We start from the raw sequence: 72,089 nt of genomic DNA, 5'->3' as shown, positions 1-72,089 counted from the left end.
CGTCTCAAGATCCGAACAGGCACGCCAGGAGGCTACCAAGAGGCAACGGATAACGCAGTTCTTTTTGAAGGAAGATTGTGTGTTCCCCATAACGAGGAACTGAGAAACGAGATCATGAGTGAAGCTCATGACACGCCCTACCGCTCATCCCGGAAGTACCAAAATGTACCAAGATCTAAAATAGAAATTTTGGTGGGACGGGATGAAACGAGATATAGCCTCATTTGTAGAGCGTTGCCTTGCATGCCAGCAAGTGAAAGCTTTACATCAACGACCATATGGGAAATTACAGCCATTGGAAATTCCAGAATGGAAGTGGGAGCACATAGCGATGGATTTCGTGACGGGTCTACCCAAGACAAATAGGGGCAACACATCTATTTGGGTAATAGTAGACCGTCTCACAAAGAGCGCTCATTTTATACCGATTCCAATTACCCATGGATCGGAGAAACTAGCCCAACTGTACGTTCGTGAGATTGTACGGCTACATGGAATACCAATATCCATTACTTCAGATAGAGATTCAAAATTTACTTCTAGATTTTGGATCAGTTTACAGAAAGAGTTGGGAACGAGATTAAACTTTAGCACCGCCTTTCACCCTCAAACAGATGGACAATCAGAAAGGACAATTCAGACCCTTGAAGATATGTTGAGGACAGTGGTGCTAGACCGAGGAGGAAGTTGGGAATCAGTGCTGCCGTTAATCGAATTCGCCTACAACAATAGTTACCAGGCAACCATTGATATGGCACCTTATGAGGCGCTGTATGGAAGGAAGTGTAGATCACCACTTTACTGGGATGAGGTAGGTGAAAGAAAAATCCTTGGGCCAGATGCAGTAAGCGAGATGATTGAGACCATCCGCCAGATTAGAGCAAGAATTAAAGAGGCTCGGGACAGACAGAAGTCTTATGCTGATACCCGACGAACTGAACTACAATTTCAGATTGGAGACAAGGTTTTCCTTAAAATATCACCCTCGAAAGGGATCGTTAGATTCGGTGTTAAGGGTAAGTTGAGACCTCGTTTTGTAGGACCTTATGAGATCCTTGAAAGAATAGGTCCCGTAGCGTATAGGTTGGCACTGCCACCTAGCTTTGGAAACGTCCACAATGTGTTCCACGTGTCACAGCTGAGACGGTATGTGTTTGACCCCAAACACGTGATTCACCAAGATGAAATGATTCTTAACCCAGACTTGACGTACGAAGAAAAACCTGAAGCCATTTTGGACCGAAAGGTGCAAGAGTTAAGGAATAAATCGATCGCGTCAGTCAAAATACTGTGGAGACACCATGGACCAGAAGAAGCAATGTGGGAACTTGAGGACCAGATGAAAGAAAAATACCCAGAACTTTTCACATAGGTATGCAAATTTCGGGACGAAATTTCTTTTAAGGGGGATAGTATGTAATGACCCGACTTTTTATTAAGGATTATATACTTTTAATTACTGATTTAAGGATTGATTATGGTAATTAGAGTTCAGCATCCATTTATAAAATACGAACTTATATGAATTTGATAATTTATATATGTGATGATTTATTTTTTTTATTTTCAATAGATGATGCACTCAAAATATATTTTGAGTCCATTAATTTATTGTGGAGAATTTAACACTGAAGTGTTAAATATGAATCTTTTATCGATTGTTTACTTAAGCCCATGAGTAATTTAATTTATGTTAGAAGCAAGCTCAAATGGATTTTATGCTTCAATAAGAATTAGGCTTATATGTCTTAATGTATTTAAATGAGTTTGGAACCATATAATTAATATATTAATCTCTTAGATATTTTATTACATATATAATTCTAAGCATGCTGAATCCTAAGCATGCTGAAGAATTTTGAGCGCATGCTGAAGAAATTCTTCAGTCTTACATACCAGCTGAAGTGTTCATACTTGTCAGCTGAAAATTCCACGATCCTCATCCATCCAAACCACCCCATTTTTCTTTAAAACCACAGCCACTTTCACCATTCTCACACCACCATTTTCAACTACTGCAGCCCAATTTCACAGCCAATTTTAAGGTAATGCAACAAAGAAATTTCTGCATCTTTCCATTCTCTTCCCAAATTGATTTCTAATTTTTGTGATATACAATATCTGCAGAGACTATTATCCACCTACTCAAGGTATCATCACCCTCAGGGAACCACCAATTCATACCAATTCATACGGCTGTTCTGATATTTCACAACATGTTTACATATGCACATATGAACTGAAATTTATAGACTAGTTCAGTTTCAAGAAAAGAATTTCAGATTTCAATAAGCATTTACAGTATTTGATTTCTGCTCAAAATCCTATGCTATTTTGTGAACTAAATTGTGGCTTGAACCTACTGTGTGTGTGAGTCGAAATCAGAGGGAGGCGGCAGCCGCGGTGGCTCGTCGCCGGCGACGGAGCGGCGGCGGTGAACCTGCCGTTGTCTCCGATCTGCCAAGAAAGGGAAGGAGGAGTTTCAGTTTTTAATTTAAAATGAAATGAGAATAGGGAGATCCGGGGCTTACCTTTGTGAGACGGTGCTCGGCTCCTCACAGCGAATCCGACGACGAACGGCAGCGATGGAGGACGAAGAGACGGCGGCCTGGCTTGGACTCCGGCAGAGAGGGCGCATGCCCTATTCCGATCTAGAGATCTAGAAACCGAGAGAGAGAATCAGGGCGGGCAGGCGGCGGCCGTGCTCTTCCATGGCCAGGCGATGGCCGTGAACATCCGTGGCGTTGAACGGCGGCGGCGGATCTGCCATGGAGGAGAGGCGGAGGCGACGGAGCGGCGGTGTGGTTGCGCTTGCTGTGCCTTTCCAGCGGCCGAGATTGAGCGAGAGAGATAGAGGAGAAGAGGGGGGGAAGAGTTCAGGGAGAGAGGAGGAGAGGCCGCGCCGCTCGCCGGCGGCGACGGCGCCGTTGAACGGCAGCGGCGGCGGCAGAACGATAGAGAGCAGAGAGAGTCGGGAGAGAGAGAGGTCCGAGAGTTAGAGAGAGAGAGAGAAGCTTGTGTGTTTTGGTGTGTTATGTGTGTGTTTGAGTGTATTTAGTGTGTGTGTATATTTAGGTTAGGATTTGGGCCGGGTATGGGCCGATTTTTTTTAATTGTTTGGGCCGATTTAATTAAATTGTTTGGGCCGATTTAATTAAATTGTTTGGGCCGATTTAATTAAATTGTTTGGGCCGATTTTATTAAATTGTTTGGGCCTTATTCAAAGAAAAACATGATAGACTTAATTTATCTAATTAATTTGGGCTTATATCTATTTAAATTATTTGAGCTCTTAATAATTAATTTAAATTGAGCTTGATTAATTTAATTATATATTGACCTTTAAATTAATTATTTAAATGGAGTTCTTTATTTCAAGTATTTATAAATGGATTATAAAATGAAATATTTCGAGTTAAACTCTCATTTAAATTAATTCTTTTCAAATGACTTATTAATATGGATTATTTGAAAATGATTAAACGATTTTAAAAAAATAAGAAAGCATGATCTATGATGATATAATTTATCTATGTAATATTATAGGATTTGTTTTTAAATGACGGAATATTTGACTTGATGGCATAAATAGAACGAGTTATGATTAATGCGCATGTTGATGTTCGAATAAATAGTTTCGAACCTAAATGATAGTTATGTGATAATGTTTGAGTTTAAGGTTTTGACGAGATAAGATTAATTCTTTCCAGTCCACATTAATTATTACTTGGACTCCTATTATTTATTAATAATGGGTCTCGAATTTATATTACTTGGGCTCCTACGATTTAATTGATTAAGTCCAATGAAATTTATTTATTTAACCCAATAAGAATTATTATTTTAGGCTTCTTTATTAATCCTAATTATTTTAATTAGTGATTAATATTAAATTACTAATTTTTTTTAAGGGTGATGATGGGCTCACTTATTGGGCTTCATGATTTTATTATCTTGGGCCTCATTTGTTGGGCTCTAGAAATTAATTGATGTTGGGCCTAATATTATTAATGCACTGGGCTTCGAATTTATTCTTTTGGGCTCGAATTAAATTCCTTTTGGGCCTTGATTATTTTATTTTAATTGGGTCGTCATAATTATTCTATTAAATTTAATTAGAGAAGATTTTAAGACTTACTAATTATTAATTAGTAAGTGAATTAGATTATTTTAAGATGAGTAGATTATTAAAGATTAATAATCCGACCTCATAAGACGAGCTTTAATTCCTTAAATAGGATTAGCATCTCATAATTTAATTAAAGGAATATGAGTCATGCATAATCATTTCACGCATCCTCATTTATTGAGATTTTTCGAGAATTAGAATCTTATTTTATTTTCTCGAATTAAAGGTCAAGCACCAGAGTTAGAGCTAAACCGTGAGTCTGCTATTCAGGTAGGCTTTCTACGTATAAACTAAAATTATATATTAGAATTGTTAAGACTTTATGCTTATGAATTTAAATGATATTGTCAATGCCTAAATGCTTTATGTTTTATTATTAATTGCCTATCTGATGTTAATCGAATTCGGATTCTGGATGGGACCGCAAATCCCTTCGGAATTAGTGTACACCTTGTGATCGTGAGTCATCTAGCGGGTTGGCCGATCATAGTGTCCGTAGAGGGAGGCCTCCCTCTCGGCACGAGTTACTGATATGGTGATTAATGATATAAAATACCTGCGCGGGTTATTGATGAAAGAAATGATATTATGTTTGGTAAATACGAGTCTTTAAAGGAAAACCCTCGTATCTTACTACTGTTGAAAGGCTTGACAATAAAATATTATGCATGTATGTAAATTTCGGCAAGTGTCCACTAAGTACTTTTGTACTTAGCCCTGCATGTATTTTTAAATGTGCAGGTTGAGCGGTGATCGAGGATGTAGTGTGCAAGCGGAGCTTTGTCAAACTAGGATGATTACCTCAGAGTAGAGTATATGTCTTCATACATATACTCAAATTGTTATTCCGCTGCGAACACTGATTATGTTAAAGATATTATGTCATTTGTCAAACAATATGTATTATTTAATAATGTACTAAAACCATTGAGTACCCGTTTTGGGATAATATTATGTACGGTCCCCTTGTGGCCTTCATTGATATCTAGATATTTCGATTGATTTCCTTATACAAGTCGAGTCATCAAGAAACCGAATATGCCCCTTTCTTACTCCCGCTCCTAAATTCCCTCCTTTAGTCGCGGTTTCCCCGAATTTGCTATCCTTAGCAAGTGCGGTCGTGACAGTACTTGAGTACAGAAATCCCGAATGAATTGTAATGCGTCTTCATTTGGCAACCCGTAGAAATTAGGAAGCAGATTTGCATCATGGGGCTTCAAACTATAGTTCCTCACTGCAGTAGGGAGAACTATAGCCGATCGCGTAGCCCCAATAACAGGCCGGGCGAAATCTCCAAGAACTTGGGGATTGTCTGCCATTTCTTCTTCACGCTCACTTTCAGACTCTTCAGAATGAAAAGAGTGATTCTCCGTGTCCTCCAGACTGATAAATGAATTGTTTGCTTGTTCGCGATCTTCTTCCACAGAACTTCTAGAACCGGACTCTAATTTATCCCAACGATCTCCAAACAGCTCTTCACTGCAACTGCTGAACACGTTACTGGTTCGATCAATGTTGTCGTTATAGGGCTCCAACTTTCTTTTCAGACTTCGGCGACCCTGCATCCACAACACTAACAAACGGATCAAACGCACCGGAGGGAGAAATGCAGAGTCAGAAATAAAAACGCAATTAAAAGGAAAAGAAACACAGAAAACAAAGTGACACAATTAAAAACGCCTAAAATCTTCCCCGGCAACGGCGCCAAAATTTGACTCAACTCAAACACTAGTGAATTGACTCGCAATCGTACGAGGTCAATTGCAGTGAGCAAGCTAACCCAAGTCGTCTCTCAAGGAAGATTCAACAGGGCACCTAATCGTGTCACACACAAAAAGCAATAAATCCTAAACACTCTAATCGGTTTCACGCTGGCACACTCTTAAACTAAAACAGAAATTAAATAAGCTCTGTAAATTTACCTAGGCATGAAATAAATAAAGCATGTAAAATTATCTAATGCAGAATTTATAGAAGGCATGTAAATTATCTAGGCACAGATTAAACGGCGTAAGATTATCTAAGGTTTTAAACTAAGAGCATTAATTCAAACATAAACCATTTCAGTAAACATTAATTATCTAGGCAATGAATTAAATGATTAAGCACAATAAATTTATCTAGAGCGTGAATGAAAATAATGAATACTGTGAAATCAATAAGCGAGAAATTATCTAGGCAAGAATAAAATCACTTACAGTAAAACCGATCCTGAAAATAAATCTCTAGCTACGAATTATCTAGGCGTAAGGATAAATTCTCAACGCAAAATAACCCTAACTAAGAAAACAGGAAACCCTAACTATGAACTGCGTCTAGAAATGGAACTGCCGCTTTTTGGAGAGCGGAAGAATGAATGATTGATAACCCTAGAATTGAGAAGTCTCGCCCTTTTATATCTTAAAATAAAACACGCCAATAGCTTCTTTAACACTGCATCCGGGACACGTGGCAATCTCTAACTGGAGCAAAAGAGACTAAAATAGGGTGAAGCTTGGGTTACACACGGGCGAGGGCCTTGGCACGCGGCGAGGGCTCGCTTGGGCGAGGGAATGAGGCGCCTCGGCGAGGCAGGGCCAAGCCTCGGCGCTGGCTAGGCGAGGGCCAAGGGAGGCCTCGGCGAGGAGGACTGCAGCTCGGCGATGGGAGGCTGGATCGGCGATGGGAGTGCTGAACTCGGCGAGCAGTTGGGCGAGGCTGGAGCTCCTCGGCGCTGGCTGGGCGAGCAAACTGAAAACTCGGCGATGGGAGGCTGCTGAAGCTCGGCGAGCAGTTGGGCGAGGCTGGAGCTCCTCGGCGCTGGCTGGGCGAGCAAACTGAAAACTCGGCGATGGGAGGCTGCTGAAGCTCGGCGATGGGAGGCTGGATCGGCGATGGGAGGGCTGCTGAAGCTCGGCGATGGGAGTGCTGAACTCGGCGATGGAGTGCTGAACTCGGCGATGGAGTGCTGAACTCGGCGATGGAGTGAAGACCCTCGGCGCTGGGGCTCGCCGAGGGGAAAGGGTGCTCGGCGATGGGGAAGCAGGCGCCCGGCGATGGGCGCGCGGGCCATGCGCACTCGGGCGAGAGTCTTGGGCAGCCCGACGACGGGTGTGAGCATGCCTCGACACCTTTTTGCTCCAGATTCGTCTGAGTTTAACATTTTTTCTTTTTTAGAACCTCCCTGCAAAACATTACATCACCATCACAAACTACTAATAAAATCAATAAAATATGATTCCATTATATAACTATAAATCCCCGAAAATCATAACAATAAGGCATAAATCAATACTGGATGGTTTTTTCGAAGTCTCTACTTGACAAACTTATGAAAAAAGATGTGAAGTAAGCCACGCTGTGTGGACGTTTACTCACATTGCCGATCACTTTGTCTAGAAACCACTTGTGGAAGTCTAAATAATTTAAAGAATAAAAATTATTAAGTAATAACCCCAATCTAACTTTGAAAATTAAATTCTCTAAATTGACATAGTCACTAGGACCATGCCGCATTCAATTTAATTTATTAGTTATCTTATTTAATTCCATCATCTAAAGTACTTGTGAAATATTATACGAGTAAGTCACGCAGTGTGGACGTTTACCGTATAACTCCCACTACTTAAATGGATTAAATCTTCGTTTAGAAGTCTCAGCTTGACAAACTCGTGAGAAACAAATGTGAAATAAGCCACGCAGTGTGGACGTTTACTCACACTATCAAAACACTTCATCTTGAGACCGTTTGTGGAGATCTATATAATTTTTATCACCTATAAAATTATAAAACTGCTTAGTCTTTTTCTTTTAAAAGGTTTGATCATGCAAAAAAAAAATCACATAATCCTAAACATGCTTTTCTAGAACTAAACATGTAAAACATGCTCTCAAAATTCTAAAACATGCTTAATAAATGCGATAAAACTTAGCATGCTCGTCTAAGCACAGTTAATAAATAAATATCAACAAAATTGGATATGTTATAACTGCGATATCTAAAGCAAAGACATACATAGCATGCTCTTGCATAATTAAAACATTCACGACATGCGAAGAGTAAACAAATAAATAATTCTTCGTGGCCCATTCGTGAAATTCCTTTCTAATCTATTAAATTAAAATAATAGAAAAGAAAAAAAAAATGGACTGAAAATTGGGCTTAAAAAGCCCAAAACCGCAGCCCAAAGGCTGCCAGACCCGGATCCAAGCTCCAGAACCTGAAAACCCATACTCCAGACTTGGTCCGCAACCCGCGAACCGCCCTAACCCGGTTCACAGCCCAAACCCGCCTTCCAGAGTGCTCCAAACCCGAAACCACGAATTCACCTCTCTGACCCGGTTTGAGCATGTGTGCAGCTAGGGTTTCGAAAACCCTAGCCACCGCTCGCTTCCAGTCCCTTTGAATGCGCCGCTAAGGGTTATTGCGTTGCCGTCTGAAATCATCCAGCACTGGAATGTGAATTCACAAGCCGACGAGGTATAGTCCACCGAAGGTTGAAACGTCGTGGCTGAAAACTCCGAAAAAACTCGACCCTGCAGCGCCGGCATGCGAATTCACCAGCGAACGACTTTGCTCGGCCTGCTGTACTAGTGTAAAATTCTGAACATTGAACCGACGTGCAAAGAAAATGCAGCACAACAACCGCCGCTAATGCTCCGGTCGCAAACGCCATCGCGCGAAGACTCGGCTGCAGACCTGATTTCAGCCTCCTGCCGGCGCAACACTTGTTGTTGTCCTTCCACGACGGTCAAGCAAGCAGGAGTCGCTGGAGCGACTCCAACCCTTGAAGCCAAAGGGCAATGGCCATTCAGCCTCCATGCAGTCAGTGCTCGCCAGAATCCAGTGCCGGACGACCAGCGGGAGCCCAGAGAAACTCTACCCGGCAAAATTACACCTTTTCTTCGTAGTCGGTCCATTCTTTCTCGTTCTTCCGCAAAATACAGATTACAAAGCAACAACGAATACAATTCGAAAAGCCAATCTAACCATGGATTTTCTCATGGTTGAAAAACAATTACAACGTCAAAAATGACGTATCCCACGAATCCATAAGCCACGAAGAACAACTACATATAAATAAATTAAAACATGCACATATTAATCGAACGCGAATTATCCGACAGAGCCAAGAAAACTAATCCAGGATCTCATACCAATTGTAGGAATATTGAAATTAATTAATACTCGATATGCCCAATGATCGTCTCTTGGATGATCTAAATTCACCATACATCGATTAAACCTAGCATGCCCATAGTAAATTAAAGTGATACACAAATTTATATATACACATGAAATCTTATTAGGATTTAGGTCTCATTAAGTCACCGAGATCTTGATTCTTCACTTAGTTCAGATAGAAGAATATATCTCACTGTGATCCTATCAATACGTTTACACGTACCAGTATAGACAAGTAGCTAAGACAAACTACTTCCATTTGTACTGCAGCCTAAAACAATAAATCGTCCCAGTGTCGTCTCGGCTGTGATAAATTTTATATCTCGGTTATTCCAATTATATAGTATTTTATGATCTACAACACACTGACTCAACCTAAACACTATGCTAGATTGACTCGCAATCGTACGAGATCTATTGTAGTGTGTAAGCTAACCCAAGTCGTCTCTCAAGGAAGATTCAACAGGGCTCTTAATTGTATCACAACGAAAGTAGTAAATTTTAACTTTGATTATTATAACTAAACTAATGCTTTGAATTGAAAACTCAACTTAATAAACTATTAAACCCTAGGTAGAATTAAAAGCACAAAGTAAAGGCTACTAGGAATTAAAAGCTATTAGCTAAGAATTTAAATAACTGTAAATAAAAACGTCTAATCTAATTTGACATAAAAGAAATTGCAAATTGAAAGCGCAACATAATTTATGCAGAAAAGAGATTAACGTATATAAGAAATACCAATAACATTGGGAGAACGTAATCATTGTCACTGATCACAACTTCGAAACGAAAAATTAAAGCAAAACGGAATGGAAATCTAACTAGAACAAAATCTCGGAAAACTTAAGAACTTTGAAAACTAGAAAAACCTTAAACTGTTTTGGTGCCGGAGGCTGAGATTATCATGATCAAGGGTAGTTAAGCCCTTTTTATAGACTACCTTTTATCAACCCTAAAGTCAATTAAGAGGGCCCATCAAATCTGGGCTTAAAAGATAGAGTCGTGCGCGCACAGGAGAGTGCAGGTTGGGAAAAAGTGCTCGCCAAGTCACGGCAGCGCTAGCGAGTGATTGCCAGCTCTGGAGCAGTGCTGGCGGCCTTGCGCGTGATTGCCAGCTCTGGACACGTGATTGCCAGCTCTGGCTAGGGATTGTCAGCTCTGGATGCGGTGAGCTCTAGATGCGTGAGCTCTGGAGACGTAGTCAGCTCTGGAAACGTAGGCAGCTCTGGCGAGTTTTGGTCAACTCTAGAATTCAGCTCTGTCAGCTCTGAAAACATAAGCAGCTCTGTGGAGTTTGGTCAGCTCTGGCATTGGAAATCTACTCTGGCTAATGAAGTTCAGCTCTGTCAAGCTTGTTCAGCTCTAGCTGCCTCGACCGCTCTGGGGAGTGTTGTCAGCGCTGGGCACCACTTTGAGCCCAAATAAGCAATTTCTGAACCAAATCTCCAACATAGCATTCTTCCTCCTATTTTATCAGAATCTCCTGCAAAACATCAACAAACTCATAAATGCACCAGATTCCATAACAAAATAAGCTCAGAATAACACAATCAAACCCCCAAAATAAGAACAATTATGCATAAATCACACACTGTATAATCTACTTCTATAGAGATAATTAGACATACATATGTAATTATAAACAATTCAGATAAGAGATTAGATAGTGAACTCAGGAATCATTGTACACAAGCATATTCATGCTTTCAGTATACATATCCAACACTCGTCTCTCACTTCCTATCTGGACATGTGACTCCAAGTCCTCTTCACATCAACTCGATTTTCAGGACTATGCGGTGTGGTGTCGTCTGTGGTTGTCACAGCCCGACATCTAGCTAGTGATAGCGTAGACCGAGTATCGTACGACTATATAAAAGAAAGAAGTAAAGAAGAGAAACTGGACTAAACATCAAGCGGAAGCTAATAATAACACATACTAAAACAAGCAACAAGATAATATCAATAACGATATGATATCATAAGCTTCATAAGCGTAAAAGCGTCAGGATTCTCACAAACATTTACAAAGTAAACATAGCTAAATAATCACAAAGCTTCAAATTATTTAGAGTATCGCAGCAAAACGTGAACAGACTATATGTATGAAGGCGTATAGCTATGAGTAAATTTCTTGATTGACTCTATAATAAACTTCAAAATCATAAAGCTACCGTAGGAAATGGAAATACGGTACACGGTAAACATCGAAAACAAAATCCTCGCCAGCACCAGCCCTTTCCTCCATCCTCGCTTATCCTACACATTTAGAAATACATGTAGGGCTGAGTACAGAGTACTCAATGAACATGAGCCGCAAATAAAAGAAAGCGTGCTCTTAGAGCTATAAATTGAACTTGTCCGCCATAAGCAATACACAGGAATTTTAGTTTCAAAGAACTTGTGCATACAATTTCACAAATCATAAGCATTATAATAAACGATTGCGCAATCAAAATACTTATCATGTATACAACTCATCATAAAAGGTACTGAGAAGTAGGCCTCCCTCTCAAGTACCGTGACCGGCCGACCCGATAGACGGCTCATAGTCACCTTTGTGCACAGAATCTCGCTTGTGGCAGAACCGAATCCGTCTCATCAGTAGAGTGTAACATACAAGCTCATTATTAAAACCTGGCAAGTCAATTAGTTTCAATCATAATGTTAACTCACACCATATTCATAAGAGCATTGGCATCGGCATCCTCGATGCCTTACTCGAACTCGAGTATTGCACTCGAGTAGGCGATGCAGGGAGGAGCTACTCGAGTGCTACTCGAGTTTTCGAGTATGCTCGAGTGATTTTCTTTTTTTTTTTCTTTTTTTTTAATTCTCTTCTCCTCTTTAAAAATTTCTCTCTCCTCTTTAAAAACTAAAAAAATCAAGTAGGCTATCAAGGAACCCCAATGCAGCACTACCTACTCAATAACACAACCACTATCAAGTAGGCTATCAAGTAGGCTATCAAGGAACCCCCAATGCGGATGCTCTAAGTATTACTCCCTCCGTCCCACTTCAATTGGAACACTTGCCTTTTTTGTTTGTCCCATTTCAATTGGCACTTTCCAAAAATAGCATGTGGTCCCTATCTTCTCTACACACATTAAACAAATTGTCCCCACCCACTTTACACACTCAACCCTTTATTCTTAATCTCCGTGCCCAAAGTAAATGTGCTAATTGAAGTGGGACGGAGGGAGTATATCATTTAGTAAGTTTGTATTGATGCAACCCAAGGTTCGTCGTTGAAGAAGCAGGAGTTGAAGAAGACGCCATTTGAAGATGGTGGAGTAGACGCGTTGATTTTGATTTATTTGCTTTTGGGCCGAAGTTGGAAGACCTTGTTTATTTTATTTTCTGCATTGTTATTTTAGAGCCCAATAGTTTAGTTTTTATGTTATTTTTTAAAATTAGGGAATAAGGGCCTTGTTTGGCTGATTCAGGTTTTATTTAATTTGTTTCCTTATTAGACTAGGTTTAGTTTTTGCCTATATATAGGGCTTTTAGGGTGTGGCCGAAAATTGAACCTATTATTTATCAAATTATGAGTTTTTATCCTATCTTGAGAGTTTTCGAATTCCTCTTGAAATTTCAAGACAGATTCATCTATCGGCGTAACGACGAGTCAACCAATCCTCGTCGGGTGTCATTCATTATCCCCGAGTTGCTGCGTCAACATCACGTTGAAATATAGGGAATTCATTCGCCTATATAATTTCATGAGTTAGATTAAGAGGTTTTGGGATTCCATTATTCATAGTTCGTTCGTTTCAGTCTTCCATTTGCATGTTCGATTGATTGATCGGCAAGGATCATATCATGTATAATAGGGATATCAAAATAATGCCCACCTGAAATCTTTAGCTTACTTCCCTTGATACTTGACGTAGCTAAGTCTTCTTCTCTTTTCGTGATTGAGATTTTTGTTCTGTTTTTAGGGTTTCTGTATTTCCGCGTTTTAGGATTAACAAATATTTTGCGTTTTCTATGATTAGGGTTTTCATATATCTATCTTTGTTTTAGTATTAACAAATATTCTGCTATATCTCTGTTCGAATTCATTTTCGGGCAGTCATTAGGGTTTCTGTGTTCTGCCATATATCATAATACTTATTTTACACGTCCATACACATCCATACTTCATATTTTTCGTTTGGTTCTTGATTTTTCCAGAATATACAAGCTTGTGAGGGTTAGGACAAAAAAGTATAGAAATTTTCGAAAATCATCTTGTGCAATTTTTATTCCTTTGTTTCCTTGGATCGTATAGAGTCTTTTGGGACAGTTTCTGTGAACACTTGTTTCGAATTTTGATTAAATTAATCTCGTTTCTGGATTCCTTGGGTCGTGTAGAGCCTGTTGGGACATCTTCTGTGTGCACTTTTTCCAAATTTTCTTTGTGTGCAGTTGTGTTTTCTGGGTTCCTTGGGTAGTTTAGAGCGTGTTGAGATAGTTTCTGTGCAGCACGTTTTTTAGTTTTTAGTTTTCGTTTCTTCGTGTTTTTCGTCTTCGTTGGACAGTATAGAGCCTTTAGAGTCAGTTTTGTTGTTGTGGTGATCTTGTGGGACGTTACTTTTGGTGGTTCATTTGTTATTATTGGTGTTAAATTCAGCTGGTAGATTGAGGGAATTCGATTCCTTGAGGGAGAATTTTGAGTTGAAAAGGGCAAGAGAGAGTGAGATTATTAGAGTGAAAAGAGCCATTAGTTTGAGTGGTACACGAGTGCTGAGTGATTCATCGTTGAGTGATACACGAGTGCTTGTGAGGTAGTGAGGTCCTATTATTTTACTAAACGTTTGTTATTTCTATGTCAATTTGTCAAAGAAAGATGAACAGGTTTCAGGTACGGATGATCATCGTGTTATTGATCCAAAGACGAAGTTTAAAATGGAGGCACTTCGATCAGAATTGGGTAATATTCTGAGATCCGAGTTGGAAGGGGTGCATGAAAGGATCGACCAGATCGAGCAGTCTCAATCCAAAGAGACCAATTTCACTCGAGGAGGAGGCCGAAGCGACAAACGAGGCCGTGGTAGTAGAGGAGGTCGATTCCAATATCATCAGTATGAGGAGCATGGAGACGATACAGATTGTGGTGAGGAAGAGGACTGGCATCGAGATGGCGGTAGGACTTGGCAAGATAACAATCTGGGCTACATGAAGATGAACATTCCCCCATTCCAAGGGATAAATGATCCAGAATTGTATCTTGAATGGGAGAGAAATGTGGAGCTTCTATTTTATTGCCATAACTATTCAAAGCTCAAGAAGGTGAAGCTGGCTGCAATAGAGTTCTCAGATTATGCACTTGTTTGGTGGGATCAAATGGTGACGAGTAGGAGGATAAACGGTAAACCACCAATTCAAAATTGGCATGAGATGAAGACTATGATGAGGAAGCGATTTGTGTTCATTACTACTGAGAGCTTTTCAACAAGTTGCAAAATTTGAAGCAATGCAGTAGGAGCGTGGATGAGCATTACAAGGAAATGGAGATTGCCATGATTCGAGCCAATGTTGTGGAGAAACAGGAGGCGACTATGGCGAGATTCCTAGCTGGTTTGCATTGGGATATTCGTGATAAGGTGGAGTTGCAGCACTATGTTGTGTTGGAGGATATGGTGCACATGGCCATCAAGATAGAAAATCAACTCAAGAGGAGGGGCAACAACAGCAGCAACCAGAGACAGAATCAGGGCAATTGGAGATAATCCCAACCAGTTTCTAGTGGTTCCTCGTCAAAAGGGAACCAATGGAAGAAGAAGACGCCGTCGAGAGATGACAAGAATCAGTTCTTTAGAGCTCGAATAGAGGGTTCGAATTCAGCAAATCCGGCAATTTTCGATGGTCGAAATCGAGATAAGAATTACTTCAAGTGTCAAGAATTCGGGCATATTATGAGTGAGTATCCGAATAGAAACTTATGATCATGAGAGATGACGGTGAAGTTGTGATTGATGGTGAGGAGACCGATCCTGATATGCCAGTCTTAGAGAATGTCGATTATGACGTGGAGATTGAGGAGATTTTCGCACCAGCTGGACAGCTGATGGTAGCTATGAGAGCTTTGAGTGTTCAAACTCCATCCGATGAGAGCGAGCAACGGGAGAATCTCTTTTACACGAGATGTCTTGTTCAAGATAAGGTGTGCAGCATGATTATTGATGGAGGGAGTTGCACGAATGTGGCTAGTAGAGCCATGGTTGAAAGATTGGGATTGATCGAGGTGAAGCATCCCAAGCCGTACCGTCTGCAGTGGCTGAATGAGATCGGCATCATCAAAGTTACGAGGCAAGTGAAGTTTCCTTTTAGTATTGGAAAGTATGAGGATGAGGTGTTGTGTGATGTGATTCCAATGCAAGCGAGCCATATCTTGTTGGGGCGACCGTGACAGTTTAATCGACGCGTGACTTATGATGGCTTCACCAACAAATATTCCTTTGAGTATAAACAGAAGAAGGTGTCACTTGTTACTCTTACTCCTTAACAAGTTTATGAAGATCAAGTGCAGTTGCAAAGGGAGGCGGAAAATGTGAAGTCCAATGAACAACCCGTAGTTAGAAAGGAGAATAGGTTGATGCATAAGTCTCTTCTTGCAAGGACTAGTGATTGGAAGTGGGCCATGAAGGAGGAAAGGCTGATCATTGAGTTGTTGGCCAAGGGGCGCGTGAGTGTCACACACTAATTCTTGAAGGAATAAATATAATCGAGGTGTGGATAATTCATAGAAATAAACAAAGAAAAACTTTGTTAAAACCGAAATAGGGTAGCAGTCGGGCTATGCCCCTTTGGATCACAAGTTTTATTTCATGCTTCTGACAACCGACGTTCATTGGCATAAATTTAGTAGTGAAGAGTCTGAGCTCGGTCAGGTATATCATTTGAAATTTAACATGAAGATCTTAAGTTGAGAAAACAAAATATAAGATATTATCTACTGCTACAGCGGAAGTCTTAAAAGGAAGTTGAACCCTAGCCTCAGCTCGTCCCGTCAGCACAGACCAGCCAACCTAAAAATATTTGAAAGTATTTTTGGGCTAAGTACTAATGTACTCAGTGGGCAAGCATTTTCATAAACATTTCATATTTTCGTAAAGGCAGTTTATCCAATCATACTTGACATAACTTAGAATGTTTTAAATTAAAAGAACTTCTAAGCATGTTAAAATAATTTCTTTCATTTGTGCGCACATGTCACACTCCCTTTCTGTTACTCGTTGTGATCCCGGACCTTTTAGTCATTGTCGGATCCTTTACTCCTGCTTACTTGAACTGAGGGCGTAACCCAGACAAGTTTACTTTGACCTCAAGACGCTACCCAGGCAGGTCTCATATTTCTCATGCTCCGAAACACATCCAGCCAAGCACCCTTATAACGCCTCTGGTTAGTGCTCGATGGAGATCAACCCACCGAGTCAGCTAACAAGTGTACACAATTCTCAAACAACGTGTGAGGTCATAAGAGAACCTCAATTGATTAACTTTGCGAGCCTTAAACAGAGCAGAGTGCACATAAACATTTTATAGGACAAACAGTTTGCAGTTCATTGAATAAATAGTTTGCATTTTATTGAAACATTTAGAGCTTAATAACTCAATCATACTTTATACATTTGGAAAGTAAGCACACTTGATTAGGCAAAGCCTGTCGTTTAATCATAACTCTGAATCGGAATAGCGGTGCTAATCCTCCTGATCCACAAAGCCTACAAGAAATCTGTTCTTAATAGGTCTCCTGAATCTAATCTTAAGTCATAGGGAAAGTGCTTAACATTCTATGATTCATCACGCCGGTTTTCAAAATTTAATAATAATGATTGAAAACTAATTCTTGAGCTAAGAATACCAACAATATTCTTACTCGATTTTCTTTAGCAATTGGATTTGTAAGTAAAACCAATTAAATCATAAATGCTTTTATTGCATAATGCAAATGCAGATTCATTTCATGCTTAAACATATGATAAGTAATGACTTAAAATATGCACATAATAATAATATAATATTATTATGCAAATCATTTATAAAATAATTAATCAATCTATTTAATAGTCTAATTAAATAAATTAAGAATTGTCCAAAATAATTAAATAAAGGCCCCATTTTCTTAAAAAAATTCGCAGCCCATAATACAAGGGGCAGCCCCAAACCTAAATAAATTACAGCCCAAGTAAGTTAATTAAAAAAATAGGGCCCAATCACTTAATTAAAATCAGCCCAATTCCAGACCCAACCCAAACCTATTACCCCTTCTTCTTCAACATCACACGCACACACGCCAGATCACTTGCGCATACACAAAGCACCCCTCTCCTCCCCCACCTACACACCGCCCTTCCAGCCGCGGCAACAGCAGCCGGCGGCGAAGTCGCGGTGCGTCTCCCTCTCCTTCTCGACCTCTCTCTATTTCTCTCCCATCTCGCCTCGCTCTACACATAGAAACACACACCTCCCATTTCCTTCCCCGGCGGCAGCCGCCGCCGCCATCGCCGCCTCTGAAATCCCCGACGAGGCAGCCGCTAGCCGCCACCGCCACCTATCCCTCATCTCCCCTGAGTCCGATCAGCAGCAGCTAAGCCGCCGCCACCGCCGTGGCAGCCCTGACTCAACTCAGTCACGACTCAACTTCGACCCTCTCCCTTATCTCCGGCGACACCACAACAGTTAACATCCCAATACCCATTTTCCCTACTCGACTCTACCAAGATCAGGGTTCAAAATAGCAAGTTCAAAAACAGAGGAAAGTTAAAGCTTCAAGACTTCTCTTTTATCAAGTCGATTCTTTCATATGTACCAACACAAGTCTTTTCTTTATATCAGTAAATGAATTTTGTTATACATACTGAAAACTTGGTTCGATTGTTTATGCGGATACACACATATTTATATATATACAGAATAGATGTATGCGTATGTGCGTTTCTTTGTCTGTGTTTCTGAGATTTTCAGAATGTGGAACACAAAATAAGGGCCTTAATCTCTGTAAAAAAAATAGGATAAGCAAGGAGTTCAAGATAAAACCTTGTGAGTTGTGAGTTCTTGAATGGCGGATGATTCTGTTCTTGAACCTTTCTTGCGAGAGAGGAATATGGGGAGGATTGTTGAAGCTTGTGAGAAATGCCAAAGTAAATTTGGTTGCAGTGACTTGTTGAGGGATGGTGTGAGTTTGCAGCGCTTTGTCCGTGAAAATGAAGGGGAGGTGTTACATGCAGACTTGATATTTTCTTTAGGTGATTGATCCCTACTTGTACAGTTGTACCTTGACATGGCCTCATGCTGAAATTCGGGGTTATGTTGAAGAGTAGTTGTACGTGAGTGAGAGGAAGTATGGTGGCTGATGGGAATGGTTGAAAAGGCTATGACTAATTAAAATTATATAAGTAAAATTTATGGGGGCTCGCTAAATAAATAGTTCATGTAAATGCTTAAATGTTCAATTCAAATAAATATAAAATGCATAAACTTTAAATAATTAAAATTTACAAAAAAAAAAATTGCAAATCATTAGTTGGAATTAAAATAAATTTCCCTTTTTTTTATCCGACGTGAATCGTCTTAACATCTAAATTCAAAATTACTCTAAATTTAGCTAGGGATAAACGGGGTATTACAGTGAGAAAGAGTTTGAAGGTGTTTAAACCTAGTGCTTGGGAATGGTTGCATATGTGCAAGGACAAGTTTCCTTTTGATGTAGATGACGACTTGGATTTGAGGACAAATCCTCTTCAAGAAAAGGAGAATGATGCAACCCAAGGTTCGTCGTTGAAGAAGCAGGAGTTGAAGAAGAAGCCATTTAAAGATGGTGGAGTTGACGCGTTGATTTTGATTTATTTGCTTTTGGGCCGAAGTTGGAAGACTTTGTTTATTTTATTTTCTGCATTGTTATTTTAGAGCTCAATAGTTTAGTTTTTATGTTATTTTCGAAAATTAGGGAATAAGGACCTTGTTTGGCTGATTAGGGTATTATTTAATTTGTTTCCTTGTTAGATTAGGTTTAGTTTTTGCCTATATATAGGGCTTTTAGGGTGTGGCCGAAAATTGAACCTATTATTTATCAAATTGTGAGTTTTTATTCTCTCTTGTGAGTTTTCGAATTCCTCTTGAAATTTTAAGACGGATTCATCTATCGGCGTAACGACGAGTCAACTAACCCTCATCGGGTGTCATTCATCGTCCCCAAGTTGCTGCGTCAACATCACATTGGGATATAGGGAATTCACTCGCCTATATAATTTCGTGGGTTAGATTCAGAGATTTTGGGATTCCATTATCCATAGTTCGTTCGTTTCAGTCTTCTGTTTGCGTGTTCGATTGATTGATCGGCAAGGATCATATCATGTATAATAGGGATATCAAAATAATGCCCACCTGAAGTCTTTAGCTTACTTCCCTTGATACTTGACGTAGCTAAGTCTTCTTCTCTTTTCTTCAGATACCATAGTCGACATAGGTGGTCCATGAGATAATATAAAATAAGTCAGAAACTTCCTTACTAAAGAATACTATTCTAATCTTGGTATTATTCTATCGTCTCTCATCATTTCACTCCAACTATATCATTCTCTTATCAACTAGTCTTCCTAAGTAAACACCAATCCTACTCTCGACTTATCACTCATATAGAACTAGACTATATCAACACACAAGCACACACAATACAGCATCAATCCTAATTAAGCTCATAGAATAATTAATCAAGTTCAATAGCACCTTAGTAAATACATTTAAAAACTTTTTGTAAAAATGGAAAAGAAATATTTTTAATTGGGGAAAAATTCCCAAAAAATTTATTTAGTAAGCTAAGGACATGTAATAGCACATTCTTAAATCATTTTTTCAGAAATAATTGACATGAGAAAGTAATTCCAATTTATGTAATTTTTAACAAACTAACCTTAAAGTTACTTTATCGAAAAATTCTCAAAAATTCAAATTAAGCTCACATAACACACAATAACATAAATACGTGATCATATAACACAAGAAAAATCAAACTTGACTTCCCCTTCTCTGACATATATTCGGTCAACACACAAGTTTTTGGGGAACGATTGTTTCGTCTCATATCGCATATATAGGCTCAATTTATCATCAACTAGCCACATATAGATATGCTTAACTCATAACTCATCTTATATACAAGATCTCATGTATGCACGCAAACTAACTCGGGACTCGGCGGAATTTTCATAACTCATTATTAATAAACAATTTAATCATGTTTTCTCCTTCCTAGTAGTCTAATTAACACATAAACATCAGCAATTCAAGTATTTATCTCATTAATCAAAAGCTCCCAATTACTAGTAAACTAAACTTAACCAATTTTAGGCATTCTTGACAATTAACCAAATTGATCCCTAATTATCATTTCTATCACGCTTAATAACAATTAACCTTAGCCAATTTAATCAATTAACACATAGATCATAAAGTCTCAATTTTTAACAAACTAAACTTTTTGAAAATTTGTAAACATGCATAAATCATAAATCAAACCTTAGATCTATCAAATTGAATCACTTAATAGCATAAATAAGCAATCAATTAGTAAATTAAACCATAGAATCAATTTTACCTAAATCACATCAAACTAACTCACACAAAAATTTACCAATCAATTCCAATCATCAATTCAATCCATCAAATATCATATTAGTCATCTCAATAACTCATATCAATTCATCAATCAAGCCTCAAATCCAAAAGTTTTCAAATTTACACAAACTAAACTATTTCAAATCTCATATCTCTTTCTAAATCCATTCTCTACACATGGAAATACTCAATAGAATCCCAATAGCATTAAAATAACCTCAATTTAAGAAAAGAAAATGATTTTTTTTGAAGGGGTAGAACCCTAAATTTCGAAAATTACAAGAATTAAATAGGTCTAGATCTATTACAAGAGATGTTTTCTTGCTTGAGCTATCCATATACACACAAATATAACTCAAATAAGTCTAGATCTAAGTAAATACAACAATTACTCAAGGATTTGAACAAAAATAAAAATATTCTCTTTTGACTCAAATCTTGAAACTCCTTCAATCCTTGGTCTTTGATTCAAGGTAATAGATGATTAAACTAGATTTTGATATAGATCTATGGTGTAGAGATGTTGGTAAGCTATTGCCTCACCAACTAGCTAATCAGACGCAAGCCCCTCCTCGGGCGGATTCCTCCTTTTGCTCCTCAGCCTACGGGGTATTAGCAGTCGTTTCCAGCTGTTGTTCCCCTCCCAAGCGCAGGTTCTTACGCGTTACTCACCCATCCGCCACTGGAAACACCACTTCCCGTCCGACTGAACGCAGGGGAAAGATCATTTATATAGATATTGACAAAATCCTTTTCTCTGGGAATGGCGATACTCTATCTTGAAAACTTGGAAAGTGATTAGCAATGGTGGTAGTGAGAGAAAAAACTGAGAGGGAGAGATGAGGGAGGGAACGAAATGAGGGGGAGAGAAGAGAGAGAGAGAGAGAGAGAGAGAGAGAGAGAGAGAGAGAGAAAGAGAGGGAGAGGGATGTTTTGTTTAGAGCTTAAATTTGCTCCCTAAGTCATTCCAAACTAAGCTTCTTCAATACACTTGCAAGTGGCACTAGCCCACTTGTCTAAAATATCTCCCATCTTAATATTAAAGAATTATGTGAGTGGTAAAAATGTGTAGTGAAATTTAGGTTAAGGAAATTACCCACTAATTAAATATCATAAATAAAATATCATGTAATAGTGTGATCAAATAATTAATCATAATTAGAACGCACATAATTCACATCACATCTAACTCATTATAAAATCAAATTCCAAGAAATTTCCTTAGAAAAATTATAATATAAAAGTGAGATCACAATTCACCATTAAAAAAAATAAAAAATCATCTCTATGTTACTACGTCCAAGAAAAATTATAAATCAATCAATCTCAAATATATCACCACATAGGTCACATAAAAGATAATCAAATATTATCACTCGACCATGACATCTCAATCAGTCAAAATCTTAAGCATCAAGTTAATCGTCTAAAAAATCTGGCATTTCTCTCTAGTAATTTACACTCATATACGTCGTCTCTATTTCTTATTCGGTTAACATCGTAAATCTTAATAAAATAACTATCACAGATCTATTTTCTAGAACGAAAAGAGAAATTATAATTCTATTATCAATTCAATCAGCATCTCTGTCTAAACTCTTTCTATCAATACAATTTACTCAATAATTGTATCATTGGACCTCTAAAATACTCATACCCTAATTTGCTGAGGAACTTCGTTTCATCAGTTACAAGCTAATGCTAATATCTCAATACTCTTAATGGCGTCTTAATAATATAAGTAAACTGCGGGGTGTTACATCCTACCCCCCCTTAAAAAATTTCATCCCGAAATTTGAGTTACTCACCTTCGGGAAAAAGCTCAAGATACTTTTCTTTCATCTTTTCTTTGAGTTCTCTAGTTGCTTCTTCTTGACCGTGATGTCTCCATTGTATCTTGACTAAGGCATTCGACTTGTTTCGTAGTTGTTGAATCCTCATAGCTCAGGTCTGGTTCAAGTGATAGTTCTTCTTGGCGAATGACATGTTTAGGATCAAACATGTACTTTCTCAATTGAGGCACGTGGAAAACGTCATGAACATTTGCGAAGCTTGGCGGCAACGCAAGTTTGTTTGCAACAGGACCTATTTTTTCTAATATGGCGTATGGTCCAATGGATCGGCGCTTAAGCTTTCCCTTGATCCTAAATCGATGTACTCCTCACGAGGGTTGAACTCTCAAGAAAACTTTATCTCCAATTTTGAATTAGATCTCTGCCCGTCTCGTGTCCGCGTACAACGGTTGATGATTTCGAGCTTCCTCGATTTGTTACCTAATCATCGCACTAGGTGATCATTTTCTTCAACCTCTTCGGGTCCAAGTGCTCTTCTTTCTTCTTCTTCATCCCAATAAAGCGGGGTTCGACATGTTCTTCCGTACAGTGCTTCGTATGGTGTCATGGTGATAGCGGCCTAGAAACTTATTGTTGTAGGAAATCTCGAATTGAGCAGAAGTTGCTCACATTGAGCTCATATTTCTAAAACCATTGTCTAAGCTATATAATCTAGAATGTAAATGGTCCCTCAGATTGTCCATCCGTCTATGGAAAAACAAAACAATGCTAAAATTCAATCTAAGGCCTAACTCTTTCAACAAGCTCGTCCAGAGACGTGACGTAAACTTAGAATCCCTATCGAATGTGATTGTTGTCGGGACTTCATGCAATCACATGATCTCAAAAATATAAATCTAAGCTAATTTGTCGGATCCATAAGTCATCGGAATTGATATGTAGCAAGCACCTTTCGTTAGCTTGTCGATGATTGCACAAATGGCCGTCTTTTCTCTCTTCGACTTTGACAATCTAGTGACAAAGTCTCTAGCAATGTGGTTTGACTTTCTTTCTAAAATTTCTAATGGGTGTAGCCTCCCATAGGATTGTTGATGTAACGCCTTCACTTCCTAACGGCCAAACACCATTCTACGAATGAAGTTATCTCTTGTTTCATGCTTCTCCATCAAAACCTTCTCTTCAAGTCTTGGTACTTTTTCTTGCTTCCAGGATGTGTTGCATAGGGTGTTTCATGAGCTTTGCTCATGATTTCATTCTCTAATGCATTTGCATAAATAACGTATTCTTTGTCTGTTTCGGAGACTGTAAGTATTGGGGTAGTAGACAACTCTTTCTTTAATAACTAAAACCTATGTCTGCATTCTTCTGTCCGAAAGGCATCACTACAACATCATAGTGGTTGTATCTTGTGTGAAACATCGTCGTTGGGATGTCTTCTTTTTGTATCTTCAAGTCTTGGAACTCCATAGAAGCTATTCTATGAGGCGCAGATTTTTTGGCACATCATCGGTGTTTACTCTAGATTCTTATTCTGCGTTCAAGTAGCTACTTATGCGTCACATCTTTATTAATCTGTGTTAGGTCCAGAGGGTCTCGAATAGGTGTATGGGGGGAGGGGGAGAAATACACCTATGGGCTATTTTTCTCCTCTAAGACAGAGGGATCTCAAGATAGAGATCAAAACGAAACTTTACAAGCAAACTGTGACACCTGTTAACAAAAAGGAGTTTTGACCAAACAGGATTGACGACTGATACTGAAAAACTCTTCAGTAAGGAGTTATCTGGAACTTAACTGATGCACGTAAAGGCTTCAGTCGAGTTTGCTAAAACAGAGATGATATCACTCTTCCTGACTATCAGAGGATAGATTAGTCAGACTGATATCATACGCAGCGGAAATAACTTTGTTTCGTAATAGCCTTGGTTGAGCACGTTGTTAGTCTTAGGTTTCTCTTTGCAGTTATTAAGTATTCAGTTTATCAAACGAAAGAGCACAAGTAAGAATATAAAACTGAAAGCTGTAAATAACACAGAGACTTTTACGTGGTTCGGAAAACACTTCCTACATCCACGGTCGGTTGATCAGACCAACAATCCATTCCGCAAGTGCTTAACTGGTGCACTACAAACTACAAACCGAACCGTGTGCTTGTCGGGTGCACACAACCGTACCACTGAAGATTCCACTATTCAGTACCAACACTTCACTCGCGTTGGATTTCTCACTCCTAGCACAACCCGCGCTAGGATCTCACTGAGTCAGAGTACCTTCCTGAACTCCTTACCACTTAAACACTCGATTCTATCTCTCGAAAGGAGGTTTGAAAACTTGCCAACTATACTTCAAAGAACGAGTTTTTTAGAGCAAGTTTGACCTAGGCTTCTGGGTAAACAGAGGTTTTCCTAAGGTCTAAGAGAATGTGTGTAATCAGCAGTGACTGATTTTTGGCTTTGGAATTCTCTTCTTCGATTCAAGCTTTGGGGAGGTTAAGCTTTTGGCTGAGAAACTATTTTGGCAGAGTTTCAGCTTATGTCGTTGAATCGGTGAAGATTGAAGTGATCCTCGAACGCTATTTATAGGAAAGGTCTTGAATAGATCCGTTGGTGGAGAACGTCTTCAAGATTTCTTCCGTTGGAGAGCATTTCGAATTTGGGCTGAGGCTTCAATCTTCGAGGTTCTTTGTTTGGTGGGAACGGCTATGTTGAAGAGCAGGAGATGCGACGTCTCTGATAAAGTAGCCACCAAATAGGAATGACCTCTGCAGAGAGGGATGATCCTGAGATCTCTGCATTTAATGCGGCTATACTATGTGAGTACGTGGCTTCCTTTTGAACGTTGGAAGTTCAGTCCGAGGAAGAATGCTTAACTGATACTTGACTTTAGTATCAGTCCACTGAGTCCACGCGGCACGCATTAAGTAATCAGTTCCGAATTGATTCTTCAGTTGGTATCTTCAGTCTTCAGTCATCAGAACCGCAAGCTAAACTAGAAATGAACTCTAACACTTGAGTTCAAACAGTTCTAGTCTATTACAATTAAGACCTATGGATTTTGGTATCATCAAAACAAGGATTAGGATATTCCACAAGGTTTCCAACAATTTCCCCCTTTTTGATGATGTCAAAACCATACAGCAGTTCTAGACAAACAAAAAGACTGAACTCAGAGCACAAGTTCTAAAACGGGGTGAATACTATTCCCCCTTAACACAACAAGCTTGTAGAATACTTAAGACCCTCAAGTAACACAACAAGCTCAGCCTCAAAACTTGTGGAAGCCACACACGGAGAGCAAAAAGCAAGCAAAAGAGCGCCAGTATGATCACGAACCACTCCTCCACCCGCACCACGAATTAGGTTATTTTTGTTGAGGTTTGGTTCAGTTTCTCCGTCGAAGAAGAAAAATGAAAAGGAAGCGGAAAAGTTTCGTACAATCACATATTCTGATATTCAAATATTCATTCCGTCCCATTAAAAGTGGCATATATTTTATTTTGAACTGTTCCACTATAAGTGACATGTCTTCTCAAATGAAAAATTTTAACACTTAAAAAAATATTGACCATGCCACTTTCAATCCATTTACACCTTCTCTTTAATTCTCGTGCTTAAAAAAATTTAAGCCATTTACTTCTTAGCTCATGTATTGTTGAAAATACTCCAAAGATTGAACTTTATGCGAAAATAATATTTTTTAAATATTTTTTTGAAAGGTCAAAATAAATTATACTCCATCCGTCCCAACGAAAGCAGTGCGTATTCCTTTTTGAGCCGTCCCAACGAAAGTGATGCATTTCATTTTTTGGCAATAATTTTACATTACAAACAATGTGGCGTCATACACCTTTACACACTTTTATACTACAATCTTGTTATCCTTAAATCCCGTACCGAAAAAAAGCGCACCGCTTTTATTGGGACGGATGAAATATAAATGAAGAGTACAAGGAGTATTCAACCCTCCTACTAAACCCTCATACTATATTTTTTAAATATTTCATATCAACGGTAACATACATGATACCTAGTGTGCAATTTATTTACTCTCCATTAATACACATTCACAAATCGGCACATTTAATGCGAAAATCTACTATAAATGCAACAAATAAGGTATGTGATTCAGTAGTTCAGTGAACATTGCAACGTGCGATTGACACAAGAACCCAAAAAAAATAAAATCAGACAGAAACGGAAAAATCCGTCACTCTTAACAACAGAATCTTTGGAGCCTGTGTGGCGGGCCATCAAATGCTCTTTCTCTTCAAGGGAGGGAAGAAAAAGAGGTCTCAACATTTCAATTCTTCTGCTCGATTTCAACCAACACAACAGAAAAGGGAAGTCTATAATTCTTTCCTTGCCCCCATATATTGGCCATTATCTGCACTGCAGCAACCATTTCTAAACTTTCCCATCACACATTCTGAATGAAGTTTTTTGTGTGTTGTTGAATTAGTCCGGCTGCGATGGCGGGTGGTGGTCGCAGTCCTAACAACCTGCATTGGAAGAAAGAGTTGACGCAAATCCGCAAGGCTGCGACTGCTAGAGTGCTGAGGGACCCTGGGACCTCCTCATCCACCAAGAATGGCCGCGCTCAAGGTAACGTGTCTGGTTCTTCCTCTCACCACATTTTGCAAATAGGAACTAATAATACCTCTAAAAATGCTAGTGAGAGGGAAAAGGGGAGAGTGTATTTGTGTAATTGGAAGAATCAGAAATCTGAGAGTGAAAGGAGTAAACAGATTGGTGATGATGATGTTGAGGGGTCTTCTTCTACTCAAGAGGGGAGCTTCCAAGTCGGTAGCTTCAACACTGTGAGGAATGAAGGTGGACATGATTCCAAGAGTGATGGATATCAGAGTGATAGGTTTACTGCATCATTTTTCAGATGCATAGAGTCGAGTTTTACGCCGTCTATTAGGCGCATCAGGAAGAAGAAATCAAAGAGGTCTAATTATTCTAGTCCTAGTTCAGGGCAAAGATTGCAAATGAGGATGTTATTGAGTAGATACACGAAAAATGCAATGGATGATTCGCCCAGTGTTGGGTTGGGGAGGGAGGATTTACTGAGTTTGATTGATCAGTCTTATGAAAATGGAGATTATTGCAATTCTGAGGATTTAGGGAGAGATTCTGCAGTCTCACATTTGCTTGCTAGACTCAAGAATAGTAAGGGTTGGTCTTGTCCTCCTGTGAAGATGGTGAGGGGTCGTAGGAAAGAGGATGATTCTGTTTCATTTAGCACACAAGCCTTGTCGACACGCTCTTATAATAGATATGCAATCAGGAATGCTAGTACGGTTGAGTCTTGGGACGCCACAACCGGATCATTGAACGATGGGGATGATGAGGTGGATGATCAGTTGGACTTTCCTGGGCAGCAAGGATGTGGAATTCCTTGTTACTGGTCTAGAAGGTCGACTCCTAGGTCTAGAAACGGGAGTTCCTGCTCTCCGTCTCTTTCTGATTCTCTGAGAAGAAGAGGGAGCAGCTTGTTTTGTGGAAGCCAGACCATGTCTCAGAGAAGGCATCACCGTGTGTCTTTGGGTTCCAACAAGAAGAGACTCGGCTCTAAGATAGCAGCAGCTCAAGGCCTTGTTCCTCTTCTTGGCAACAGTGCTGATGGCCTTAGTGGATCATCTGTGAGAAGCAGGGACAGTGATGATGAGCTCTCAGCAAAACTAGTTGAACTTGATTTGGAAGGCTTGAGCCGTCTGGTTAGAAGGAGGCAGTCTTCAAGTTGTACGAGTCTAGAAGGGCTAGAGTTAGTAGCTTTGAATGGGGAAGTACATAAAGAAGGTTCTGAAAATATCAAAAGCCTGAGCCATAAATATAGGCCAATATGTTTTACGGATTTAATCGGGCAGAGTATAGCTGTTCAATCTCTTATGAATGCAGTTTTGAGAGGGAGGATTGCCTCCGTTTATCTATTCCAAGGCCCTCGTGGAGTTGGAAAGACATCAATGGCTAGGATTTTTGCTGCTGCTTTGAATTGCCTTGCCACTGAAGAACGTAAGCCATGTGGCGTCTGCAGGGAATGTGCTGATTTCTCATCTGGAAAGAGCAGATTTATTGAAGAAGTTGATGGCTCCAAGAAGAAAGGAATCGATGGACTGAAAAATGTCTTGAGAAACATATCAGTGGTTCATCCTCTGGGACTTCCACATTACAAAGTTATTGTCATTGACCATTGTCATTTACTGCCCTCAAAAGCATGGCTGTTGTTTCTTCGAGTTCTTGAAAAACCATTGCCGTTTACTGTTTTCATACTTGTAACAACTGATATCGACAATGTGCCACGAGCTATATTGACCCGGTGTCAGAAGCACATTCTCAACAAAATTGGCAATGGCGATATTGTTACTCGACTAAGGAAGATCTCCATTGATGAAAATCTAGATGTTGAATCAAATGCATTAGAGCTGATTGCTTCGAATGCAGATGGTTCTCTACGTGATGCTGAAATCATGCTGGACCAGTTGAGTTTATTTGGGAAGCAAATTACTAAGTCCTTGGTGAATGAGCTGGTGAGTTTAAGCTAACCTTTTCCCAAGTCTCTATTTAATCTATGTTGACTGATCCAGTTAGTTTTTCCATTATATGACTTGCATCCAAATGAATAAATCTATTACATTTTTCTTTCTTATTAATTAAGTCAAGAAATAAGTTTTTGATCTGCATGCTTAACAGAAAAGTTAACGTGCATGTCGCACCATTTGCAGTCAAGTTGAATAATCTATCGAATAATGCTAAATTGCATGTGACTTTTCTTGTAAAGATGGGGGTTGTCTCTGAGGATAAACTACTGGAACTTTTGGAATTAGCCATGTCATCAAATGCTACCGAAACTGTAAGAAAATCCAGAGAAATGATGGATTCAGGTGTCGATCCACTAGTTCTAATATCTCAGTTGGTTACTCTTATTGTGGATATTATTGCTGGAACTCACCTGAGTGTTGATGCAAAGCACGTTGATTCATTCTTTGGTGGGAAAACTTGTAAGTCGATCTCTGTTTATTCTTTTCTGTTGCTCTTTTTTTGCTTTCATCTTAGCTGCAAATAATCTGTATTGAGCTCTACTTTCTAAGATCTTCAAAGTTTACTGATGGGTATTTAGTGATATCATCTGTATGGGTTGATCGAACATAACAATATCACCTTCACCACTCAAGTTAGGCTTTTGGGGATAATTTTTTCAAAGATATGCTCGTCTTTCCAATTAACTTAATTCCAACTATTTCATTTTCGACTTACATAATTGGATTGTATAAACTAAAAAGGACTTCAAATAAATGATGTTGACCTTTGTATTGCAATAATGTTGCCTATAAATGCATTTTGTTCTGTTCACTGTGACTCTCCAACCTGATGGCTTCAGTGTGAGATTTTGCATTTGTATTTTGTATGATACATGAAAATCTTTTGTTCCTGTAGGTTTGATCCTAAGATATATGTAAGAGGGATTTGAGTTTTTCGTCCCCTTTTAAATGTTCTGATACACTAATAACATTTTCAACTATTAAATGTTTCAGTGACCGAAAGAGAATTACACAGATTGAAACATGCATTAACACTACTATCAGAGGCAGAAAAGCATCTAAGAGTTTCGAGTGAACGATCAACCTGGTTCACAGCAACTCTATTACAATTAGGTTCTATGTCTTCTCCAAATCAAACTCAGTCCACAAGTAGTCGAGGGCAGAAATCCAAGGCAACTGAAGAGGACTGTGTAAGTATGCCTGGAGAAGCGACTGCTGAACAATTTGCACCTGAAAAGTCTGCTTCTCCCATATCCTTTATATTTGCTGATCATTGCAATTCTACAAGCAAACTCGGACCAACTCAACACACCAATCAGAGTCAATTTAACGATGGTAAAAGTTGGACGGCGTCACATGATGATTGTCCAAGCAGGAGAACCACTTTGACGTGCGTGGATTCAGAGATGTTGACTAGCATCTGGCTACTATGTATCGAGAAATGTCATTCTAAGACACTGAGGCTACTTCTTCATTCATATGGGAAGCTTGTTTCAATATCGGAAACGAAAGGTAAATTCCCTTTTAGAAGAATGGACACACTCATAACAGTTTTCCTGCTTTCCCTTTTCTCCGTTCCTTAGATTTATAGACCAACTCTTAAAAATTAGCACATTTTATCTGTGTGTGTGTTTATCCATGCAGCTGCATTTACAGTGTTTATCTGATTGAGAATACTAATCTTTTTGGTTAGAATTGAATTTTGCATCACTTTATGTGTCACTGACACTTGAATGAGCCACACTCTTTTATATATTTATAATTTGTTATGTTATAGATTACTAGATATGGTCAAGCAACAATACTATTCATCACCAATATCATAGGGTCGCGGTTTTTAAATACCTTTCTGATGAGTTTTAAACTTTATACAGGTGGTTTTATTGCTCACATTGCATTTGAGGATAGTGATATCAAAACCAGAGCACAAGGCTTTCTTAGCAGCATCACTAACTCATTTGAAGTTGTTTTACGATGCAATGTGGAGGTTAAAATAAGTCTGCTACGGGATTCTTTGGATCATAAGCTGACAAACGAGATTCTAATAAACAGGGAAAACAAGTCAACACGCTCAAATGCTACAGGAGATAACTCTGATCTTGATTTGCGTCTAGATCTTTTGAAGGTATCAAGAGAAAGCTTTGAAAGTATGGAAGATAGCAAGTCAGATATTCCTTTGCAGAGAACTGAATCCATCATCCACGAGCAAATATCAAAAACTGCCTCTTTGCAAGCATCGGACAAAGGAACGCCTCAATCAACGAGCAATATGAGACCTGAAAGGAATCAAGTTCTGCCACAGGATGGAATGGATGTACCCTTGCAGCACTGGGGAGATAAGTTGAATCACGAAATGAAAACACTGAAAATGAACAACGAAGTGGCACCTCAGAAGGAACAGGTTGTTAAGAACATGGATCACTGTCCGATTTCCCCGAGCTTGCTCCATGATAGCACCTTTGCCAGCAGTTCCAGCAAAGATAACAAGTAAGAATTAAGATAATGCTATACTCTTGAACTTCTTACACATTAACGTTTTTTCATTTCCTCCATGTCGAGGACCGAATGAATGCTATCACTTCTTTTTCTTGGAGATTTCTTGAGTTCTTGAAAGTCACATGCTCGATGTGTTTAGCCTGCTATGGTTTTCGTTTACATATGCTAGAAGTCACTAGAATTGAATGTTGCACGCGAAACAAATTTTGATCACTGTGGAGTATGGATCAATATAGAGATAACAATGGTAATATTAGACAGAGATAAGTATTTAGTTGATTTACTAATGTTAGTTTGAGCTAGCTGCTCTAAACATCAATTTCGGTCTAGATACTAAATTCATTAAATAGAAAACAGAAAATGCAGTAGAAATCAAGTTCGCTGAACAACAGCAATCATGGCATCAATTAATTGATGATCTTCTGACTAGACTAGAATTCTGTAGAATTGGATCGACTTGTGACGACTGTTCTTGTTTTCCTATGTAACATAAAGTCGAAAGAGCAAGAGAAGAGTTGTTCTTGTTCTATCATTTGTGCTGATCTTTCCTTGTACAGAGGCTACGAATCTGGATCAGGAGGCGGAGGTTGCAGTGGGATGTTCTGTTGGAATAACCGAAGACCACACACAAGGGGGAAGGTATGCTGATTCATATTCAAGTTTGATTGATTGGAAACAACAATTGCAAGATACACTTGGTTAACACTCATTATCCATACTTTCCTTCTCCAGGCTAAAAAAGGCACCTCGGCTCAAAGAGGGCGATTCTCTTTATTAGGAGAGTGTGCGAAATCGAGAACAGGCAACAGAAACAGTAGATAAGATAAAAGGAAGTTGGAATTTCATGCAACCCTTTAATGTTTCACAGCAATTATCATTTTTGTGTTTATAGGATTATGTGATCCTAGCCTTCTATATTCTGAAAAAACATGGAGGCTGATGATGTAAAGTTGTTACAACTGGCCTAAGTTTGGCTTCACCCAATTTTGTGGTGGAATTAATACAAAGCTATTGGGGAGATTTTCTTTCAGCTATTAGAAGACATAGCCTTGCTGGTTTACATATGATTAATCTTCAAGCTAGTGAGGGCTGATACAGGTTGCAATGAAGGAATATTTAGTTAATTGTTTTATTTCTTAATTTACATGTTCTGCAATATCATGAGGATGTATAAATGGTTTCCAAATACTGAATATATCTTGTTGTAAAGTTCCAAAAATTGAATATATCTTATGCATCTGATCTTTGTGAGGCCTCACCTTATTCTCTTGTCCCCCAATTTAAGAGTGGTATTTTATGGATTTTTGAAAATATGAAAAAAAAAAAAAAAAATCCGAGTCCAAGAGAATCAATCCCGTCTAGTAGGTCTTACTCATAGAAGTTATATTAAAACTTTTGTTATGTGCAACATGCTCTCAAAGTGTAGCTTCGCACAAAACCGGGTGTGTTAGGAATGATGTTGGAATAGAAATAACAACATAGGGTAAAACCGGGTGTGTTAGGAATGATGTTGGAATAGAAATAACAACATAGGGTAACAAGAGCTAAAATTGAAAACAATGAACATAAGAACGCACAGAATAGGGAGAAAACCCTAGCTTCAATATTAAAAATCATCCAATGTTTAATATGTAAACAAGACTCTTATTTAAAGCATAACATAATGGGCTAAAGCCCAAAACTCAAATACTAAACTTAATACTCACTTAAAAGTAGAATAAATAAGACAAATGAGCAATCATAAATCACTTCTTCGCTGCAGCCGCAAGGAAAGATAATGCAGCTTCATCTACATCATTCTCACTCGGGTCAAAACAATTCGACCTCGAATCAGTTGGAGTTTCATCTTCAGAAGAACTGTTGCGGACGTAAGGCACCAAATGTTTGACATTGAAAACACCCTGAGCAACGAACATGGCTCGGCAAGCGTAGTCTATAAGCATTCGGATTGATCTTCTCTAAAACTTCCAAGGGGCCAATCTTACGTCACTACTACAAAAGTTTACATACATAACAGTGCATAGATAACGGTTTTTTTCAAAAACCGTTATGTATGAGCGCACTTTTAGGAATAGATAACGGTGTTGGAAAAATCCGTTATCTATGTAGTGTTGTCTATATGCATAGATAACGGTTTTTGAAAAACCGTTATGTTTTTGCGTTATCTATTAGTTACATACATAACGGTATTACAAAACCGTTAAGCCACCGTTATCTATGACCATCTTTTATAACGGTTTATTCATAACGTTAAAGAACCGTTATGTATAAGAGTCATTTACAACGGTTTTGGAACCGTTATGTTTGAGCGTATCTAAAAACTGTTATGTATAATTTTTTTTAATTTTTTTAATTATTTTTTTTAAATTTTTTTAAAACTTATATTTATTATATCATTTGAAACTTAGTTTCCCCCATTCTACTCCACCCAATCCGCATCTGAACTCCCTCTTCCGGCCGCACCACCTGTCCGCCTTCCCACCGGCTCCGGCGAGGCCGTGTCCGGCCGAGGGCGCTGCTCCTCGACTACTTCCTCCCATCATCCATTCTTCTCTCTCAAAAATCACGGATGAAGACAAAAGGGGAGCCCTAATTTCCTCCCCAAATCAGGAAACGCCGTCGCCTGAGCTGAAATCCGGCAACGCAGCGCCCTTCTCTCCGATGTTGTCGATGCCTCCACGCAGGAGCCCCTTTCCCTTCCAATTTTGAGCCCTAGCTTTCATAGAAAGAAATACCGTTGCCGCTGCAACTGGAAGACCAGTGAATGGTCGGGCGAGTCGTTGTCACCTCCGCTCTCTCGTTACCTCTCTCACTCACTCTCAAGAACAAATCTCCCTCACACACGAAGAGAATAGAAACCGAGTCCTAGCTCTCTCTCGACTCTTTCCCAATCTCTCGCTGCTGTTACGTTTCTCCGTCGAGCAGGTGAGGACCTGCCGCCTCCGTCGATCCTCCGAGCTCCGTCGTGCGTCGGAAGTTCGTCGTCGTGCCGCTCTCCTTGGGTACAGAGCAGGGTAGCCGCAATTCTCCCCTTTCGAAGCTAGGTTTTCTATTCCATCCATACAATCTAGCCCTAATTCTATTTCTTACTTTTTATTCTTGCTGAATTCGGCAAATTGATGTTTGAGTTTGTACTTGTGAGTGTGAGTTACTCATTATTGCTGAGTTAAGCTGAATAATGGGCAAAGATGGCTTAATTTAACGAATTTACGTATTTGGCTAATTTGTTGAACGGAGTTGGTTATGAATGTGTGGTGTGATGCTATCCTCAATTCCTTACTATCAGTGTATTATGTATGTGGTGATGTTTCTCCTGTACGTTTTAAGAATTTTATCAAGAGAAATCTAATAATAGATGAGGCACTTTCAAGATTCATATATCCTATTTGTTCGTTGAAGTTTATGCAATTGCAGAAATTGAGATTTTAGATTTTGGTACGTGGAAAGGAATCAGTAGGATTATTTTTTATCTGATGTCTTGCTGGGATCTGATTCGTGTGAATGTGATCGACAGGGAACAGAGCAAAATGATGAGGTTGCAAACCTATGGAGGGATTAGTTTAATAGCTTGATCTAGCTTCACATATTTACGACTTTGACATTGGAAGAAGAGAATAATGTGCTTATTCGTATGTCAGTCTACTTATTTTAAATCAAAATATAATTTTGACAGTATGTCAGTCTATATTCCTACTGGAAAGGTAAAGGTGTAACGTTAGTTGTTTTAATATGTTCTAGCCTTTTTAGGTTTCTTTTCCTCACTAATTTGTGTGTTATCTTATATGGTTTTATAAAGAGCATCTGCTCAAGAGGGTTCATAGTTTTGAAATCAAGTTGCAGGACTTACCTAATCATGTCTCTATCCAGGTGGATGATTATTTATACACACTTCCCGTTAAGGCACTTCCTGGTATTGGACATGTTTTGGAAGAAAAATTGAAGAATAAACAAATTAGAACATGTGGCCAATTGCGTTCAATTACCAAGGTAATCTTTACAGTAATTGGGACCGAGTTTTTCATTTGGTATTGTTTGTCATGGCTCTTTCTTTCATACACATCTTTTCCAGACTGATCATAAGTTGTCCAAAAAGTTCAGAGGGTATTCTTTGGTGTTCTTTGACTATTTCTGATGCACTTTGTATATGCTCTGACCAACTTTGCCTTAGGTTTTATTCAGATATTTTTCTGGGTCAGTTCTGTTACCTTAATTCATTATGATAGGATCAAGGTAGGACTCTTTCAACTTGGAAACCTATGACATACTATATGAATAGTAAGTAGTGGTTTTCACAAGTTCCCACAATCCCCCACGTCTCTCTCTCTCTATATATATATATATATATATATATATATATAACAGACTTGAGCTGCGCAAAGGAAACTTATTATCCATAATTCTGGCCAGCATAATTTGTAGTGGGAGGATGTGTTCTGGGTTGATCTTTCACCACTTATTTCTTATTTAAATATAAAAAAAGGGAATATTAGCTAGAGTTTAGCAGATTGATTTGAATAAAAATGTGCATGTTATCTGCTTATTTGGTGGTTTTCCATCTGGAAATGGTGGCAAGTGAAGTTGATTGTTGTTATTTCTTGGTCATCCCAGAACTTCATTTTCCATTTATCACTATCTCAGATATATTATCTCCACAAGCATGAATGTAAATTGTGGAAATGCTAGAAATTAGGAAGCCCTCTCTTGATGTAGTAATAGATTCTTAAATTTGGTAATGATCATACATTCATACTTACAAGTTACAGCAGTATTCCATTGTGTTTCGACTGCAAGTGTTTCAGGTACACTACAAAGTTGTGGTAAAATTCGTCAGATTTCTAGTTCAAGATTAATAAGTAGTAATCAAGAGTGTTTATTTGCCAATATAACATCCACTTTATCTCAATCAGCTAGCTGTAAGGTGTGCAATATTGTCCTGTCATTGATATCTTTCTATCATACTATGTCCAGAGGCCACCTACTTTATTAAACAAGGCACCAAAAGAGAGAAAAGATATGGTAACTATCTCTCTGAATCCTACTTTCTCTGCTCTTGTTAAGTTTTGCTATTAATTAACTTCAAAATATCAGGACGAAAGTAAGAGCAAAAAGGGCCTTGCTGAACTTTATGAGGTGAGTCTTTCGAGTGGAATACAATCTGAATTATATGTGTTTTTTCATTTGTCTGTTTGCAATCTCTGACAGGTCCCGACCTTTTGAATTGGGAGCTTTTTCTGCCCACGCTAAGCAACCTCCTTTCCCCCTTTTAATGCAGGACGAGTATGCTCAGAAGACTGGCCTTGTGTCTACTGCATTGTCTATTACATGGACGAACTGCAAAGCGAGGAAGATTATGTCCGGTTGTCCTGTTTCATATGCACCTGTTATCAATAATTAAAATGGAACAGGGAGAGAATTATGGCTCTCGATCTAGTAAAATTTGGCAAGTCAGAATCTATTATACTGGAATGAACACTTTTCCTTTTTTGTATAGATTTGCAAAATTAAAACCAAGCTCATGGTTTGATACGCTGAAGAAATGCTTGGCTGAATCTCAACGTGTTCTTAAAGCATTGGGGATGGATTATTTAGAGAAGGCTGCTGATTATGATGCTTTAAAATGCTTCAGAAAAGCTTAGGGCCTTAAATCTGCTATGCATTCATGTTCTTGGAACGAAGTAAGGACCTTTTCCATTTTAAGTTATACATGCCACTCCTTTTTATTCCTCACCTAGCTAGATTCTCTTCTGCTTCTTATGTACAGAAAGCTAAGAAGTTGGATAGAAGACCAAAACAAACAATTTGAGCAGAAGACAAAGGAAGCTAAATCAAAGGTTTTTGATGCTACAGGCAAGGTAATCAAACATTCTAATTAGTAATTACACCAGTTGTGAAACTAGATTTATATCAGCTTTCTCCCTCTTCTCATACTATACTCTCAACAAATAAAGACTTCGCAGCTGAAAATTAAAGGTGACATTGCCAAAGCAATTGATGCTAGGGATGGGGAGCGGGAAGCTCGTGCAAAGCTGCTCGAGTCAGAGGCGATGCTGATGCAAAGCTGCATTAATTATTCTATGCAGCATATTAGTTCTAACCGTTTTCTGTTTGTAGGTGGCACCTCTGGCCGTGTCTGATGCAGCTATGCTAGCTCCTGAAGAAGTATTTTCTGGTAATGGTGACATCAAAGAAGAAACTGAGCTAACAAAGGCAGATAGAAAGAGGAGAAGGGCAAAGAAAAAAAGACAGTTTAAAGGTGAAATATTGATTTGAGTGTTATTATACTGTTTGTTCTCCATCTGTACAAAAAACAATAAGGCAGAGTTTTCTTTCGTGTGATTAATGCTATTTCAAGCTGTGGATAAATGAGTATTGTTTTTGTTATTCTTCTGTACTTTTATATCTTGATGGTCAGATTCTTGCTGTGTAAACTAGCCATAAGGAGGAGCATCCTTTCCACATCAATTGCATGCTGGTGTCTGGATTTTCGTTGTTATATATTAGTGTAGCACTCTCTGCACTATATGTCGTCTCTAATTTTATTTTCCTCTGAAATGTTGAATCAATTACAGCTAAGTCTGTCAAACGGATGGCAGTAAAGACACAGCTAAGCACATTGAAGAAACCCGAAGATGGTAATTTTGTCATATGCATTTCATTTTGGCTCTTGAGGTTTTGATTGCTAATTCACTAGACCCTTAGTTTTTTTCAGTTTTATGAAGCCCCTGAACTTTTACATTTTGTTTTAGCAACATAAACTTTAAAATTCAGGGCAAGAAATTGATTTTGCCTTGGTTTTGCTGTTGCAATTTTGGATCTTGTAAAGGAAATCTAATTGCTGATGCTGCTTGAAGTTGCAGGGAACAGGGAGTCATGAATGACACTTCGAAAGAAATGTTTTCTTGCCTTTGCCGTCTAATGTGATTCATGATGTAGTGTGAAACAAAAGTCAACATATTGTTTGTTATCTTTTTCTTGTCCAGTTTTCTTTTATTTCACATATTTTATTTGGATTAATTTTCTATTGGCAGGTTGAGCTTGTGTGTCGGGTTCTCTCCTAAGTTAGTTGCTGCAAATTCATCATAGCAGGTCAACTAGTTCATGAGGACTTGGTGCTAGAACACATAATATGATAGATTTTTGTTTTAGCTATAAGATAGTTGGTACTTTCAATTTTGAATCGAAATATGCAATGATCATATGTACTTGATACTTGGTTCATTTGGATGGTAATGTATGAATATTTTGGATGATATATAATATTGTTATTGGTGATTTTATCATTTTGTTGTTTTAAAGTTATTTATTTATTTCTTGAGATAAATAACATAAAAATCGAGAAAAAATATTAAATATGCTAGTTGTAGTTGAAATACATAACAGTATAAAAAGTACAAAAAAATCGTTATGTATTTCTATCAAAGATAACGGTAAAAACCGTTATAAAAAGTAAAAAAAACTGTTAACTATGATAGAAAAAAAACAAAAAAAATACAAAACATAACGGAAAAATCCTCATACATAACGGTAATAAATTGTTATGTATAAGCATTATAGATAACGGTTTCATACCGTTATGTATAGAAAAAAAACTGTTAACTATGATAGGAAAAAAAACAAAAAAATACAAAACATAACGGAAAAATCCTCATACATAACGGTATAAACCGTTATGTATAATCATTATAGATAACGGTTTCATACCGTTATGTATGAGCGTCTCGTACCGTTATCTATTCTCACATACATAACGGTTTTTAAACCGTTGTCTATGATACGTATCATAGATAACACCACTATACACAACGGTTTTTTTGCTCATAGATAACGGATAAAATCCGTTATCTATGAGCGTTTTTCTAGTAGTGCGTGTAATACCCGTCATTTTTATTCCTTATTTAATTATCTATTAGAGCGTGTAGTTATTTATTGGGATAATTGCGTATAATATCACAACCTTTAGCTTAAATCTATTTTGCCAACGAGATTTGAAAAATCCAATTTTTATCACAGCCTTTGATAGTTGTTCAATTTCCCCACTACCCAATTTCTTGAAAATTTGGAAACTACCCCATTTTAGAAATAATTACACAAAACCCCACTTTTGAGGCTTTTTGTATAGAAAAGGACAGTGTATTCAAAATCTTATGAAATACCCATTTAATATGTTTCCTTTTAATCATAAATCAAATTGACCCTACGCTCTCGCCTAAAATGGTATCAGAGCGGGTTTTTATTGAGGAATTATATTATATTTAATTTATTTTATAATTAACCTATGTGGGAGGAGACTTCATTAAAAATTTATGGATCCGGACGAGTGTCTGAAATGTATTATGTGCAGTAATTCTCTCCAAAATTTGGAGAGAGAAACTACTCGTTTAATAGACGAGCTCAACTGAAACAATCGAGCCCTCGTAACAAATATTCGGTGAGGAGAAGATGTTGAGATTATTCGTGATATTATCACGGGTATTCAATCCTACCATGAACACCTTATAGGGATCGTCGAGATTAGAACGACGATTGAACGAACAAGAGATGACGCCCATCAGTCCCACGACTAATGGAGCAGAAGGACAAAGCTGGAACAGCCTATCCAGCCTATCAAAAGATCGAGCCCAACTTTTTCAAAAATGTCAACTTGCGGGAGATCCAAAGAACGGTGGAATATTATGGCATCAAGCTATATAATCTACCGATGGAGATGAACCAAATATCACTCAAACAAGAGGAAATCTTAAAACTCTTGCATGATATTCAGAAAAGGGTGGAAGATATCGAAAGGCGGAAACCATGTTCCGGAAGAATTCAGAATACATGGTCCAAAGACCCAACGTATCCACTACCACTTGATGCAGCACCCAAGGAACTGCAGCCGGAGGACATAATTCGAATCGTGAAAGGGAAAATTCATGAATAACCCTGAACGAATCGGATTAAAGGATCTACAAGAGTTAGTAGAATCATTTGCTAACCTAAATATGGTTGATCTAAAGATGAACCATGGAGGTGAGGTGCCCAAAGCAGAACACCCACAAGAGGAATCATCTAGGAAAGGTGCAGCTCAGGAAGAATCGAGTCAGTATCAACGAACCAAAATACGCCGGCCTAAGATGCAGGACACTCCTATAGGGAAGGTCACACTTGAACCAATCCACCCATATGGATTGATTCTCAACCTCGATGAAGCCAACTTTAAAGATTGGGAAGTTCTCATCGATGACTGGGCTTCAGCTATGAAGGTCGTAATTGCCACGATAGAATATGATAGAAATGAATTTATCAAAATCTTCGAGGCAAGTTTTGCTGGAATGGCACAACAATTTTGGGATAAGGCATCAACAGAGGCAAAGAACGAGTTGTTAACTAAAGAATGAGCTCTGGAGATCCTTGAAAATGCCGCCCACCAGATTAAAATCCATTTTCTTGGAATGAGTTTCTTTGAAGCATCAACAGAAGAGAAGCGCAAAAATATCGACAAGCACTTTACAATCTAAGATTGGTAGTGTTGGAGCCAAAAGCTCTTGATGAATTTTTGCGCCTGTGTGCCCTATATGTCCATATGGGGTTAGTTGATGATCAGACAGCCAGGGACCTCTTTTTCACAAAGTTTCCGAGTCCATAGAGAGAAATGCTCATCAACGAGTATGTATCACCAGGAGAATATCCACTTGATAGTGCATAAAGAAGGATGTCATATGTTCACAAGAAGCTGTCCGAATGGTGCCAGAAGGCTGCGGACCAGAGAAATCTCAAGAAATTGAGGAGGCTCAATAAAGAAACTCCATTGATGTGCAACAACCTTGACCTTCCAACAGAGATTGGGGCTGAGTTGCTGTATCAACAAAGGAGAAAGAAGAAACATAGGTATCAACCCTATGAAAGAAAACTAAGAACCAGGCGGAAACCAAGAACTATGTGGACTAGACAGAAAGCCCGTTCTTATAAATCAGGTCAACGGAACGGACCATCGATGAGCCAGTTTTCATCTCAAAAGCGAATCCTGGCAAGGAAAACTTTCAGGCGGACCCAAGCCAAAACAAATGAAAGTTTCAAAGACTGCAACTGTTGGATGTGCGGTGCAAAAGGGCATATTTCTACCAATTTCCCGGACAACGAGAAAAGAGAGATAAGGAAATTCGAATCCACTCCGGATATCGAAGACGCCCTCTACAACCAAGAATTGATACCGGTATATCAGTTCGAAGATATATCCTCTAATGAGAGTATATACGAGCAAGAAGAAGTCTTTAGCTCTGAAGATTCGGATATGACTGATGGATCATCAGGAGACGAGTCAGACTAAGGAGGACGACGGTATCCACTTTCAAAAGGAGGATCAGGAAGGATTTACCAGCCATTTTCTGATTCCACAAGAAAAGGTGGTGGAAAAACTCGTGACAAAACTCAAGAACAAAACCATGGATATACAAACATTCCAAGGGTTTTCAAGAGGAAGATTGGATCAAGTTATACAAAGCTTGAGTCCATTCAAAAGGAAGCATCATGTCTTCTTCGGCACCACGAGTCGAGAGTTGGCGCTTCCAATCGAGATAACAAACAACCAAGTAGAGATCCAATTAATTCCAACTGAAGATGTGCGGAGGGATCTCTCAAAAATGAAGCCAGAAGTCGCTAGAACGATGAAATGGATTCATATTGGAGCACTTCAGTTAGTAATCAAGCCCGCACTTTCACCAGGGACAGATACACCAATTGATGTTGCAATTTGCGACAAGAGGATTACAAATCCGAGAGATGCCGTGCTGGGAGCCTTCTCAGGCAATCTCTACGCCAAGAAGATTGTAACCGAATTATATCAACATATCGCTTATAATCTTCAGGATTCATCCTTCAGTCGAGCCCTAAAACTCTACCAAGACTACAAGAGGAAGGATCTATTAACGGGAGGAAATAGGCCATACTCGATTACATATCAAGTATCATATGCCCTATCAAATTCCCATCACACGGATTTATTTCTGGGAAAGAATTTTATTGAGGTTCCAGAAATATTCAAAGAAGTAGCCAAGGCAGTAAGCCCTGACCGAGTAGAAATTTTCATAATAAGGGAAATTGACATCCAAGTTGGAGATAAGCAGGTGCTGAAACATAATCAAAGTCTCAGATTGGGAGCACCGAGGCTATCATTCCAAGGAGATAGGCTGAACTCAAGGCCTTTAGAAAGAAGTTTCTCTCATTCCTAAGAGAGAAAGACGATCCAGGAAACACTAGCTCAAGGCATAAGAGTAAAACTCAAATGCCACGAAGGATGGAGAAGTGTTTCCACAAGATTTGATACAACCGAAAGGAAAAATTAGTTTCCTTGCAACACGTTGTACTATTTGGTGAATCCAGAAAGCAATCGATATATCGGACTTCTGGAGATTGGAGGCTTTGAAATCCAAATCGAGGGCAAAGCCGGACAAGAAGCTGACGTCCTGATTTTAGGATGTAATTTTCATGACAATTATCAACCATGGTCAAGGAAAGCAAGTGGGCTTGAGATCACAATCGGCGGAAAAAGGTTGTTGATCCAATGACGAGTCCATTCTCAATATACATCACTGTGGGGATGTTATATGAGAAATTCAAAGCAGAATATTTTGCTGCTTATATTGATTCAGGAGCAGGAATCTGTACAACAAAACGAGGAGTCTTTCCAGCAGAAGTTGAAGAAGAACTGCCTCGAATTGCGGGAAGGGATTTCTCGAAAAAGATTTTGCTCTTATCAAAGGGAGTAAAACAGACAGAAATACTGATCAGCGGAGCAGAACAAACACCTTGGTACAAGGTTCAAACTCCACCTATCTATTTCCATGATACAGGAGCAGATATTTTGTTTGGAAATAATTTTCTGCAAACCTTCAAAAGGTACACACATGACAATGAAGCCAGAAGGCTTGTGTTTACAACCAATTGTGACCACAAAATCATTGTGTTAGGTCCGGGGGGGTCTCGAATAGGTGTATGGGGGGGGGAATACACCTATAGGCTATTTTTGGATCTATCTACCAACCTCAATCAGAGGGATCTCAGTCAGAGATAGAAAAGAAACTTTACAAGCAAACCAGACACCTGTTTAACCGAAATTAGTTTTGACCAACAGGGTTGACGACTGATACTGAAAGCTCTTCAGTAAAGAGTTATCAGTTAAGTCACAAGAAATTAACTGATCCACGTAAGGGCTTCAGTCGTGTTTGCTAAGATAGAGATGATATCACTCTTCCTTACTATCAGAGGATAGTTCAGTCAGATTGATATCACATGCAGCGGAAATTAAACTTAGTTTCGAATAGCCTCGGTGGAGCAGATAGTTGGATTAAGGTTTCTCTAGCAGTTAGTCAGTCTTCAGTTTTATCAATAGAAATAACACAGTTAAGAATGTAAAACTGAAAGCTGTAAATAACACAGAGACTTTTACATGGTTCGGAAAAACTCTTTCCTACATCCACGGCTGGTTGATCAGACCAACAATCCACTCCGCAAGTGCTTGCCTGGTGCACTGCAAACCGTGAACTGAAGATAAACTCTCTTCAGCACCTACACACCTCGCGTAGGGTTTCTCCACCTACACACCTCGTATAGGATTTCAGCACCTACACAACTCGCGTAGGATTTCCCTGCTAAGCACACCTCGTGCTCAGACTTCTCTTTCAGAGTTCAGAGTACCTTCCTGAATCTCTGAATCACTCAAACACTCTTATGGGGGAGAGGTTTAAACGAGTGCCAACTATACTTACAAAGAACAAGTTCTTTGAAGCAAGTTTGACCTTTGGCTTCTGAGTACACAGAATATATGCCTAAGGTCTAAGAGAATGTTTGTAATCAGCAGTGACTGATTTTGGCTTTGGAATTCTCTTCTTCGATTCAAGCTTTGAGCGTTTTAAGCTTTGGGCTGAGTAGCTATTTCGGCAGAGCTTCAGCTTATGTTGTTGAATCGGTGAAGATTTGAAGTGATCCTCGAGCGCTATTTGTAGGAGAATTCTTGAATAGATCCGTTGGCATAAATCGTCCTCAAGATTTCTTCCGTTGGAGAGCAATTCGAATTTGGGCTGAGGCTTCAATCTTCGAGGTTCCTTGTCTGTGTGGAAACGACTCTCTTTGATCGACAGGAGATGTGACATCTCTGAAAAGTAACCACCAGATAGGAATGACCTCTGCAGAGATAAGATATTGAGATATCTCTGCATTTAATGCGGCTGTACTTGAGCGTACGTGGCTTCCTCTGAACGTTGGAAGATCAGTCCTAGGAGGAATGTTCAACTGATACTTGACTTTAGTATCAGTCTATGGCGCGCATTAAATAATCAGTCTTCAACTGATTCTTCAACTGATACTTCAGTTGGTAACTCCAGTCTTCAGTCTTCATTCTTCAGTCTTCAGTCTTTGACACCGCAGCTAAACTAGAAACGAACTCTAACACTTGAGTTCAAAACGATTCTAGTCTATTACATCTAAGTCCTATGAATTTTGGTATCATCAAAATAAGGGTTAGGATATTCCACAAGGTTCCCAACAATTTCCCCCTTTTTGATGATGCCAAAACCACACAGCAGTTCTAGACAATAAAAAGACTGAGCTCTCAGTATAAGTTCTAGACGAGGGGTGAAAACAGTTCCCCCTTAACAATAGAACCTAAACAACTTATACTTAGAACAAGAACGAAAACAGTTCTAAACACAGAACTTAAAGAAGACAGAAAAACTATAAATCAGAGCCTGGACAAAGAGTTATTGTCTTCAGGGTGAGATCAATAAGAAGTTCATTTTATTAAAAGGACTGATAAGTCATCAGTCGAGGTACAGAGCAAGACTTACATTGGAGTAAAACGATAAACAACAAAAAAACATCATGGATAAACCATGGACTCCAGCAGTCTGCTTGGCTGCGCCCTTGAACTTCTTGATCTTCATCTTCTGTCTTCGTGTCTTCATGTTCCTAAGCTTGTTCCACTCTCACTTGTTTTCCGTTGAATTGAGGTCTTGTCCGAAACGTCATCCTTTTAACTTCTGGTGATCCTTTGCTGTTCCATCATCAGTCAAGAGTTAGAGGACAGGGAGCAACCTCAAGAAAGGGTTTCTCTCTGACTTCTGACTTTTCCAACTTTCCCCCTTTTTGGCAACATCAAAAAGAGAGATGACGATGGAGGCTATGATCAGACGGTACCCAACTCCGAGTCTCAGAAGTTTGTGAAAAGATTTGAGAACATAGTGAGTCCGGATAAACAGAAGAGGAGGACGTCAGTTGTGGGGTGAGGAGATGAGGGAGACGGAGAAGTGGAAATGAGCATAAGTTCGTAAGATTCATACCTATCCTGATGAACACTCAAGATTAGCAGGATATGAGAAGCATAATCAAGGAACACCTTGATTTAAAGTTGATAGAACTAGGGAACTCACCTTACAGCAGTCCTGGATTTCTGGTGAGGAATCATGGGGAGATCAAACGAAGAAAGCCAAGATTGGACATTAATTACAAAAGAATTCATGACATTCTTGAGTTCGATGGATATTTTATCCCGAGTAGAGAACACCTTATCAACTGCATCAGAAGCGCAAAGGTATTCTCAAAGTATGACTGCAAATCTGGGTTTTACCAGATTCGAATGGAGGAGGGAAGTAAGAAGTTTACAGCATTCTCAACTCCACAAGGACACTATGTCTGGAATGTCATGCCAATGGGGCTAGCCAACGCACCTCAGATATTCCAAAGGAAGATGGATAATCTTTTTAAGGATTATTCTTCATTCATGTTTGTTTATATTGATGATATTCTTATTGCATCAAAAGACATTCATGAACATGTTAGGCATCTGGAAATATTTGCGGAGGTTTGTCAACAAGAAGGATTGGTGCTGTCTGAAAAGAAGGCAGTCGTGACAACCCAGAAGATGGAGTTTCTGGGAATCGAGATCGATAAGTCTGGGATAATTCTACAAGATCATATTATGGAAAAGGTCCAGAAATTTCCAGAAGATCTCAAGGAAAAGAAGTAGCTCCAAAGCTTTCTTGGAGTTGTTAACTTTGCAGGGATGTTCATCAAAAACCTTGCAGAGCATCGAAAAATCTTCAGTCCACTACTGAAGAAAGATGTTCCATTCATATGGAAGGAGGAGCATCGCGAGGGTATGAAAAAGCTAAAAGAGATTTGCAAAAATCTCCCAAAGCTTTCATTACCACAAGACGAGGACGAACTAGTCCTATACACCAACGCAAGTGATTTTTGGTGGGCAGCCGTGCTCACTAAAATTACCCCTTATGGAGAAGAACCATGCAGATACTGTAGCGGTCTCTTTTTCGACAGTGAGGTTGTGCAATGACACATCAACAAGAAGGAATTCTATGCAGTCAGAAAGGCGTTCAAGAAATGGCCGCTATTTTTACTTGCAAAGAAATTCATTTTGAAAGTAGATAACAATAACGTTAAGCCTCTCTTAACAAAGAAAATTGAATCTAAACCTGAAAAGGCTAGATTACTAAGATGGCAGGCTGAATGTCAATATTATGATTTTGATATTGTCATTTTGAAATCTGATGATAACGTTCTTGCAGATTTCCTAACAAGGACTGAGGTTGACGCCATTATCATAAACCAGAGGCAACTCCACGATAACATGGAGATGCTACAACAGGAATGGCAAGAGTGTGTACACCATGCCAAACAAGCTGGAAGGATACAGTCAACTGATGAAGCCAAAATGTCTGACCGCATACGAGAATGCCTTTAGAAGATGATAAGTCTTCATGAGGCAATCCACAAGCCACTCTTGCGCGGGATCATGGCTCCTTTGATCGAAGCAGGCATTATCGTACCGGCCGGATTACCGGTAGCAGGGGATTCAATACCCCTAGTACAAGTTCTGAGGCGAAGGTGTCAAAACCAGATCCTCAAGAAAAAGATGTTGCTAAGGCTTTACCGCCTCCACCTCTGGGGTTAAAGAAGGAGAGATTAACCTTAGGCCAATGACGGACAAATCTAAGGTAGATACTAATCTTTTGGAAGTATATATCTCCAAGTTGGCAGGTTTACCAGTCCAGATGGGAGAAACTTAACACAAGAAGGGGCATTAATCCGGGAAACTGCTGGGTTGATGTCGGGGGAAAATATCCTCGAGTGTGGATGACTACCGGAGCCAATCCACAAGATGTCAAGGCATGGTATGAATTTGGGGCACTATCCTCGGTTTATACTATTTCTCCGGTGTTTAACGAAATCAAGGGTCTACCAAGGTGGATCCAAGAAACAGTCTACGACGCCTGGGCAAACAACGAGTCTGTCAAACTAGGGGATGTTCTAGAACTGTATTTCTTCAGTGTAGCACCAGAGCCTGCAGGAAAGGGTAATCATGAGGCTTTCCATTTCATAAAGCTTCGACGACCGACAATCAAGCCTTGAACAAGATCAAGGCTCCTGACCATGACTCCTCTATTGTCGCCATATTTACGGGAGAACAGATTTCCACAAGGCGAGCATGGGGATTATGGGTCTGTCTCACAGAGATGGACAAAGTTAAGTCCAGATTTAAGTTTTCTCAGAATTCGAATATGGGATCATTCCTGTTAAACACTATGACAGGAACTACTACCAAGTATACCGAAAATGCCTTTGAAGAAAAAAAGGCTAACACTTTAGCAAAACAAGATCACGGGTAGCAAAGAGGTTCGTCGCAAATTTTGTAATATGGCTCACTTGGGCCATTGGAATGAGCACGTCTGCATGGAATGTCCTACGCAGAAAGAACCAGAATTCTTCAAGGGTTTCCTTCCGCAACCCGATAAAAAAAAGTTCCGGTTCGACGAGTATGAGGAGCACAGGACTCCACGATAACAGGGTTCGACTGAGGTTGACGCCATTATCATAAACCAGATTCAACTCCACGATAACATGGAGATGCTACAACAGGAATGGCAAGAGTGTGTACTCCATGCCAAACAAGCTGGAAGGATACAGTCAACTGATGAAGCCAAAATGTCTGACCGCATACGAGAATGCCTTTAGAAGATGATAAGTCTTCATGAGGCAATCCACAAGCCACTCTTGCGCGGGATCAGGGCTCCTTTGATCGAAGCAGGCATTATCGTACCGGCCGGATTACCGGTAGCAGGGGATTCAATACCCCTAGTACAAGTTCTGAGGCGAAGGTGTCAAAACCAGATCCTCAAGAAAAAGATGTTGCTAAGGCTTTACCGCCTCCACCTCTGGGGTTAAAGAAGGAGAGATTAACCTTAGGCCAATGACGGACAAATCTAAGGTAGATACTAATCTTTTGGAAGTATATATCTCCAAGTTGGCAGGTTTACCAGTCCAGATGGGAGAAACTTAACACAAGAAGGGGCATTAATCCGGGAAACAGCTGGGTTGATGTCGGGGGAAAATATCCTCGAGTGTGGATGACTACCGGAGCCAATCCACAAGATGTCAAGGCATGGTATGAATTTGGGGCACTATCCTCGGTTTATACTATTTCTCCGGTGTTTAACGAAATCAAGGGTCTACCAAGGTGGATCCAAGAAACAGTCTACGACGCCTGGGCAAACAACGAGTCTGTCAAACGAGGGGATGTTCTAGAACTGTATTTCTTCAGTGTAGCACCAGAGCCTGCAGTAAAGGGTAATCATGAGGCTTTCCATTTCATAAAGCTTCGACGACCGACAATCAAGCCTTGAACAAGATCAAGGCTCCTGACCATGAGTCCTCTATTGTCGCCACATTTACGGGAGAACAGATTTCCACAAGGCGAGCATGGGGATTATGGGTCTGTCTCACAGAGATGGACAAAGTTAAGTCCAGATTTAAGTTTTCTCAGAATTCGAATATGGGATCATTCCTGTTAAACACTATGACAGGAACTACTACCAAGTATGTCGAAAATGCCTTTGAAGAAAAAAGGCTAACACTTTAGCAAAACAAGATCACGGGTAGCAAAGAGGTTCGTCGCAAATTTTGTAATATGGCTCACTTGGGCCATTGGAATGAGCACGTCTGCATGGAATGTCCCACGCAGAAAGAACCAGAATTCTTCAAGGGTTTCCTTCCGCAACCCGATAAAAAAAAGTTCCGGTTCGACGAGTATGAGGAGCACAGGACTCCACGAGGACGAGCACCTCGGGCACCAAAAAAGTAAGATGCCCGACAAGGAAAATGGAGTCATGTGACTCGAGACAGGAGAACCACCCACTAAAAGAAAAACGACAAAAGTGGGTGGATGCAGAATAATTACCCACTGGCAGAAAAGACAAAAAGGGGTAATCATACAGCAGCTCCACTCACCAAAAGATAGAAAACAAAGTTGAGTGGAAGGGAAAAGCAGCTGGCCCCTACCAATAATAAAAGGAAGGTTCAGCTCCATGTGAAGGCGCTAACTGGTGTTGGCAATCATGGCCGACAAAAGAAGGTGGCAGTGACAATCCATGAACTGGCCTCAATGGAGAAGAATCCGAGGTCAACCACCAAGACTTACAGAAGGATCAGACCTTTATAAAAACCCAAGCGCTGGAGAGGAGAGAGCATCCGGAAAATTCACAACACCTACACACAACACACTCTCTCTCTAGAAATTATCTTTGTAATTTTAAATTTCTGTTTTCAAAGTTTTTCCATTTTAGTTTCAAGTTTCTTTTAATTTATGTACACAAGTATTAGCTACGAATGAGTAGCTAAACAAGTTTGTCTCCTCCCCTAAAGGAGATTTTATGAAATAAATTAAGTATTTTATAATTCCTCTATAAATGCTTTAATTTTGCTCAACTTTTCGGCTTAGTAAAAATTTTCTTTCATTTTCCAACAAAATATTTTATGTCGGAACTTAGTGAAGGAGGAAGGTTGCAACCATCTCTTGCGAGTGCGTGGTTGGATAGACCCTTGGGGGCGGACGATCCGTAAAACGCAACAAGAACTGACTCCTGAAGAAGACCATTCGACTAAAGGTATAAAGTTGGTTTATGTTTAGATTAATTTTGAAGTGATACAGAAGCATGTTGGGCCTTTTATTAATTTGATTATTACTCTAATGATAAGGAAACTTTTAAGGGGTATTTAGCTTAAATATGTTCATGTTGGGGTCCTTTTCCTATTTATTCTAAGAAGATGGGGTAGTTGTATAATTCTGTGTTTATTTGGGGTAAATCTGAATAAGTCAAAAAGTTTGGTATGGGCAAATTGAACAATAATGAAAGGTTATGATAAATTTTGGAAAATCCAAAGGTCATGGGCAAATTGGATTTTGGTTAAAGGTGGTGATATTACATGCAATTATCCCTTATTTATTAGTTAAATTCTTTTAGAAATTAGAGCCTAGAAAAAGACAACTTGTCACTAACCGTAGTTATTACTAGGTTATATATATTGCCAGATGGTGATGCACTGAATCACCAACGCCTAAACTAGAAGGTTGATAGTAGATCGGAACCTGAAGGAAATAGACGGACGGATGTTTCTTTTACTCTTCAATGGAATAGTTCTTTACAAATATCAAAGCATACATGTAAAACTTGGGAGAAAAGATCGGTCCCTCCTAATATTGCAGTCATGCTATTTATAAGAGATGAAGAGGAGAGGGTAAGATTGTCTTTTCCTTCATGGCACGTGCTCGGTACGTCCTTGGCGTCGTTGTCACTGGTGATTGTCCTTGCTCCAACGGCCTTGCAGCTTTTGCCTCCTTCAGAAAGTAGTTGCAGCTTTTGTCTAGGTGTTGAAGCCTGCGCTGCCTTCTCCAAGGTGCACTGGTGCTGCGCTGCCCTCTCTTAGGGTGGGATGACTGTGCTGCTCCTTCATGAGGTGGGATGACTGTGCTGCTCCTTCATGGGATGGGATGACTGCGCTGCTGCTTCGTGGGGTGGGATGACTGCGCTGCTCTCTCGTGGGGTGGGATGACTGCGCTGCTCTCTCAAAGGGGCGCTGGGATCTCCGTTCGTTGTCCTGCACTGTTAGTTTTCCTATTTTGTGCGATAATCATTAAGGCAGTAGATATTTCATATTGGTAACATATGGAGTACGGGTCCTGTGCTGCGCTGATGAGGACCTTATCCCTCATCAGCTACTCCCCCCCTTATTCTACGAAAAGAAGTAGATTTTCACGTGAATTTTCGTAGATGAAAAGTGTTTGCTTTGAGGTATGGAGGAATGGCCGATATCAGGGAAGGCAATGAGTGAGCCTGCGCAGGAGGGCTTCATATCACCACCTGCGCTGACTGCCGTGGTACAGGCCTTGTCCCATCGCATTTAATGTGATCTGATGTTTTTGAGTACTTTGTGACGTCCTTCCATGCTTCTACTTTTGTGAGGGTGAGATCTCGGCCCTCCGTTTTTATCCGCCATTCTGGGGTGAAATCCCAACCTTCCATTTTCCTTTCACATTTCCCAACCCTAATGATTATTCTCCCTCCTTTCCCTCGATTCAAATTCCCTTCTTATAAATACCCCCCATCGTCTTCATCATCTTCTTCTTCTTCTCTGAACTTTCTCTCAGACTTTTTTGGTTTCTCCGACCTCCCTTCGTCCCCGGTTCCTTTGTTAGGCTCCCCCTCCGACTATCACTCTTCTTATCAGGTTAGGCTCTCCCTTCCTCCATTATCCCCCTCGACTTGCCCGTTCTTTCTCGATTGTCTTGTTGCGTTTGTTTGTTTGTTTGTTTTTTTCGTGTGTTCGCCATAGCCACCGTGGGTGCCAGACAACAACAAATAAATACGGCGGAAGATATGTCGTGCCAGGGCTGTCATTTTCCTCGTTCTACCCTTACCGCCGCCCAGATGTCGGCATTACGGGGGTCGTTACGTATCCAGCCGGACGATCCGGAACTGAAACTCCGGATGCAGCGAGAGTCCGGCGATATGCCCGATGCGGACGGAAAATGGCGTGAGGACACCATTCCCATCTGGCACGCTCAGGTGAAGGCGGGTCTGCGTTTACCCCCTTCAGGTTTTCTTGTGGAACTATGCGAGCGGTTCGGGATCCCCTTCTTTCAGCTTTCCCCTTCCTCTCTCCGTAGGACCCACATTCTTCATATTCTCTGCGCTGCTAATAATTATCCCCGCAGTGTGAAGTTGTTTCACAAGACCCACATCCTTAAGCGGACCGATTGCCACTATAACTTCACCGCTAAGCCCAAGATGAATTTAAAATTCTTGAGTGACCTTCACTCTATGGATAAAAAATTTCGTGACAAGTATTTTTTTGTACATGTGCGGAATGGGACTTGGGAGGACTATACCGGTACTAATGAGGTAGAATGGCATCGGACAAAGCACTCCTCTCCCCCAAATAGGGAACCTCTAGATGCCCTAGAAATTAGCCTCATCGATCTCCTAAACCAAGCCTTTGTTAACAAGGATTTTGATGTTTTACAACTGGTCTCTTCTCCTTCTGTTCTGGCCGGCGCTGGCCTCTTCTCCCGTTATCCCCAAACCTCCATTGGTATAGTCCAAGCATTTGAATTGCTTAGCGTGTTAATACTTTGCATTTCTTAATCATTTCTCTTCCTGCGCAGGTATGTGGAGGTCTAAGGAGCATGGTGCCCTTGATTCCTTCTGTTTCCTCCCCGATCCTGCTGTCGGGGGAGACACTACCCCGCAGACTGGGTCGGCGCAGCATGTGACCCCTGAGTCTTTTAATGTCGCAGCCCGATTCCCGACACTAGTGATAGTGGGGTACGAGTATCGATACGACTATTTTTAAAAGAATAAAGATAAGAAGAATAGGTCGAACATCAAGCGGAAGCTCGTATCATAGAATGCTAAGGAAAATCATCATAAATGAACCCAAGGGTAAAATCGTCAGCGTCGTTATAACTTTTTAATTATCAGGAATTTCACGAACAAAAACAAAACAGGGAGTGAGTATATTACTTGATTCATATTCAAAGTAACTTCACATCGAGACTTTATCGATAAAAAGGAAATACGATAAAGTAAATACATCATCTAACGATCCCCCACCAGCACCAGACCAATCTCACTCCTCGCTTAGCCTGCACATTTAGAAATACATGCAGGGAGTGAGTACATAATACTCAGTGGGCAAATGCCGAAAAACAAGAAAGGCGCTCTTAGAGCTATAAGTTTGAAGCTTGCCACATCTCAGCAATACACAGAAATAAGTTACTATTAAATGAATCTGTGCATGCAGTTTTCATAATCATGACATCATAAGTAAACGACTGCAGTCAAAGATCTCAACATGTATGTACCACATCTACAACTCATCATCATCAAAGGTACTGAGAAGTAGGCCTCCCTCTCAAGTACCGTGACCGGCCGATTCGCTCAACGGCTCACAGTCACCTCAGTGTACACTAGCCCTGGCAGGATAGCTATCAACTGCCCAGGACCCGAATTCGTCTCATCTCATCAGTAGAGGGTAACATACAAGCTCAACATCAAAAAATTGGCAAGTCAAACATTTCTCAACATCATTTATCTTAAAATATTTGATAAGCTCATAAATATCATCATTAATCATCAAATCATTTTAGAAAGCTCGGATAATATATGTATACTCAAAATATTGCCCACCTGAAGACCTTACTCAAAACTCCCGTCAAAGCGGAGTTACTTACTTCCCCGCTCTGCTCGTGTCTTCAGGGATCATCGTCATCATCGAAGGTTCATGTCATAAAATGAATCTCGATTAGAACTCATTGGCAAAATCTCATGCCTTAACTCATGCTCTATCTTATATTCTATCTCTTAATCGACTCTACATAAACTTCTTCACTCATTTCAAATCCTTAAGTCCAAGGATAGGTTTCAAGAAAATCATGGTTCTAAGTCTCGATTTATCTCTCATATAAGACTCGTCTAATCTCATTAAAACACTTAGGCAACATAAACACATAAGGCACATAAGAAAATACAATCAAACATCAACAAATCATGTTCTGTTTTCCCACTGACTCAACTTCAAAATTTAACACGTTCTGACTCCGACATCTCCTGGACTCCAGACTCATACCAAAAGAAAGGTATTTGACTCTAGTTTCATTTAAAAAAATGTAGAGTCAGAAACTCCAAGTGGTTTGGGAGATATGGCGTATTTACCACGGTCTACCATATTCGGCAGTTTTGAGCAATCGGAAACATTGATTTTTGAAAAATAGTAAACGTTGTCAAACTGAGCTCAAATTTGGTGTATATCTAGACCATACAGTACGGTTGATACCATAAAAATTGGGAAAGCTAGATCACACAGGAAGCTACTGAAATGAATGACTTTGTCCCCTGTTCTCTGAAATTCCCGGTAGAAATGTGCAGATTTGGTTTTGCATTTTGTAAAAATAGTAAATCAAGTCCAAATGACTTGAACTTTTACCGGTATGCTCAAGACTCATGTAGGGACATGCTGTAAAATTTTCAAAGCCATTAGACATCGACAACCCGTCGATCACAGTAGGTCAGTAGCCTACGAAAAATCACCAAAACTCATCTCAAACTCTTAAATGCTCAATTCAACATTTCTTCAAAGAAAACCAATCAAAGTTCATTTTAAACACATATAACACTCAAAAACATTTAAAATACTCATCATACTCAAATTAACTCTCCTCTTTTACATCTTAACTCAAATCTCAAGGAAAACGTTTCTACAAACATATCAAGTCAATCCTCTTCTCAATTTCATGCTTAAAAACACTCAATCATTCAAAATGACCTCATACTTCATATAACTCATTTTATACACATAAATCCCCTATAATCATACCAACCAAACTTTAATAAAAACTCATATATTCACATAAACTCTCAACAAAAACATGACAACTTCACAAAATGGTCATAAAGCAAATTAGACCTCATTTTATCAATCAATGGCTTCTCAAATTATGAGAACTCAAAAACTCTCATAAACTAACTCAAGTCAAAATTTTACTTAGTCAATAAAAGACTTAATCAAACATATTAAAACACTATTATCATGCTCAAAAACATATATCTTAAGCTAAATCACTTAATAGACACATAGACATGAAAGTTCTAATTTTTATTAAACTAAACTCTTTGAAATTTTATAAACACACATATATTCCATCAATTTACAAATTAGAGCATAGATACACATAGCCCTAATCTTAGTAAACTAACTCATATCAAAATCATCAATTGACATCATATACTCAATTTAATCCATCAATCATCATCATATACATCTCATGGACTCATATACATCATCAATTCATCATTTAAACCATCAACACAAAAGTTCCCAATTTGGGGTAAACTAAACTCATCAAATTTTTACATCTCAAAGCATAGCTTTTCAAAACACATACTAATCATCACCAAACATCACGTAGATCACTTTTCTCTCCCCAAATCAAGGAAAGAAGAAGAAAAATTTTGAAGGGTAGAACACCCATTTTTTTCGAAAATTTGAGGAAAAGAAAGGGGGTGATTTTCTTGCTTCAATCCTTCAAATATACTCATATATATCACCATACAAGTTTAATCTATGAATATAGAGATCACTTACTCAAGTTGTTCACCAACAATCAATCTTTCTCTCTCTAGCCTTGGAAGCAAACTTCAATGATTTCCTTGAATTCAAGTTGATAGGAGGTGTTTAGGTGGAATTTTGTTGGTGATTTATGTGTTTGGCATATTTTGGTGAGCTTCGGAGGTCTCATCTATGGTTGACAATGGTGGAAAGTAGAGAGATGAAGGGGAGAGATGGTGGTGGTCGAAAGTTTGGGGTGAAGGAGAGAGAGAATTATCTTGAAAGATTTGAGAGGATTTTGCTAATCTTGTAAAGATTTGTGAATCTTTAAAGAGGATTTGAGAATCTTATGAAATATTTGGCAATTAATGCCTTGATCTCTCTCTCTCTAATCTCTACACTCTCTCTAATCTCTACTCTCTAAATCTCTACTCTCTCAATCTCTACACTTAGTAAATTTTAGTAATTAGTCTCATACTTGGGAAATTAAAAATAAATCATGTGAGAAGAGTGATTAAATAATAATCACAAAAACTATGGAAATATTACTCATTAATAAAGTACCATAGTATAATTATTCATGTGACCAAAATAAAATAATTATAGCACTAATATTAGTGCACTCATTCAATTATAATATTCCTCATCATAGGAAAAATAATTTAAAAATATTATGCTTGGAAAAATTTTCCATAAACCGGCATCATTCGATTTCCCGGTAAAAATAAACTGCACTTGCTTTGCAAACTTAATAAAAATTCCAAGTGCTAAAGTCTCAAATAAAAATCATAATAACTTGGTTAAAATGACTCACGTAACAAAATCACATAATCAATCAGTCACGTAAATTCACATATCATCACATCAAAGTAGTCGGCAAACACAAACAGACTAAACGTCTCTCAGACCGACTCTATTTATTAAGGTTTCTCACTCTTTCTTCCTCGACTCTATTTCTAACTCATTATTCCCATTTTCTTAATAGGACAGTCAATCTCTGATAACTCGGTATCCGGTACTCTATTCCCGGTAGTTGGAAATAAAATAAAATCTCAGCTCAATTCAATCAACATCTCTATTTAAAAGACAATCTGTCTTATCTGCTCATAAAAAAAAAGTAGTCTCGTAATTCGACATCTCAGTACTCTCAATAGTGTTAAGACACTATCTCACAACATAGGAAAAGTACGGGGTGTTACATTTAATCCCGGGCAACCCCGTCCGGGTTCATCTGCTGTTGACGGTCAACCTCTCCGACTTCTCGACGAAGGTGATGCGAGTTCCGCTGAGGGTGCTCGTAAGCGTCGCAAGACTCGACAGGTAGTCTCGTCCAAGAAGAGAAAGGTCCCTGCTCCTGATGTCGGGGATAGGGATTCTTTTGAAGCTTTACTCGATGATGCGCCTCATCAGGCTGCGCAGGCAAGGGAGGGGTCTGGCTCCGTCGTGGAGATTCCAGGCCCTCGTGCTTTGAAGGATTTGACCGGTCAAGAGTGCCGGTCCCAAATGGAATCGCAGATCGCCTCTGTCGACCTGCGCAGGTACGATGCTATGGACATGGGGGACCTAGCTTTCGACATGTGCCTTGGTGTGGAGCAGGTAAGTTACGTGTGTTCTTATTTTTATGACAATTTTTTTTATGTGTGGATTTTTGTTTTATGCCGTGAACTGTAATTGTGTCTGTGCAGTTGCGAGTAAAATGTTTGTCAGCCTCCCGCCATATGACCCGGACTGCCTCTGGTCTCCGTGAGAAGGAGGAAGAGCTCATGGCCTCTTTGTCTGATAACTCCAAGCTACAAGAGCAGCTGCGTCAAGCCCAAGCTGAGCTAGCAAAGGTGAAGGTGGAGAAGGAGTCCATCGACACTGAGTTTGCTCGTGTAACCAGGGAGAGAGCGAAAGAGCTTGAGGCTGTCAAGCATGAGATGTCGAAGGAATGCCGGGTGAAGTTGAATCAAATGAAAGCGCAGATTGCCGATCAGGAGAGTCAAGCTTTCATCCGAGGGATAAAAGAGTACCGCCAACAGTTCTTCCTCACTGCGCGTGGTCAGTTATTCCTGCGCTACATGTTAGAGGATTCTCTTCAAGCCTTCCGTCGTTCCCCTGACATGCTCCGCTTGATGGGGCCTGCTATGCAGTTCTTGGTGAAGGAAGGTAGTCGACTCGCCCTCGATCAGGTGGAAGTGACGCCTGAACAGCGCAGCAAATTTGACTTTGAGGCTGTGCTGAATCAAGTGGATGACAACAGTTTAAATGGGCTGTTGGGCGTCGATCCTTCCTCTCCTTCGACTCCTGGTTGGTGGCTTCCAGTTTTGGATAAAGCCCTTCGGCTCTTTGCTAAAGGTGAAACAAAGGACACCTTACCTGCAGCGCCGGTGATTCGGTCTCCCTATCTGGATGAGCTGCGCAGTCGTATGCGTTCTCCTCGCGGTAATTATCCCGGGGGGACCTTGGTCTACCCTCCTCCAACTTCCTCCCAATCCGTGCTTGTCTCTTCAAGCCGAAAGGGGTCCGCCCCAGAAGTGGCGCAGGCAGGGGCGGAAACAGTGGTATCAGGGGCTGCGCAGGAAGAGGTTGTGTCTCAGCTGCCAGTGGTGTCGGATCCAGTGGTCGAAGAGGTTGCGCAGCCTGCTTTTGTTGAGGAGCCCATGGTCGAAGAGTTCATCGTGGATCATCCTTCATCCCCTCAACACCTTGACTAGACGAATCCCTCTTATGTCTCTTTTGTTTGTACAAGATTGTCTCTTCCTTTTTTTTTTTTTTTTTTTTGAGGACTTATTCCTGTTGTAAAATTTCTTTTGGACCTATTTTATATAATCGTGTGATTTTGATCCTCTTGAATGTTCTGGATGGTGTTCTTTTATTTTTATTGTTATCGTGTAATATTCCCATATTTTATGCTTGTCTACATGACTTCCTACTTCTCTGTAAAAGGCTCGTTGTTAAAATCTGACTGATTATGAATATGATCGGAATTCTGTTGAGTGCTCATGTGTTGGGAAAAGTGTATGTAAGCAACCATGAAGAATTTTGTTCTAAGATTTTAGCTCTCTATCTTTCTGTCATTTGTGCAGCCATTGTGTAGCCCTCTTTTAAGCATCCGCTGTCCCGTTTTCTGCGCAGTCATATCTGCACGTCCACTATCCCCTTGGTCTGCGCAGTCATATCTGCGCGTCCACTATCCCCTTGGTCTGCGCGGTCATATCTGCGCGTCCACTATCCCCTTGGTCTGCGCAGTCAGGATTTCGTCTTCTTGATATCCTGGCCTTTCTTCTTGAGTAATAGTGCTGTTTTCTTGAATAGTTTCCCTTGAATAGTTTCCCTCAAGATGATACACCCCTAAGGTGGGACAAAGATGGTACACCCCGCAGAGCGGCCCTCAAGATGGTACATTTCCGCAGCGCGGCCCTTAAGATGGTACATTTCCGCAGCGCGGCCCTTAAGATGGTACATCCCCGCAACGCGGCCCTTAATATGGTACATTTCCGCAGCGCGGCCCTTAAGATGGTACATCCCCGCAACGCGGCCCTTAAGATGGTACATTTCCGCAGCGCGGCCCTTAAGATGGTACATCCTCGCAACGCGGCCCTTAAGATAGTACATTTCCGCAGCGCGGCCCTTAAGATGGTACATCCCCGCAATGCGGCCCTTAAGATGGTACATTTCCGCAGCGCGGCCCTTAAGATGGTACATCCTCGCAACGCGGCCCTTAAGATGGTACATTTCCGCAGCGCGGCCCTTAAGATGGTACATCCCCGCAACGCGGCCCTTAAGATGGTACATTTCCGCAGTGCGGCCCTTAATGAAATATAGATGCAGTGTGAGTGTGTGTCCAGATGTCATGCAAGTAAGAATATGTTTCCCTAAACCATGAAATCCATTTTATTAAGATATCCATGGCCCAAACCTCATTAAAACCCAGTGGGAAAAAGAGTGTTTGGTCTACATGATAGTGGCTGACTTAGCACTTACACGTAAAATTTCTTGAGGTTACTTATGTTCCATGGCCTGGTAAGAGGCCGCCCTTCTTGGTCTGCTAGGTGATAAGCTCCTCCTCCTAAGACTTCCGTGATGACAAAAGGACCTTCCCAGTTAGCTTCAAATTTCCCTACGGGCTTCAAGGCGTCTGCCCGTTTGAGTACCAAGTCTCCCTTCCCAAGTCTGCGCAGCTTTACTTTCTTGTCGTAACCAGCCTTAACAATGCTCTTGTATTTTGCCGCTCTCACTTGTGCTTCCTCTCTATGTAACTCAATCAAATCCAAGTCCAGTCGGCACAATTCCTCATTCTGTGCAGTGTCATAGGTAGTAATCCGATGAGATTCCAGCCTTACCTCAGCAGGTACCACAGCGTTCGACCCGTATACCAAAGTAAAAGGAGCCTCTCCGGTTGCGGTTTTCGGGCTGGTTCTAAGTGCCCATAACACTGTATCTAGCTCCTCAACCCATCGTCCCCTGCTTCGTTCGAGCCTCTTCTTGATCCCTTCACATATGGTGCGGTTTGCCAGTTCTACCTGTCCGTTGGCTTGAGGGTGGGCTACTGACACAAATTTCTGTATGATGTCCATCCGAGAACAAAAATCTTCAATCTTCTTACTCGTGAACTGGGTTCCGTTGTCCGAAACCAAAATCCTCGGCACCCCATATCGACAACAGATGTTCTTCCATATGAACTTTTCCACTGTGTTATCATCGATTTTGGTGACAGCTTCCGCCTCGATCCACTTAGAGAAGTAGTCTACGGCAACTATGAGGAAGCACTTGCCTGCCGGAGCAGTTGGTAATTTACCCACAATGTCGATTCCCCATTTGTCGAAAGGATGCGCAGCATGCATGATCCCCATTCCCTCCCCAGGTATGTTGATTTTGGGAGCGTGTTTCTGACAAGCCTCACATTTTTGCACGAAGGCCTTCGATTCTTTGTTGATTCCGGGCCAGTAGAATCCTGCTCTGATTATCTTCCTTGTCAGATCCCTGTGTCCACCGTGATTACCGCAGCACCCTTAGTGGATCTCTTTTAAAGCAAACTGTGCTTCTTCTAGGGCCAGGCATTTCAAAAATGGATGTGTGAAGGACCTCTTGTAGAGCTGATCGCCGATGAGGTAATAATTCTCGTATTTGGCATACCATGAAGTATCCTCCTCCATTCGTTTACCATTTTTCAGATAGTATATGATGGGTGTTCTCCAATCATCCTTGGTTTCAACGTTGTATACCTGCGCCACCACCGCTCTCTTAGGTTCGAACACCAAGGTAATGTCCTCGCTCCAAGTTTGTTCGACTGCGCTGGCTACTCTGGCCAGGAGGTCTGCTCGTTGGTTTTCTTCTCTCGGCACTTGTTGTATTTCAAATTTCTCAAACTTTTTCCCAATCTTTTGGACTTTGTCGAAGTAGTGTTTCATTCTCTCTTCCTTTATCCCGTAACCTCCTGTTAACTGTTGCGCTACCAATTGAGAGTCAGTCTTAATCACTGCATTGTCGGCTCTGAGCTCTCTGAGTATGTGGGCTGCCCTTAACACTGCTTCATATTCGGCCTCGTTATTGGATAGCTTATCTTCAAACTTGATAGCGAATTGATAGACTTCCCCTTCGGGCGAGGTGATGTAGATTCCCACCCCACACCCTTCTTTAGTGACCGACCCATCAACCTGTGCTACCCACGGTCCCCTCATAGGCCACCTTGTTGCTTCTTGAATAAAGTCCGCCAATGCCTGCGCTCTAATGGTAGTGCACGGCTCAAACTTGACCTCGTACTCTCCGAGCTCTATGGCCTATTTCACCATCTTCCCTGCTAGATCCGCTCGCCCTAGGATTTGTCTGAATGGTATTATTGTTCTCACAATGACCTTGTGTGATAAGAAGTATGGCCTCAACTTTCTGGCCGTGATCATGATTGTGTACGCGGTCTTTTCAACCTCAGTATAGCGTAGCTCCGCACCCTGGATGACCTTGCTTACAAAGTATATCGGTTTTTGTTGCCGGTTCTCCTCCCGGACCAGTACTGAGCTCAGAGATTCAATTCCCACAGAGATATATAGGTACAATGGTTCTCCTGAAGAAGGCTTTGTCAGTACTGGTAGTTTGGTTAGGTAAGTCTTTAGGTCCTCGAAAGCTCTCTGGAACTCGCTACTCCATTCAAATCGACTTCCTTTCCGTAGGACTTTGAAAAATGGGAGACTCCGCTGTGCTGAGCGTGAGATGAATCGACTTAGTGCGGTGATCCGACCATTGAGTGTTTGAATTTCTTTGACATTCCTGGGTGGTGTCATGTTCAGGATGGCTTTGAAGAGACAGGCACGGATTGGGAGGAAGTTGGAGGAGGGTAGACCAAGGTCCCCCCGGGATAATTACCGCGAGGAGAACGCACACGACTGCGCAGCTCTACCATTCCGATTGGTACTACTGATTCTCCTGAGAATCCATAGAGTGGCGCATTCGTTGGTTCAACATTGACATCCGAGCCAAGGGCCTTCCAGCAGTTCCAGTACACAATATTCACCGCGCTGCCCGAGTCCACGAAAACTCGGTGGACCAGGCATCCAGCCACGTCTGTTGAGAAGTCTAAGGCGTCATCATGGGGGTACATTAGTGATCTGGCATCCTCCGGGCCAAATGATATGGTGGGTTCACTGGCTGCGCTGGTAATAGCCATGACCTTTGAGTTAAAGTGTCCTGTTCTCACAGCCCTGACAAGTTGCTTCTTCGCTCTGTTTGATGTGGGTGTACCATTTTCTCCGACGATCATATGGATTTCCCTCTGGAAAGGTGGTCGCTCCGGTATTTCATTCCTTAGTTCTCCTTCGCGTCTGTCATCCGCGCCATTCCTCAGCTCCCTCTCGTCGCGTCTATGATTATTATGATTACGGTTGTACAGTTCTCTGTTTGTTTTCTTCGGAGGTCCAACAACGAACCTGTCCAAAAAACCTTGTCTCACCAATATCTCTAGCTGGTTCATCAAGTGTCCACAATTCGCGATCGTGTGTCCATAAGCGTTATGGTACTCGCATAACAAATCATTTTTCCCTGGTTTGGGATTACCACGGATGTAGTTCCACGGGGCCCGGAACCAAGTTTCATCTTTAACAAGATGGAAGATTTCGTCAGCAGGCCTATTCAACAGATGGCGCTCCCGTATATCACCACCACCCTTGTTGGGTCGATCATTCTGCGCAGGTCCCGGAGAAGGGGGCCTGGTCTCTACTGCCATGGCCGGTATTCTTGGCGGTAGACCCTTGTATGGTATTCTCTGAGAGTGTTTATCACTGGGATGCATCCCGTTGTCACCTTTCTTCACGCGGAGTTTATCGGCCTCGGCCCTTCGTGCAGCCTTAGCATCCTCCAATTGCAGATATCCTGGTAATATAGCCATGATGTTGTCGAATTCCTTAGGCGGTGTTATTTGTAATGCGTCGAAAAGGGGACCTTGCTATAATCCTCGAACGAACGCGTAACATTTGATTTGTGATTCCGCCTCTGGTGTGTCTAGCACGGCCATGTTGAACCTGGCCACATACTCCCTTAGCGATTCCTGTGGTTCCTGTTTGACATCCATCAAAGATATAGCGGTCTTTCCCATTCTCTTGGAACTAGCAAACTGCCGCATAAACATGAGGTATAAGTCCCCATAAGAGTAGATGGAGCTGCTTTTCAAGTTGTGGAACCATCTCTGGGCCATTCCTGATAAGGTGGTGGCAAAAATTTGGCATTTTATGCCTTCTCCATACTGTTGTAACGATGCCAGGCCCTCGAACCGTGCCATGTGTGCCTCTGGGTCAGTCGTTCCATCATAATCGAGAGAGATTGGGCGATAATTCACTAGTAAGGGTTCCAGTAAGATCTCATCTGAGAATGGACTATTGCTTAGTCTCGGCACCTGTCGGTGAGGTGCGTTCCTCCTTCTTCCCCCTGATGTGCCCATGGCCCTACGCTTGTGTGGAATTTCCCTTCGAGGTTCTTCCTCCTGTTCCTCCAATGAATATGCTTCCTCATCGGAGACTTCATTCCTTACGGTCTCTTGGGGATGCTCTCTCAGTTCCGTTTCTAGGCTCTTCAGCTGACTTTTAAGGAATGATACTCTCTCTTTGAGTCTGGTGTTCTCCCTTTGGGTGCCCCGACTGCGCTGTGGAGTAGTGCCACTTGTAGAGTCGCCTACATCCTCGATTTGGACACTGTTAGTGACAAACTTCCTCTTGTTCTTCCCTTGTCCTTCCCCGGTATTCCCCATTCCCTTTTGCGTGACCGGGTGTGATATGTTAGGTAATTCGCGGTCCCTGTCCTGGGCTGGTACTGTGGTGGTTTTCTTGTGTGTTACGGGCTCGACTTCTCCCAATGCTGTCGAGGTAACGAGAGGGGGCTGCACCCCTGCCAGTTGTCGGATTGTGGCATAGTTGAGCATCGCTAGCATTTGCTCAGTGATCGTGACATTGAGGAGCCCTTGTGTGGAAGTAGGCACCGTACCCCCTGGTGCTGAAGTGCCGATCAGAGACTGTGTTGTTCCCGGAGTAGTCCCAGTAGGCCCCGAGGCTGGGTTGTTGAAAGTGGTGAAACCTGGTGGTGTGAGTTCAGATAAGTTAATCCCTTGGGTCGAAGGGATCCCAGCCTTCCCAGTTCCTGACTCTCCCGCGACTGTGTCAAAATCCTTAGCCAGATTCCTGTACGGGTCATCGGTTCCCATGGTCGGTACCTGAAGGAAATATAGATGTTAGCATAAGGACATATGAATAATTATCGCTGCGCAGGCAGCCTGCGCACCCATGTTTTCGTAACCCCTAGAATTATTGACTGCCCTGGTGGGGCCCGTAAAACCCTAGAAAAACCCTGAAAAGATTCAAAGAAGTCCACAAACTTCGGCCCATAAAGTCATTCAGGATCAAATGTACGGATTCCTTAAAGAGAAAAGTTGCGTAGGAAAATCTCCCTCGTAGACGTTCATGAAGAACACCGAGTCTTCTGGGAAATAAACCCAGAAAAGGTATCGCTACATCTCATCCCCAGAGTAAAAGAAAACCGACTACGGCAATAAGGAGCTCAGTTACATAGTGACCATTACCAAAGAAAACAAGCGTTAGTAAGCGTTGATACCAACAAGAAGGTTTAGGCAGCCTTTAATCACACACCAACATTGCTTAACAGAGGTGCTAAACATGTAAACAGAGATAGAAATGAGTGAACAGGGTATACATGTAAGGTTTCTCCCAGATCGCACACAATGTATCAATTTCAACAAGAATTTCACGTTATCCACGACCAAGGATTTTCTCATGCAAGAAAGAAAAAATTTCGAATGAGGTTCAGATCTGTGCATATACTGGAGGATCCACAATAAAACCATGTTTATTCACCACAGATCCACGTTGAGAGCAAGCAAGAATCAGACAGATAGAAAAATCGGAACTCTTAAACCAGCTAAAACTCACGCCCTAACTCAGATGTTCCCATATGCGTACAAATGCTAAGTGAACCTCTACAAACGAAAAAAGAAAAAACTCATCTAAGGAACGAACACCACCTCTCAAAGCTACGACTTATAACAGACACATTAAGAATCACACGAACTCAGTAGGCATCAAGAAAAATTTTCATGACTTTTCCTAAGATTTTTCATGCATAACACGCAAAGAACTCAGATCGGAATACACGTTTGAAGATTTACCCCACAACATATTCAAACACCCTGGATCTCCACTTATAACGGGCAAAAATCATGAAGAACAGAACCCCTGAACACACCCAAAAACTCACGCCTTAACTAGCAACTTCCCACAGACGGCGCCAGTTGGTGATGCACTGAATCACAAACACCTAAACTAGAAGGTTGATAGTAGATCGGAACCTGAAGGAAATAGACGGACGGATGTTTCTTTTACTCTTCAATGGAATAGTTCTTTACAAATATCAAAGCATACATGTAAAACTTGGGAGAAAAGATCGGTCCCTCCTAATATTGCAGTCATGCTATTTATAAGAGATGAAGAGGAGAGGGTAAGATTGTCTTTTCCTTCATGGCACGTGCTCGGTACGTCCTTGGCGTCGTTGTCACTGGTGATTGTCCTTGCTCCAACGGCCTTGCAGCTTTTGCCTCCTTCAGAAAGTAGTTGGGAACTCTTCGCCCGTGCCGGCATCTCTAGGTGTTGAAGCCTGCGCTGCCTTCTCCAAGGTGCGCTGGTGCTGCGCTGCCCTCTCTTAGGGTGGGATGACTGTGCTGCTCCTTCATGAGGTGGGATGACTGTGCTGCTCCTTCATGGGATGGGATGACTGCGCTGCTCCTTCGTGGGGTGGGATGACTGCGCTGCTCTCTCGTGGGGTGGGATGACTGCGCTGCTCTCTCAAAGGGGCGCTGGGATCTCCGTTCTTTGTCCTGCACTGTTAGTTTTCCTATTTTGTGCGATAATCATTAAGGCAGTAGATATTTCATATTGGTAACATATGGAGTACGGGTCCTGTGCTGCGCTGATGAGGACCTTATCCCTCATCACCAGAGGTCGATAAATTGCGAGATATGTATGCCATATATATAGGGATTTTAATATATATATATTTTGATTTTATAGCACGAGAAAAATTTTATGTCTTAGAGTTTATTCATGTGTCGTGATTGATAGGAATAATTTTATGAGACTATGAGCAATTATTCCTATGAAATTTAATCGCTGACCTAATTAAGCAATTTCATAATTTATAGCATCAACAGAAGAGATATTATTTATTTTAGTGAGAAAAATTTCTGAGGAGAATTTATTTTCTCGCAAGAAATTAATCGCTCATTTTAACTAAGCAATTATAACCATCACAGATCAATTGATATATTTAAATTAGTCGAGACACTAATTTCTTTTATACTCCCTCCGTCCCAATATTAGTGGCCACATTCTTTTCGGGACGGAGATTAAGAAATTGATGGTTATGTTTTAATTGAGTATGGCCCACCAAAATTAAGAAACTGCCCCCAAAATTAAGAAACTGATGCCCTCGTCTGATGCTTCTGCTGCATCGTCCCCAAACATTTGGCTCAACATTGTACCTGAAAATTTCACCAAGTACTGCAAATTTCACCAACCAAATTAAACACTTTTTGCTCTTTATCATCACTTGACTAATTGCAGCAATCAACACCTCGAAAGCAGAAAATGAAACACGATAAATCAAAAATAGAAAATGAAGCAGAAAATCGAAAGTAAAACTCGATTTCCGGTTACCACACGACGAAGCCGGCGGTCGTGGCTGACGGAGAGGGAGATTAAGGGGAGATGATGGAGGTGGGCGGCGGAGCCTTAAAATCACAAGAAGTTAGGTCGGATTTGTTCGAGGTGCTGCAAAACCTTAGCCACCATCACTAAGATCAGCCCTCAAAATCGGAACATATATGGTGGCGCAAATCGACGGCGCCGTCGCGTCGCTTCTCACCCTCTCCAAATCGCCTCGACATCGGCTCCAAGCTCTGGCTGGGTAGATCTTGGTTGTTCGTTTTGAGCAAGGGAGAAGAGCAGAGTGAGAAAGAGAGAGGGCAGTGGCACAGCGACGGCGGCGCCGTCGGCCGGAGAGTGCAGATGAGAGGGCGGGGCGGGGCGGCAGCGTCCACCGGAGAAGAAGAGAGAAGAGGAAGAGGGTGTGTTGAGGGAGGCGCTGAGTGTGTGTGTGTGTGTGTTTGTGTGTGTGTCAGGGTTTAAATTTACCTAAAAAACTAAATTAAATTAATTAATTAAACTTAATTAAATACTAAATATTTCTTTTTTAAGAAAGTAGCCACTTTTAATGGGACAAACCAAAATGGAAATGTGGCCACTTTTATTGGGACGGAGAGAGTATTATCTATCGAGTGATTAAATTCCGTGGATAACACGCAAAAAAGTGAAGGCAGGGAATGGACGTTGGAGTGTATCAGTTAAAAAGAAATGGTGATGTGATGCATACATGTATGAATGTCTATAAAAGGGAGTGAGGTGACACACCTACACACTAAATCATTTTAGCACATCCCTCACTCTCTCTCTAGCCTCACGCTAGCTAATCCCTCTCTCCTCACCACGCGGAACTCCCCTCCCCCTCCTCTCATGCAACACCACCCCACCTTTCCTCACACCCACCCCTCTCGATTGCCCTCCAACCAGAGCTAGCAGCAGCAGCTACCAGCCGAAGCTAGCAGCAGTAGAGCGGTGGAAGCCGGCAACAGCAGCACCGCAGCGACAGCAGAAGCTCGCGGTGATAACCGCCGAGCCACTGCCCCCTTCATCTCTCCCTCTCGACCTTTGTTGACACCACCACTCCACCGCCACCGTCAACGGCCGACAACAGCAGTAGCAGCTCCCTGGAGGTGGAACTCACACGCTGCACCTTCACTCACTCGAACAACAAGTACCGCCGTCACCCGATGAGATTTCAAGCTTTGAGCAAGCTCACCGAAGTTTAGTAACTTAGTTCCCTTGCCGCTGATATCAGAATTCGAAAACTACTTGGTGGGCGTCATGAAGGATGAGAGTTTTCGTGAACCTTTATTGCCGAAGCTTCACGTCGAGCACATCGTGACACCAGCCGAGCTCGGCGGCCGGAGGCCAAGCCGTGCGACTAGCTCTCCGTCCACTCTCGCCCTTGCCTCGGCTGAAACAGCCACAGGTCTGAGACAGACCCACGTCTCCTTTTCTTTCGAAACTCCACCCTCGCTCAGAGGCCCGACGACTCGCCTCCTTTCGTCCTCTTCATCGTGAATAGGGGTGAGCATCGGTTTGGTTCGGTGCAAAACCACAAAAAAAAATTGAAAACTCAAAATCGAACCGATGGTTAAAGTTGAAATCGCACCGCACCAATTGGGGGTGCCAAACCGAACCGATAAAACTGTCGGTTTTGGTTTGGTTTACTGCACCGATGTATATATTTTTTTTTGAAAAAATCATTTTAAAACCTGTAAAATAATGTAAAAATCACAAATTTCAGATGTAAAATCCCCACAACATAGCAATACTTAGTCTACAGGAGTACAAGTTTCAAGGAATTAAAACATCACAAAAACACAAATTCAAGTTTTAAAGTTTAACAAATAACAACATAAGTACATAACAAATAAAAAACATTTGTCTTCAATTCTTCTTCCTTCAAACTTTCTTCTGCTTGAAATCTTCAAGTCTCCATTTCATCATCATTGACTTCACAAATCAAAGCTACAAAATAAAAAGAATAAACAATCAATCAATGATATATTAAACAAATTACTTAATAAATAATTGACAAATAAAACATACATTTTTCATGTTTTCGAATGCCCTCCAAATCTTCTTCAATTGAGATGGGTTGTGACTCAACCTAGAACACCTCTAGTTTGACTTGCAATAGAACAAGGACATCCTAGTGATGGTAAGTTGACCCAGTGTCATCTCTCAAGGAAAGTCTTAAAGGGCTTCTAATTGTATCGCAGGAAAAATAGTAAAGAAAGCAGTAAAAAGATTGATTATTAAACTAAAACTTGGAATTAAAAACTTAATTAAAAACCGAACTTAAAATTAAACTAGGCGAATTGAACTATTAAACCCTAGGCAAGATTTTAAAGAACTTAAATTAAACCTACTTAAGAAATTAAATACTTGTAAATTTAAAGACTTCTAATCTAGGCATAAACTAAAGTGCATAATTTAAATTTCATAATTAAAAAGGAAGCATAAACATGAACGAAAAACGTAAACATGATTAAACGAAAATAACTTGAATTGAAATATGAAATACCGTAAATATCTTGAACGTGTAATTGTGTCACTTAATCACAATCCAAGAAACTAAACTAAAAACTAAATTGAAATCTAACTTAGAACAATAATAACTCGAAACTATGAAAGCAATTAAATTCATAAGCTTCGGATGCCAACACATCTCTAAGATGGCGCCTAAAACTAGGGCAAGGGATTGATGTTTTACAATGAAAAGTATGGCCCTATTTATAGACTTCAAATCCTTCTGGATCACCATGGAAGTTGCCATGCAAAGTAGAACTCTAAAGGCAATAGAATCGTGGAAAAGAAGGTAAGTCCAGCTGTGACACGCTCTACAAGTCATCTCCACCCTAGCGGAAATCGCGGCTCTTGCCAGCGGAATGGCTTCCGCTCTGGCTCTCGCCAGCGGAATGGTTCGCCAGCGGAATGACTTCCGCTCTGGCTTTCGCCAGAGGAATGGTGATTTCTCTGGCTTCTCGATTCCGTTTTCGCCAGTGCTCATCAAATTCTCCTTAGTATAATTCTGGCAAGTGCTCATCATAGTAGGCTGGATGGGCAGCGCTGGGCTCGTCAGAACAGGCAAAAGATGTGCAGCGCTGGCGTCCTTCGTCATAGTTGACGGAGTAGTTAGAGCTGGGCTCATCAGAGCTGGAGTGCTGGATAGAGCTGGCAGAAGACTGTTAGCGCTGAAAATTCCCACTTCTTCCACATGATCAGAAATCTCAACAAAAGAACAGAAATGCATTAAAGATGTAGGAATAACAGGCTTCTTATCGAAAACCGAGAACGTTACCGATCTACCGGATCCCGCCATACTTACAGTTCCAGATCCCACATCAATGCGAGTCTGGGTAGTAGCCATAAAAGGCCGTCTGAGTAGAACAAGATGTCCATTCTTTCCTATAACGCCCTGCCCTGAATCAAGCACCACAAAATCGGCTAGCACCGTGATTCCTCTCACCTTGACCTCAACATCTTTTAAAAGACCACGAGTGCTACAATATGCTCCATCAGCTAGTTGAAGTCTTGTTCTCGTGCTTTTAAGCTCATCTTTCTTCCTGCCCAATTTCTGAAAAATAGCAAACGGCATTACATTGATTGCCGCACCTAAATCTAACATTCCCGAGAACTCTCCAGCTCTACCCAAACCAATACTAAGAATAAAGCTGCCAGGATCTCCTTGCTTCGGTAATGGTTGGGTTTAATCAACAATCAGTGGTGGCAGAGGTGGGCTGGAACGTTGAACAACTTTCGGTGGTCGATACGGCGTAGTGGACTTGTGGAGAGATAGCTCTGGCCACCTTATCAACTCTGGCGCTCGTCTCAGCTCTGGTGCTCTTCTTAGCTCCGGCGTCCTTATCAACTTAGGTGCCTTTCTCATGCCATAGTTTTGCAGAACTGGATTTGGCATGACTGACCATTGCAATGCTGCACTTGGCACGGCTGCACTCTGCGGGGCCGGATGCTGCAGAGCTAGACTTGGCATAGCTGGCTCCTGCAGAGCTGGATTCTGCAGAGCTGGACTTTCCATAGCTGGATTTTGCAAGCCTGAAATTTGCAGAGCTGGGTTTTGCATAGCTGGAGTCTGCAAGGTTGGATTCGGCAAGGCTGACTTCTCCGGGACTGGATCTGGCAGTGCTGAGCTGGGCAGCGCTGCACTCGACAGGGCTGGACTGGGCAGCGCGGCACTCGGCAGGGCTAGACTGGGCAGCGCTACTACCTTCTTCTGCTCTAGTACCGGAGTCGGTTCAGGCATCCACGTCAGCTCTGGTACCCTGGTCTGCTTCAAAATCCATGTTTGTTCCGATATCCAAGTCTGCTCTTCGAGAGCAGTGATAGCTAAAGCGTGGTGAGTTTGCAGAGGTTGACCATGAAATTTTCCGGCCTGCTGCTGCTGCTGCAATTGGTTCAAGGTGCCCGACAGTTGCCCTACGGTGGTCTCAAGTCTTTTTATTGTGGATGCTTGAGACTCCATATTCTGCTTAGTCATCTCCATATTTTGCTTGCTAATCTCCATGAAAGCTTGCAACGTATCTTCAAGTGATGACTTCTGGGGCTGAGCGTATTGCTGCGAAGGCTGAAAATTCCCTTGCTGTTGATACCTTGGTGGATATTGTTGGGGAAAATTTTGTTGCGGTGGGCAGGGCTGCTGACCTCTCCATCCATTATTGACGTTCTGCCCTTGATTATAATTTTGCGGTCTGCTCTGCCCTTGGTTATAGCTCTGTCCTTGATTATAGCCTTGCCC

At 40.7% G+C, this 72,089-nt stretch overlaps 1 protein-coding gene and 2 long non-coding RNA genes across 4 annotated transcripts; 2 read left to right on the top strand and 1 right to left on the bottom strand.

Annotated features, from left to right (window-relative positions):
- Nucleotides 1-2,235: 2,235 nt before the first annotated feature.
- LOC131003621 (uncharacterized) lies at nucleotides 2,236-2,614 on the bottom strand. Its single transcript, XR_009094748.1, has 2 exons — nucleotides 2,532-2,614; nucleotides 2,236-2,457 (listed from the first exon to the last, which is right to left on the bottom strand). It is a non-coding gene; the product is annotated as an uncharacterized LOC131003621 (long non-coding RNA).
- A 24,205-nt stretch (nucleotides 2,615-26,819) lies between these two features.
- LOC131003630 (protein STICHEL-like) lies at nucleotides 26,820-32,757 on the top strand. Of its 2 annotated transcripts, XM_057930164.1 has the most exons (7): nucleotides 26,820-27,291; nucleotides 27,362-29,219; nucleotides 29,471-29,690; nucleotides 30,225-30,743; nucleotides 31,106-31,718; nucleotides 32,285-32,366; nucleotides 32,460-32,757. In XM_057930164.1, exons 2-7 carry the CDS (start codon nucleotides 27,681-27,683, stop codon nucleotides 32,547-32,549), a joined length of 3,063 nt encoding a protein of 1,020 aa, XP_057786147.1. In that variant the 5' UTR covers nucleotides 26,820-27,291; nucleotides 27,362-27,680; the 3' UTR covers nucleotides 32,550-32,757. The 2 variants fall into 2 exon arrangements, with proteins under 2 accessions (XP_057786147.1, XP_057786146.1); XM_057930163.1 differs by having other exon boundaries at nucleotides 26,820-29,219.
- Nucleotides 32,758-35,568: 2,811 nt separating this feature from the next.
- LOC131003629 (uncharacterized) lies at nucleotides 35,569-39,005 on the top strand. The gene is made up of 6 exons (XR_009094751.1): nucleotides 35,569-35,714; nucleotides 36,696-36,743; nucleotides 36,816-36,857; nucleotides 37,000-37,402; nucleotides 37,489-37,896; nucleotides 38,756-39,005. It is a non-coding gene; the product is annotated as an uncharacterized LOC131003629 (long non-coding RNA).
- Nucleotides 39,006-72,089: the final 33,084 nt, after the last annotated feature.

This window comes from Salvia miltiorrhiza, unplaced genomic scaffold, assembly GCF_028751815.1.
Source record: "Salvia miltiorrhiza cultivar Shanhuang (shh) unplaced genomic scaffold, IMPLAD_Smil_shh original_scaffold_235, whole genome shotgun sequence".
Taxonomy (NCBI): Eukaryota; Viridiplantae; Streptophyta; class Magnoliopsida; order Lamiales; family Lamiaceae; genus Salvia; species Salvia miltiorrhiza.
The sequence above is the reverse complement of the archived record's forward strand: the minus strand, read 5'-3'. Positions and strand labels throughout refer to the sequence as shown.

Excerpts from the sequence above, each read along its gene's own strand:
- LOC131003630 (XM_057930163.1), top strand. The coding sequence starts at position 27,159 with ATGGCGGGTGGTGGTCGCAGTCCTAACAACCTGCATTGGAAGAAAGAG. Across the intron at positions 29,220-29,470 it reads AGTCCTTGGTGAATGAGCTG|ATGGGGGTTGTCTCTGAGGA; the intron begins GTGAGTTTAAGC and ends TTTCTTGTAAAG. Across the intron at positions 31,719-32,284 it reads AGTTCCAGCAAAGATAACAA|AGGCTACGAATCTGGATCAG; the intron begins GTAAGAATTAAG and ends TTCCTTGTACAG.